At 33.9% G+C, this 72,089-nt stretch overlaps 5 protein-coding genes and 1 pseudogene across 8 annotated transcripts; 3 read left to right on the top strand and 3 right to left on the bottom strand.

The window, feature by feature from the left end:
- Positions 1–6,279: 6,279 nt before the first annotated feature.
- On the bottom strand, positions 6,280–7,954 carry LOC111988793 (uncharacterized acetyltransferase At3g50280). The gene has a single exon (XM_024020588.2). It carries the CDS (start codon positions 7,863–7,865, stop codon positions 6,474–6,476), a length of 1,392 nt encoding a protein of 463 aa, XP_023876356.2. The 5' UTR covers positions 7,866–7,954; the 3' UTR covers positions 6,280–6,473.
- A 3,240-nt stretch (positions 7,955–11,194) lies between these two features.
- LOC111988796 (uncharacterized) lies at positions 11,195–16,379 on the top strand (annotated as a pseudogene).
- A 9,249-nt stretch (positions 16,380–25,628) lies between these two features.
- LOC111988803 (histone-lysine N-methyltransferase CLF) lies at positions 25,629–38,069 on the top strand. 4 transcript variants are annotated; one of them, XM_065764301.1, is made up of 17 exons: positions 25,629–25,935; positions 26,398–26,499; positions 26,604–26,926; positions 28,437–28,598; positions 28,690–28,774; positions 28,954–29,109; positions 29,208–29,255; positions 29,343–29,414; positions 29,498–30,243; positions 32,257–32,413; positions 32,509–32,732; positions 32,967–33,098; positions 36,489–36,579; positions 37,056–37,103; positions 37,178–37,306; positions 37,396–37,473; positions 37,623–38,069. In XM_065764301.1, the coding sequence occupies exons 1-17, from the start codon at positions 25,870–25,872 to the stop codon at positions 37,812–37,814; spliced, it is 2,811 nt and encodes a 936-aa protein (XP_065620373.1). In that variant the 5' UTR covers positions 25,629–25,869; the 3' UTR covers positions 37,815–38,069. The 4 variants fall into 4 exon arrangements, with proteins under 4 accessions (XP_065620373.1, XP_065620374.1, XP_023876365.1 ...); XM_065764302.1 differs by having other exon boundaries at positions 32,257–32,392; XM_024020597.2 differs by having other exon boundaries at positions 29,519–30,243.
- Positions 38,070–40,356: 2,287 nt separating this feature from the next.
- On the top strand, positions 40,357–45,583 carry LOC111988804 (PI-PLC X domain-containing protein At5g67130). Its single transcript, XM_024020599.2, has 9 exons — positions 40,357–40,653; positions 40,735–40,857; positions 41,004–41,141; positions 41,488–41,586; positions 41,690–41,993; positions 42,082–42,305; positions 42,390–42,476; positions 43,800–44,250; positions 45,332–45,583. Exons 1-8 carry the CDS (start codon positions 40,537–40,539, stop codon positions 43,977–43,979), a joined length of 1,272 nt encoding a protein of 423 aa, XP_023876367.1. The 5' UTR covers positions 40,357–40,536; the 3' UTR covers positions 43,980–44,250; positions 45,332–45,583.
- A 410-nt stretch (positions 45,584–45,993) lies between these two features.
- Positions 45,994–48,887, bottom strand: LOC111988805 (F-box protein At5g67140). The gene is given in 6 exon segments (XM_024020600.2): positions 45,994–46,356; positions 46,358–46,396; positions 46,757–46,855; positions 47,135–47,270; positions 48,508–48,654; positions 48,761–48,887. Coding segments are annotated over 6 exon segments (666 nt in total). The 5' UTR covers positions 48,865–48,887; the 3' UTR covers positions 45,994–46,215.
- A 19,936-nt stretch (positions 48,888–68,823) lies between these two features.
- LOC111988801 (caffeoyl-CoA O-methyltransferase 1) lies at positions 68,824–70,899 on the bottom strand. The gene is made up of 5 exons (XM_024020595.2): positions 70,720–70,899; positions 70,542–70,621; positions 70,235–70,379; positions 69,506–69,637; positions 68,824–69,283 (listed from the first exon to the last, which is right to left on the bottom strand). Exons 1-5 carry the CDS (start codon positions 70,810–70,812, stop codon positions 68,990–68,992), a joined length of 744 nt encoding a protein of 247 aa, XP_023876363.1. The 5' UTR covers positions 70,813–70,899; the 3' UTR covers positions 68,824–68,989.
- Between the last annotated feature and the right edge of the window lie 1,190 nt (positions 70,900–72,089).

Here is a 72,089-nt window from a genome sequence, read left to right on the forward strand (position 1 = left end):
TGACACTGTCCCATTCTCAATCCTCCATTTCCTTCTTCTTCTTCATGGATCTAATTTGAGCTTTAATTTCAAACTCCATGCCTATTTAAAACCACTCAACTACTCTTTTTCTTTTTAGCCAAAAATTTTCGAGCTCCAACATGTCCAAAGAACCCTCCACTTCTCGATTCGTAGCTCGAAATGTTTCAAAGAACACACACCCCGAATCAAACGAGAACAAACTCGAAATTTCGTTGAATCCGATTCACTTTCCACCTCCACGAACTCCTCTGAACACGATTCAGGATCCATCGCAATCTCAGTCCCAAAAGGATTTCCACGACTCCGATTTCGATTCTCATCACAAACTCGAAGTGGTTCGATCAACTCGGGCTTTGGATAAGAAGCTTGAAGCTTCAAATAGAGTCGAAAATGCGAGTCACAGTTATGTGACTCCTAGGATTTCGGCTCGGGCTGGAACACAGTGCTAGGTTTGTGATTGTTGCTTTTGTGTTTAGTTGACAAGGAAGATTTGTTGCTGGGTTTGTGTTTGTGTTTTTGTTCTTGCTAAAAATCAATTTGTGTTTGTGTTTTTGTGTTTGGTTGACAAGAAAGGGCAAGAAAGTGCTAGAAAATCTAGGCATGTGTTCTTATGTGGATCTATAGTTTAATTTTTTGTTCTTATTTTTTGGGTTTGTAATTTTTGGATTTTAATTTTGTGTTATTAGATCTTGATTTGTGTTCTTATTGTTCTTGTTCAAGACACACTTAAATCTCAATTAATGTGATTTTTTATTTTTATTTATGTTTTTAATTTTTTTATTTAGTTAAAATTAATATATTAATTTTTTTAATTTAGATGCTGATGTGGCATTTTTTAATGCCAAAATAAAATTTATTATTATTATTATTATTTTAATAGTTCCTTCTGCCACGTAGGACTTTGCCATTAGGGCACTGATGAAAAGGACTAAAATAAATGGCGTTTTTCTAAATAGGGACTAAAAGCGGTAAAAATAAAAGATAATGACCAAAGTGAAAATCGCGTGAAAATGTAAGGACGAAAATGTAGTTTTTGCCTTATTTTTATTGAACGTATATATATGTGGCAAAAAAAATGACTAATGGGCTAGTGGCACATCCATCAACCAAGCAATGTAGAAGGCACAAATAGCAGTAGATCCTGGTATAAACAATAAGTTTGACAAACAAGATGGTCTAATTAAAATCTGCAAGACATAAATGCAAAGACAGAGTAAAAAAAATGTTCAACAGAAGATCCCAGGAAAGTAAATTGATCGTGGCAGTGAGACATGAAAGATTAAAAATTGAAGATTAAAGAGGCTTATGCGTATGTGTGAGGGATGAAAAGTCTTGAAACATTAAACCAAATGATACAAAGAATATTTGTTTTTTAATTAGAAAAGTCTTGAGACATTTAACCAAATGAAACAAAAAGTCAATATTTAATTTGTTCTTATCTCTTCTATTGTACATGAGAATATTTCAATTTTCTTTGCATAGAATGTGCCATTTCGCAGAACCTCATGCTTCCCCACATGAGATCTCTGCTTATATATATATATATATACTTATATATTTATATATATATGAAGAGGATTTAGAAAGTTAGTTATACCTTCAAAAAATGTAAAAAAATACCCCTAATCTAATTAGATAATTCTTATTCTTAAAAAATAAAAACTAAGGTTAAAATTGTAATTCAACAAAATTAAAATTGTTGCTAACAAATTGTAATTCTCATTTTCTTCTTTTCCTACTGTTGCTACTAGCAAATTGACACTTTCACATGCCCAAAACAATTTAATCAAGCCATAGGTTTTGCTAAACTAGGGACATATTCCCCATGTCTTCTTGTCATCTCAATTCTTTGTTTTTAAAAGCATTGTACATAAATGTGAAAAAAACCAAGACTAGTGGCACATCCATCAACCAAGCAACAAAAAGGGCATAAATTGAACATCACTAGATTCTAATATACCAATAAGTTTCACAAACATGATGGTCTAATTTGACCAGTTAAACATCCCAAGAACGTAAATTAATCAAAAAGCATCCATATAGTAAAGCTGTTCAAATCGGCGAAAGCTTTGATACCACTTTGTTGGCTTTGCAAAGCCTACTAAAAAATAAACACTCACAAGAAAGAGGGAAAATAATAGTTTTTATTAGAGTAGTTCAAAGCTCAAATTCACAAACAAGGAGAAATCAAGTTACATAATTCTCCACAAATTTGGCTACTACCTTGAATAGTATTTTCACAAATAAGGTTACTGCCTTAAGCAGTCTCCAAATTTTTTTCTCACACATACTAGAAGACATTAGGTTGTTACCTTGAGAACTCTATGTTAGGACATATGTATTTCACTTGTTAAGAACATATGTCATTCTTTTATGTAATTAGCTAATCCTTTGACAAAACGCATTTTACTTGTAATTAGGTAGATCTAGGATGTGTTTAATACTTCAAGAAACATGTTGTTCAAGTCTAGTATTAAAGTCATAAAAATTGGACCAAGAAACAAGTGAAGAAAAGCGGTTCATTAAAGCTGAACAGATAGCTCGACACCTGCTGGACAGATAGCTCGACACCTGCGGATAGATAGCTCGACACCTCTCAACAGCTGGCTATCTATCGAGCTCTTTAGTTGATTGTTATCGCAATCTCGACACCTGGTGGATCAATCGAGAAAGCTTTGTCCCCTCGACATCTACTCGATAGCTGTATCTGTCGAAGTTTAAAGCTCGACACCTACTATCTATCGAGGTTACAAAAATCAGAATTTTCAGATTTGATTTTTGGGTCAGGCTTATATATTTATGTAGGGTTTCTTTTCTCACAACCCTAGACCTGTATAAGGCTTATTTTAGAGGCCGTCACGTAAGAGAATATAATGAGAACATATACAAAAGGTGATCGATACCTTATTCTCTCTGAAAGAAGCTACTGCATCTTTACGCCTTAGGGTTTTTTAACCAAGTGCTTCTTGATCTTTATTGTTGATGAAGTGAAGAACTTTGCAGCCAACATCTTTTTCAAGTTGGTGTGTTAGTCACGTATTAGGAGCCGTGCATCATTGAAGTTGCATACTGGGATTCGCGCAATTGGTTAGTCACGTACTAGGATTCATGCATCATCAAAGGGTGGCATTCATATATCGAAGAGTTCAGAGGTTCTGAAGCGGTAGAAGGTTTCTACTATGAGTTCATTTACGGAGATTGTAGAGTCAAGGGATAAAGGTTTTGTACTATATCTAGAACTTCTCTTTACTATAGTGGATTGCTTTTCGGGAAGATTTCCCCCTAGGTTTTTTAACTGTGAAATTAGTTTGTTTCATTGGTTTTCCTGAGTCATCATATCTTGTCTTATTTATTTTTTTGCTACATGATTTTGACATGATATTGATGTTTATTTGTTTTAACAAGTTTTATTTATAATAAACTAGTGAAAGACCCGTGCGTTGCACGATTTTATATGTAAACTAAAAAAAGTTTGCAATGAACTAAAAAAAATTGCAAAACTTTTCATATACCTCGTAATTTTCTCACTACTATTTGGAATAAAGAGAGAATAAAACCATTTATTCAACCCATAAGGCTAAAAGAGAGAAAAATAAGGAGGAGGATGAAGATAACATAAAATCTATTGAACCTCCTCTTTTGTGAACTTGGGTAATCTATCCTTAACAATTTCTTACATTCTTTTTGTATACTCAAAATATACAATGGGTAACCAAGCTCTTTGTTTATACGTTATGTGAAAAGAATTCTTAGTAGAAACTTTTTTTTTTTTTTTTTTGGAACGTTCTTTTAGTAGAAACTTGAATTCTATTTTATTCTCTTATTTCCATTTACTTGCAAATTATATATATATATATATATATATATTAAATATCAATAGTTTTCTATTCTATTTTTGGATGGTTATACCTATACCATCTATTCATTTATGGATTTTGTTTTTTATAATTTTGCATAGAGATGGGTTCAAGTTACACCCGGTGTAACTCTACAAGAGTTACCCCTTTTTTAAGCGTAGATTTATGAGAGATCCAACGGATAAAAACAAAATACCATTATCTATTATAAAATTAAATAATTACCTAATTAATACTCTCCTCATTATCTCTCTTCTCATTAAATATTTCTTATGTCTCTTTTTCAATATCCTTATTAAGTCTTTCTTTCCATTTTCTTTGCAATTTCTCCTCTACGTTTTTATTCAGGGATGAAGCAACTGAAATGAAGCAAGACATATAGTTTATAAATATTACCTTTTCTCTCTACATTTTTATTCAGGGATGAAGCAACTAAAATGAAGCAAAACATAACCTATGTTTTGTTTTTAGAAAAATTGTGATGCCGATGCAATTCCCTTCTTCTGTCACAGGTCTTTGTTTAAATCCCTATGTTTTTGCAGAAGATTCAGAATAAATATTATATGCAATTATTGAATTTGAATGGACTTTTGCCAAATTTTTTGATAGCTAATGTTCATTTACTTCAATTGCATGTACATTTTATCCTATGTATCATGAAGACTGTGTTTATGAAACCAAATCACCATATTGCTTGAATAATATCTTTGCGTTTAGTGAAATATATGGAACCTATATTTTTACTGAAACATATACATTTAATTATTACTAATTCTTTTCCATTTTTCCTTTTCCTTTTTTTATTTATATAATTGGTCAAAAACAAAGGATTATGGTGGAGATGGCACTACGTACTGAGCATGTCCTGTAGCTATGACACAAGTATCTACCCTACCTCTCCTTGAATGGCTTAATGAAACAAAACATATGTTAAAATTTTCTCTCTTAATTTTAAAAGTTTCAAAATTTATATGTCTTGCTTCATTTCAGTCGCTAATGTGATTGCTTTTTTTTTTTCTTTCTTTATTTTGGAACGTAGAAACGTAGGAGAAATTGCAAAGAAAATGAAAAGAAATACTTAATAAAGAGAGAGAAAAAGAAACATAAGAAATATTTAATGAGGAGACTATTAATTAGGTAAGTATTTAATGTTGTAATAGATATTGGTGTTTTATTTTTATCCGTTGGATCTCTCATAAATCTACGGCTTAAAAAAGATGTAACTTGAACCCATCTATATATATATATATATATTAATCTCTCTCTCTCTCTCTCTCTCTCCCCCCCCCCCCCCCACCCGGTTGGACACGGCTTCGGTGGAGAATTGGTGGGGTTTCATTGACAATAATCAAGCTAGAGTAATCAGCCTTCTTAATTAATCAAAAAAACTAGCTGGGGTTTCATTGACAATAATCTTTTTAATATCTTTTGCCAACATGAGATATGATCATAATTCCTGCCATGTTTTACGTGATTATTGACAAAGAATATTTAAAAAATTTTGTTAGTGAAATAATTTTTTTTCACAATAACTTCTCAGAAAAAGTTTTTTTTTTTTTTTCACAATTACTAATTTAAACTCAGCGCATCAAACAGTAGTGAAAAAAATTTGTGACTCTAGACTTATTGTTTTCCTCTCCCCACCATCTCTCTTAGATTTCTTATTCTTTTGCTGCTGCTAACAAATTGACATGCCCAAAACATTTTAATGAAGCAATATAAGTTTTGCTAAACTAGGGATGCACCATGATTTCTTGTCCTCTGTTCGTTGTTTTGAAAAGCATTGTCAATAATAAATGTGACAAAAATGACTGGGACTAGTGGCACATCCATGAACGAAGCAACAATTTTTTTTTTTTAATAATCAAAGGAAATCTTTATTTAGAACAAATTGCCACACAGCAACAAAGGGTACAGCTGAGAAACAGCAACAGAGTACAACAATTAGCTGACATGACATCAAACATAAAGCAAAACGCCTGTTCATTATTCTAAGCAGAGGGTTTACAAGACCTAATTAAGAGAAAGTCTATAGCTACTATTAGATAGTCTCCATTTACTGCAAATTTCTTTGTTCACCAAAGTACAAGGGAATTGACCTTTGAACTGAATAAGTTTGACAAACATGATGGCTAAGAAATTTGCAAGAAATAAATGCAAACACAAAATAATAAAATGTTCGAACAAAAGATCCCAAGAAAGTAAATTGATCGTAGTAGTGAGACGACGAAAAATTAAAAAAGCATCCAGTTCTTACGATCCAATTTGGACTAACCCAACCACCCATTAATTATTGGCCATAAGTAATTATTGGTCGGTTTGGATTGAGAATTTTCGGTCCATTCTACTTTACTGTTCTTTAATCTCCCTCCCTCCCTTCAATCTAAACCGGCCTAAAATTGATCGTAGTAGTGAGACGACGAAAAATTAAAAAAGCATCCAGTTCTTACGATCCAATTTGGACTAACCCAACCACCCATTAATTATTGGCCATAAGTAATTATTGGTCGGTTTGGATTGAGAATTTTCGGTCCATTCTACTTTACTGTTCTTTAATCTCCCTCCCTCCCTTCAATCTAAACCGGCCTTATAAGTTCATGCGGCCACAGCCTCCATAAACTCTGCATCCTCTCCCATAGCAACTAGAGTCTCAGGCAAAAGGCAAACTTCAAAATCATAGCTACCCTCTTCTTTCCCAGGAAACACAAGTAACGACCCATCAAATTTAGCCCCAAAACCGCCTCGCAACGCGATGGGTTTTCCCCAACCAAAGTCATTACCATACACGTTGAACCATGGCGAGCTTCCTAAGAGCACTTTGTTACTTATGGCTGGGCTGCTGGTAGTGTTCACCACCCAAGGATTTTTCACCCATTCATCCAAGTACTTTCTCACTTCTTGTGTTGTCTTTGAAGCAATCATATTGTTTATACGCCAAGCCGCCCAGCCGATTCCGTGTTCCATCAGGTCCCCTGCTGTGCTTATGACTATCTCCCCATGCACTGCATTCCCAAAGTACTGTTTTGGCAATGGAGGTTGCATTCTATGCCTCGTCCCCAGAGCTACAATGCAGATAACCTTTTCGTCAGAATCTAGACACCGACAGCGAGTTGTGGATCGCCAAAAATGACCCACGACTGCTTGCAGAGATGAGATCCTGTCAGTGTCCATTTCTTTGTTGGCCTTTGCTTTAAGTTCTGCAATTTTTTCCTTTGTAAAGTGAAAATACCTTCGTTGCAGCTGTTGAGGAATGAACTTCTCAGCTTTTACTTTTAGGGGGCTTGGTATGTGAATAGGAAAGTTGATGATACCGTCAAAACCACTACGTTCAAATACGGGATACGGTTGCAAATTGTCACAGTTGCCTCGAGAAATCTCAGACCAAGTATTAAAGAAATGCCAGAATGTGGTTGCATCAGAAACGGCATGGTTTAGAGAGCAACCAATGAAGATGCCATCAACAAGCTCAGTTACTTGCACGGCGAGCAATGGTTTGGAAACGCCTTCATAGTTCGGAACACTGTTCATAAGTAACAAGGAATCAACAATGTGATCAGGGATATAGATAGGCTCAAGGATATCAGCCACAGTGATACCATCTGCAATTGCATGGACAAATTGGGCTCCATGGTTATTGCAGTCAATGAAGAAGGAGGTGGTATCATCTTCACTGTTTTCAATCATGGCAAGTCGGCCAGCAAGGGGATAGAATATATCCAATGTGCGAGAGAGGGAGGATGCTAGGTGATCAATCAAATTGTTTTCTTCATCAAGTTGTTTTTCTTGTGAAGATGTAGGTTTGACAAAGAGGAGGCCCCTCTGAATATACCCAACTATGAGGTGTCGGAGATCCCACGGAGTTAACTCGACTCTTCTAGTTGAGTCATTGTGACTCGTTGCTCGGATGGTACTTGTGGATAGGAAGCGAACCATGTTAAATTTTGTGTTGTGAAAATACAAGCAAAATAATAATATAGCAAGCACCATAACACAAAATAGCAAGCACCAAATTAATGCGGTTAATTAGCCTAAATTGAAGTCTACCTCCGGGGTTAGCCAACCAAAATTCACTATTATTATTTTACTTCCTGACTTAAATTTTTTTTTTTTTTTTTTTTCAACAAAAAAGTGATTTTTAAAAAATGAAATAGTAATTTTAATAAACTGATGTAGGACATAATCTACAATTAAAATTTTGTTATTTATTAATTTTAGTATTAATTTGTAAGTTTCAAAATTTTAGGTTTCCTTGTTTTTAGGTGCTTTTAATATTGTTTAGGTCTAATTTGGTTCCTATTATGGTTATGTTTTAAATAAGCTTCAATTTGTGCTAAGTGTCATTCCACCTCATTTGTCAGAATTTTGAATGTATAATACTTCCAACCTATTTAAAACTATTTTAAGTCCATCTAAAATTACTTAATCTAAAACTACTTATAGCTTATTCTATTTAAGTTCGACTTAAAATTACCTCTAATCGTGGTTCTAGTTAACTCAACCGGTAAAGTCTCGGATGATTAAATAAGAGATCTAGAGTTCAATCTCTGCCTATATAAGAAACCTATTGATGTCTTAATCTAATGATAAAGAATTATCATCAAGAGCGGATGCCATACTTTGAAACTCAAAAAAAAAAAAAAAAAAAAAAAAACCTTCCAATCTATTTAAAACCTAGTTTTTCTTACAACAACTTATTATTTTTAATATAAAATTTCAATGAAAAAGTATATAATTTTTTAGAAATTAATTGTTCATATCTTATTTTAAAAATGCACACATAAAGTAAATTTAAATTAAGTCAGTTCCTCAAAAAAAAAAAAAAAAAAAAAANATAAAATAAAAGCAAACCCATTATTACGGAAAATTTCAGTATAACGTAATTTTTTACAACTAATGTGATATGGTAGAGTGTAATTGGTAAAGAAAAAAATGGTGGATTTATACGTAAGTAATAGTTAACAACTCACAATCTATCACGTCAAAGTTATGACAAAAAAATTATAGAATAATTTGTGATCCTAAAATTATTCTATTTCTACGGGTTTGGGAGAAGTGCTGTTAAGTCCTCTTACTCCCAAAATCATACAAAAATAGTCTTAGATACTTTCATTGAAGACCTTGAGACAAAGAAATGAGTTTCTCCATGAAAATTAATCTCAATTGTTACCACATTTCCTAGACACAAATCATGAGAAAACCATTTCCTTGTGTACTGATTTCAATAATTGCAATGTTAAGCTTTCTGGGGTTTGGGAGCAGTGTTGGTAAGTAGCCTTACTCCCAAACCCAAAATCATACAAAAATAGTCTTAGATACCTTCAGTCTCAAAGTAATGAGCTTTTCCATTCAAATCAATCACAATTGTCACTACATTTCCTAGGCACAGATCAAGAGAAAAACATTTCTTTGTGTACTGATTTCAATAAATGCAATGTTAGCTTTCTGGGTACTCCATTTATTTCTTGTAAAGATTACTTATTTATCGACTGGACAAGAATTACCCATTCTTAGCACCAATTACGAGTTAATTTATTTTTGGCACAATATTAGTGAACAAGAGTGTGGAGGGTTTTTTATTTTTTTTATTTTTTTTTATTTTTTTTAAATTTAATTTAATTTTTAATTTTTACCTTTTTATTTTATGGTAGTGTAATATATATTTTTTCTTTCCATTCCACGAACAAAATTTTTCAAAGAATGTACCTGTTTTGTATATTTAATATACACAAATTTTTAACAATATACATAATTTTATGCATTCAACAACCATAATTTTTTAAACAATGTACAAAGTTTTGTACATTCAATGTGCACATTTTATCATACTTTTGTATATTCTACCTGTACAATTTGTCAAAGAATTTATGCAATTATATATATTCGATATACACACATTTTCAAATAATGTACACAATTCTACATATTTAATGTGCATAATTTTTTGATGTGTGAAAATTTTTCTTCTCAAATTACTAATAGTTTTAAGGTTTATATATGCAATATCTAAACCTTTAAAGAATGTACATAATTATGTATATTACACGTACACATATTTCAAAAGAATGTACGCAATTTTGTACATTCATTGTACACAATTTTTCAAAGACCATACGTAAGAAATTATATTTTTCAACGTACACAAATTTTCAAAAAATGTATAGAAATGTGCACATTTTTTCAAAAAATGTATATAATTCTCTATGCTCAACACACATGCAATAAAGGCCAAACTATGATAGTACAACAGCAACAAAAAAAGTGATTTTTAAAAAATGAAATAGTAATTTTAATAAACTGATGTAGGACATAATCTACAATTAAAATTTTGTTATTTATTAATTTTAGTATTAATTTGTAAGTTTCAAAATTTTAGGTTTCCTTGTTTTTAGGTGCTTTTAATATTGTTTAGGTCTAATTTGGTTCCTATTATGGTTATGTTTTAAATAAGCTTCAATTTGTGCTAAGTGTCATTCCACCTCATTTGTCAGAATTTTGAATGTATAATACTTCCAACCTATTTAAAACTATTTTAAGTCCATCTAAAATTACTTAATCTAAAACTACTTATAGCTTATTCTATTTAAGTTCGACTTAAAATTACCTCTAATCGGGTTCTAGTTAACTCAACCGGTAAAGTCTCGGATGATTAAATAAGAGATCTAGAGTTCAATCTCTGCCTATATAAGAAACCTATTGATGTCTTAATCTAATGATAAAGAATTATCATCAAGAGCGGATGCCATACTTTGAAACTCAAAAAAAAAAAAAAAAAAAAAAAAAACCTTCCAATCTATTTAAAACCTAGTTTTTCTTACAACAACTTATTATTTTAAATATAAAATTTCAATGAAAAAGTATATAATTTTTTAGAAATTAATTGTTCATATCTTATTTTAAAAATGCACACATAAAGTAAATTTAAATTAAGTCAGTTCCTCAAAAAAAAAAAAAAAAAAAAATTATTTTATTTTATTTTATTTTTAATTTTTGAAAAAAAAAAAAAAAAAAAAAAAGGACCATTTTTGCAAGACTTGAGGTCTAGGCAGATAGCCTCGTTGCTTTTAAAAATTAAATCCCATTATTTAATTTTTAAGTTCAGTGATGTAATAAACCGATATTTCTTGATAGCGCTTGATGGGTGCTTTCTCTTTTGAAAATAAAAAGGGAAAAGTGTTGTCGCTAGCTAAAATTCATAAATTCAATGTGCAGATACCTGACCATTGGTATCTGCACATTGAAACTTCCACGTGTGTTTTAACATGTTGAAAGTTGACTTTCTTTTTTGATTAATAAGGAGAGCAGGGCAATTGTGGCGGATGAACAGGGAGTTAACAAAGGATCGCTTGTATGGTAGATCCTTTTGGGGAGAGTATGAATTTTTGGTGGTTGATACTAGAGGTGTTCTCAATATTGCAAAGTCACAGGCTGATGTTATGGAAGACTTGGTTATTACCACAACAATTGGCATTGATGGGATTCCACTGGCCTCCATAGCTAGAGGCAACTGTTGCCAGAATGCCCTCAATGATTGAGAGACAAGCTATTGCAGCTGGGGAAGAAGCATTTGTATATTTATTGTTGATGGACAGGTATGGTGCATGACTGTATGAATTAAATGTACTGTCTGTCTTCTTGCCATTATTTTGTTCTTGCGCTTTCTCTTTCAAATTCCCATGCTTGTTAATGCTGGAAGAAAAAATAGTATATTTATCCTTCGTATGCTTGGAATTTAAAGGTGTTCTTGTGAATGAATATATCATATTACTTTACTTTGAGTACTTCTGGTCAGACTACCAATGGGAGGAAGATTTGAAGTATGCTAAAGCTGTTTGTAATTAGATTACTAACTCTACTTACTCTGAATCTTTCTGTTGTCCAATAAAGTTTCAGTATGATGAATTACATTTTTTTTAATACATTTTATGTGGAGAAGGAGAGATTTGAAACTTAGATGTCTCCATTTGAAAACACCTAGAAATGCCATTTTATTAGTAATTACACGTGCACTAGACCTTATCAGTCTATTTAGGATTCATGGCCAAACCTAAAATTTTAGGGCTAAGGGTTGGTTGTTGTTGTGGTAGTATTTACACATGCACCTAGTGGGTCGTAACTCATGAACCCACAACCTTATCTTTTGCCTTTCGTTTCTTTTTTCTTTTTTCTTTTTTTTGACATGAAACGCAGGGCCCTTTGGACTCACCCCTGAAAAGTAAACTACAAATACACGACCCCACCTGCCAGAACCATGTGGGAACTCCTAGTGGGGACTGTACTTTGTAGTTTGGATATCTGGTTACCCTCTGCTTTGCTTTTACAATGGGAGGAGGTGTCATTTGAGCTAGAGCACACTAGTGTCTAATGATTTTACATCTTGTCACGATTCTGTATTCCCTTTTCCTTTGGACTTAGTCATAAGTTGATACCCCTTGAAGTTACTTTAATTTCTTGAATTTCCGTAGTCACATTCACTAATCCAGATATTACATTTGTTTGGATGAATTGCACCCACCTGCATGATTTCAATGAAAGGCTTTTGCTCTTACATTTCATAGATACAACCTTAGCTTAATTTTATTGTGTGGTTTATGCAGAAGAGGGGTCTTACAACTTAAATTAATTTATCTCTTTCTTCGGGTTGATGTTCCATTGAGGTTGTGCATCTGACAGATGAATATTGGAGGAATGTGGTATGCATTGCTCCTCTGAGTGTATCTTCTTGGATAATGTTCAATTAGCACTCACTTCTCACTTTACCTTCAGCTCAATTTCTAATGCTTGTTAACTATATATTTTAAACTTACAACTGTTTGATGTTCCTTCGTGTCTATGAATTCAACTATCATAATATTTTAGGTCAGTCTTTTTCATTGCTTGCATTCTTGTTTTTTTACTGGAGGAAATCATGACAGGCTTAACGTGGCCATTTAAGTGCTGAGAATTAATGGTCAACTTTTCAGGTGTCTTACATTATTGAAGAGTATCGATGTGGCCGTATGTTCTTTGCAATACAAGAATAAAGTTTTGTATGTCGTCAACTGAATTTAAAAATTATACCTTTCACCATTGCAAAGTTACATATATTATTCTTTTCTCTCTTAGTCTTAAGCATTTGTCATTTTTCCAGGTGCATTCATGGATGCCATCAGGAATATGGAGTTTGACTATGTTGCTTCCAGACATTATGCAAATATCATTCACTCCTCTACAGATCACCTTCTGTTTTAGAACTATCGAAAGACATGGTATCTTCATGAGATACGCATCACTGCCTTCTATTATTTCCTGTCCTTTTTGGGTTTACTGCTAATCTTTATATATCATAGATGTGTCCAAAGAATTTTGTTTTCTTAAATATGAGATTTATTTATAATTAGATACTTTAGATTTTTTTTAGAGAGTTTTAACTTATAGTGTCCACTTTTAATGATAGTTTTTTATCATCAGACCAAAACACTAAAGGTTCGTTTGGATAGAACTTATTTTGCTGAAATTGAAAACTAAAAACGCTGTAGCAAAATAATTTTTGAATATGTAAATAATGCCGTAGGACCTATTTTTAATCAAAAAATTGCTATGAAATTTGTGGGATCCGTAAATGAAAAACTTAGTCAAATGTTGCAGCTGAAAAAAAAAAAAGAAAAAAAAAAAAAAGAAAGGCTTACAAAAGAGAAAGCTTGGGCCCCTGCCCATCTCTGACCAGGGCCTGATAGACCAGAGCAGGCGGGCTAGAGATGGAGACGGCCCAGAGCTATTACAAAAAGCTGCCCACAGGGCAAGGAGATGGGACTAGCTTTACTGTAAAGGCAGAACTTTACTTGGAAAGATTGTGTTTAATTATTTTCATTCTGTTTCACATATTATCTAATTTATGAACAACATTTGCTGAATATTTTGGAGTCCTTGAAAACTTTAGATGGGAATTATAGATTGTAGTTGCTAAAAGATACCAGGTATTGCATACATATTATCAAAAAGGATTGTTCTCACTCAATTTATTTGTGATATGATTACAGTGTAAATTTAGTTACATAGATGCAGCCATGAATATTTTGCCTTTATTCTGTTTCTCATTGTTAATGGGAACCAAAAGGTCCGAAACATCCACAATCGTGTATGGTTAATACAATCTCTTTTTTCTTTTCTTTTTCACTAATTACTTGTTTGCTGAAGCAATTTATACTAATACTTGCTCATTCTAGGTAGCTTTAATTGTCACTTTGTAGAGCACTTGAATTCATGTCTTACTATTCTGATTCCCTTCTCTTTTCCCAATTACCTGCAGGAAGAAGTCCGTAAACTTGCTACAAGATTTTATTTACCTAACAAAGATAGAAAGGATTAACAAGGAATATGCTTCCTTAGGAAGGTCTGTCTATTAAGCAGCTCTTTCGGACACGATTTATTTATTTCCAGTATTCATCCGTCCAAGAAATTATCTCCCGGTGCCAGCATTTATTTGTTTACTTGAATGATATAGGAAAGTGAAGCAGATGACCCTTAAATCTCAATCGTCTTCTGTTAGGTTTTGTTTGCTTTAAACTTCATTCTATCATTTTGGATGGTGAAGTTAATAGGATAGAGTCAGAATAATATACTTTGCTGAGCAACAGAAATAACATATAATTATTCTTTTTGTCATGTGATTCATTCATCCTGAAATTATCTGTTATGAATTTATTTTGAGTGGCTGTTTAAAATTAATTTTCATTTTGGTTTCTTATGAGTGGGGAATACATTCATCTTGAAACCTTTCATCTCCCTCTTTTTTGTGATACAGATAAAGTTCAGTGAATTTGTCACTAGACATATTGGGGAGATGGAAGGTGTAATATTGGAAGCTGAGACAGGAGATTTCCTTGGCAAACATCAAGGTTTTTGGTTCTGCACAATTGGTCAACGCCAATGTCTACGTCTACCTTGAGGACCCTGGTATGCACTCTCATTATTTATTTCTGGCATCCTTTCTTCAGTCCTTTGTTTGGATTACTGGTTCCTCCACCATCTCCTTTCTGGGCTTCAACGGTTCTTTATGCTTCTTAGTTATGTTGTGTTTTTTTGAGATGCTCTTCTCTTGTACACTTCGTGTACTTGGGCAGAAGAACCCAATTTTCATGTTTTAATGAATTCACTTATCAAATAACAATAAAAATGCCAGCAATTGTTTCTGGTATTGGCTCATAAATTCCATTTCATTCATTTATGAGTTCTGTTTAGTGGTACAAGCATACCAATTAAAATAAAGTAAATCCTTTTTTCTTGCTTTTAGTTGAACATGCTCAATACATTTTAGTCACTATTGAAGTGTTGTATAGGATACGTAAAAGAAGCAGAGTAGCTGCTATAACATTTCTTTCCCATTAACCATAGCTTTTGTTGTTTTAGTAAGATATATTCCTGTATAATTTGATGATGTGAAAATTCAAATACTCGTTATGAACTTATGATATTTTATACACTTGAGTGCGCTAAAGTACTGATTCCTCTAATAGTTGTGTTCAACCTTAGTTCATTTCATATGAGACCATTCTTGTTTACTCCAACCTTGCCTGCCCTTACCACAGAATTCTTCCTCATGGTATCTCTCATGCAGGTATGTTGTTGAGAAGGACGTTAAAAAAATTGTGGTTTTTGTGTCAAGAAATTTCTTCTCATTTGACAAAAGAAGACGCATATTTCGTGTTGGCCCCTTAAAATGCCTTAGTCGGTTGCCTCCAAATCAGTAATATCAGCTCTAGTGCTCGGTAGAAGTGTCCAACTTCTATTGCGGTAATTTTTCATTAATTTAGTTCTGAACATACCATAAGCCTTATTTCCTCACTACTCCCTGATATAAAATGATCCCAAGCAGACGCTATGCATGACTTGCTTAGTGAATAATAGTCCTCTAAAGAATGCCCATCACATACTAATGGGCATGCTGTGAATCCTACTATGTCGTTTGAAATTCCCTTGCAGAGTTCCAAGTCCATAATCCTAGTAACTCAAACTCACGTCTCTATAATTTTTCAGGTCCTGGTTTTTACAACTGCAGTTTGGAAATGGAACTTGGTCAAGATGGGTGTGAAGACGTTGTCCACTTATCTGAAGATGATCAGGGCCTGACAGCTGGGTAGTTTGCAGCCTTCTGTCAGGGAAGAACATGCTTGGGCTCTGGCATAATTTTGGAGTCTTGGGATGGTTAGGGGTTTTCCTGTGTGTGCAAAGGCTCTTGAAATTTGCAGCCACTAAACAGCTAGATCACGGACACTTCATTTGGGGTGTTGTACCCATGTCGTACCCATGTCCCATGTCGTAACGGTGTCTAATCTGTCATATCATATTATAATTTTTCAAAAATGGCTCATGTTGTCGTATCGTACCTGTACTTGTATCTGTACCCATGTCCGTGTATCCTACCTAAACAGAGAAGACAAGCTTGTAAGGAAGAATCAATCTCTAGATTCCCTGCTAATTGGCTGCAAACTATTCAAGAGAAGTGGAAGCAAATCTTTTAGCTTTTGTGATCTCAAGTGCTGGAGAAATTGACCATAGTGGGGGAGAAATCATACAAGTGACAGTGTGCATCCAGTATAAAACCCTGCCAATGGGCGGGAATAATGCTTCAGTACTCTTACTCTATGTTTGGGTGGACGGACGGGTTTAGTATATTCCAGCCATCTTTTCGTCTCCCCTCCCCCGCCCCAAACATACCCTTAGTGATTCTTGTGTTGAGGTAGAAAGGTAACATGGAAGTTCATTAGATAGTTTGAAACTTTTGTTGTGAAAATTGATAAAATAATCTGTTTACACAAGGTTAAAAAAGAGAGATAGGGAAAAATATGACCCAAGAATTGACGTAGTTCAGCAATATACTTACGTCCACGGAAGGCAACCGAATAAATTTTTACTATAACTGTGAAGATTACAACAATACCTTAAAGACACTTTCACACAAACCCAAACTCTAAATACACCCTTAATTCTCTCACAGATAAATAGAGAACACCCTATTGTATTTAGACAAATTGCAAGACACTCTCACTTCCTAACTCTGGTGCACACACACAAAAGAAGTTCTTTTCTATCTCTCTGTCTCCCCTCCCCCGCCCCAAACATACCCTTAGTGATTCTTGTGTTGAGGTAGAAAGGTAACATGGAAGTTCATTAGATAGTTTGAAACTTTTGTTGTGAAAATTGGTGAAATAATCTGTTTACACAAGGTTAAAAAAGAGAGATAGGGAAAAATATGACCCAAGAATTGACGTAGTTCGGCAATATACTTACGTCCACGGAAGGCAACCGAATAAATTTTTACTATAATTGTGAAGATTACAACAATACCTTAAAGACACTTTCACACAAACCCAAACTCTAAATACACCCTTAATTCTCTCACAGATAAATAGAAAACACCCTATTGTATTTAAACAAATTGCAAGACACTCTCACTTCCTAACTCTGGTGCACACACACAAAAGAAGTTCTTTTCTATCTCTCTGTCTCACGCAAGAACTATCTCTTGCTCACACACCCGAGTTGCTCTCAATTGCTCCACTTCTATTTATAGCCAAAATTCAGCCGAAATACCAACAGTTTCAGCACACGAGATACGTCTATTACCAAGGAAGTCAATAATAGTGGCCAAGCAATCCATGCAACATTTAATGCATAAGTGTTGTGTTTCTTCACGCAAGCTTACATGCTGAATTGCATAACTTTGACTTTGTTGATCAAGCCAAACTTTCTAACATAGGCATGCATCCATTTATTGCCTATGGAGTCATACATTTCGGCTATGCATGAATATAGTTCAAGTCGGTGTTGTTCCTTGCCATTTTCTTTGACAATCCATACAAGATAGCATTTAATGCTTACTTGTAATGTTAATCCACTGACATTAAAATTCAAGCCATTTCAACAACCTTGAAATGGTCATCGGGTCGTGGCAACTATTTTACATGACAACGTTCTTTGAGATGAGCTGATTGCCCGCTTATTCTTTTTCATGGGGAGGGTAGAATCTGCAACAATTAGCTGCAGATATTAATGTACCTATAATTAATGTTGTATTTGAAAACAGTTTGAAATCCCATTGAATAGCTTAAATCATTTTGAGCTTCAAATCATACTGAGCTGCAACTTATTATCAGTTAAACGTTGGGAAAAGGATCATCTCCGATCAATATCAATATATATATATAAAGCAGAGACTGTACGTGGGAAAACATAAAGTATTCTTGGCAAAGAAAATTGAAATAATCTCATGCCACGTTAGAGACAAAAAAATTAAATACTAAATTTTTTTTTTGGTCAATATTTCAAGATTTTTCTAATTAAAAAGTAAATATTCTTTGTATCATTTGGTTCAATGTTTAAAGATTTTTCCTCCCTCACACACACACTCACAATTCTCTGCATTTCAATTCACCATTTTCACCTCTTGCACTTCTATTTCTATATATATACCTACCTATAGCCCTTTATGCCATCTCATATCAAATACAACAGACCAAAAATAATTTCATTTACCTTCAATTTTTTGACAACCTACCTAGCTCTAATATTGTTGTCTCATGTAATCCTAACCCCTATAAGTTTGCTACAACCAAGAAAGGGGCATGCATTTTATATCGAGTGACAATGGCAATTACAATTTTGATGTTAAGGTCAAACGTTGTAAATTTGTTGATTTTATAAATAATGTGATTGATTGTGGATGTTTGGGATATATATTTTGTTTTAAAATTAAAGAGAAAGAGAAAGACACATTTTATATCAACTTTTATTCTATAATATTCCTTAAAAGTTTTTTTTTTATTTCTCATTACTAGAACTGAATAACTATAATGGATATGTGTGTGCAATTTATAATTGTTTCTTCTTATAATGAACCCATCTATATCTATATATATAATAATAGGGGAATCTAAGAGAAACTCATATTAGAATTCCAAATTAAAATTCTAATTTTGCGTCATGTGTCCTAAATTATTTATTCTCAAAGAATTTTATTTCTTAATTTTAGAATCAAATGTGGGACCATATCATAAATATTCATCTAAATGAATTATTAAGTACAAAAATCTAAGAGTCTAGAATAAATGAATTGTTAAAAAAAATCACAATAATTAAAAAAAAATGGACAATTTATATTTTATACCTAATAATATCCTTACAAATTTTTTTAAAGATTTAACAAAATATAAAAATGACTATCAATAGTATTTCAATTATATATATAAATTATAATATACATCTTATTATATATTTTTAAGTGTATTAATGCATATGCATGGAATTACAAGCTAGTTTTATATAATGTTTTGATTTGGGTCTTTTCATCGATATTCATTATTGAGATATTAATTTTATATAATATTTATATTTGGGTCTTTTCATTGTTTTGTCCATAATAAATTCATACAAACAATCTTTTTCATCTTCTCTTTCTTCCTTCTAGAGTCTGTGTTTAGCTTCAAATTAAAAAGTCAGCTAATTTTTACTACTATTCATGGGTCTCACTGCACTTTTTAGTACTATTCATGAGTCCTACTGTACTATTTCAGCTAACTTTTACCTTTGTCTACAGTACTTTCAGCAAAAAGTTTTAGTTTCAGTAAAATAAGCAGATCTCAAACAGACCTTGAACCAAATAGACGAGAAAGTTAAATGTCTTTTCCATCCTTCTAGGCTTCCACTATACCGTCATCCCTACCAAATAAACAAGAAGACAAATAAAAAAAAACTTTTACTTCACGTTCTTTTTCTATCATTCCCATCTTTTTAAAGGATTATTAAGATATCAGGGCTCGTTTGGTACATGTGTTTAAATACATGTCTTCAGTTTTTAAATAATATTACACATATTTCCACACATTTTTTCACCCACACGTATTTTCAAAAAATACGAATAACATTATTAGAATAACGTTACCAAACAGTCCCTAACTTACTGTAGCTTTTATAAATCTTATGTACAAGATGGATGAACCACATATATATCTCACTTTTCTATGATGTGTGAGTCAGATTAGAGTTTTTATTATGTGGCTCACTTTTCTACAACTTCCTTCTTTAGTTCACGATTAAATTATCATATCATGTATTTTCCCGAGTGGCTCACTATCAAGCATATTAAAATTATTAACATAGTTTTAGTTTATTAAACCTTTGTTACCAAAGTTTTAAGAAATTTAAATAATACTCTAATTTAAACTCAATTACCTAAATTTTTTTTCAAACTCTATTTACCTTCTTCTAAAAAAATGTATCAAAATTTTATAAAGATTTTTTTAAATTTAATTATTTATTTTTAAATTTTTTTTAATCATCTATTATAATTTTTCATTATAACACTTGATCTTAACATGTGCTTATAGTCAAGTAATTTTAAGTGATTTGTGTGTGTGTGTGTGTACTATTTATTTTATGTTTCATTTTAATTACAGAATATTATAGAAATATTTTCTATAATTTATTTATTATTTTTAATTAAGTCCTAACTAGTTACTAATAAAATTCTATAACAACTATATTATAATATATGTACAATATTCTCCAAAATCATCTTACATAAAATATTATAATATTATCCGTGCATCATATGGGCAACTTACTAGTTACTTCGAAATGGAGAGAGTACATTTTATGACCAAAATTGTACACAACAAATTTTAAAAAAATAAATTTAAAAACACCTCATTTGAGATAGCTTCTATCATTCCTTCAAATAGAATTTTAATTATAGTGCTACTTAACCATCAGATGGATTTTGTCCACTTTTGGAGAAATATAAACAACAACACATTTTTTAGCCACTACAAAAAAACGGTATCAGCTATGAGCCTAATGAATTTACTTTAAAAAAATAATAATAATAATAAATCAATATTTTGGGATTTTTTATATTTAAAAATATATTAGTAGTTTTTACTAATTAAATTTATGATGATATCCAGTATTCACATGATAGAGGATATCACATCACTAACCACTGTTAGTTGTGGGGTTTATTTTTTGGCTAAATAATGTGTGTGTGTTTTTCTTTTCAAATTACTTGACTAAAAGACTCTTCTTCTTTTTTTCTTTTTCTTTTTCTTTTTTCTTTTTTTGATACAAGATAGAATTATAATATAGCATCATCTAAGTGTATATGTGTGTGAAACTCCCTCCTGGAGACTTAAACCCAGCCTTTGCCCCCCACACCTCATAAACACTTATATTTGTGGAGTGGTCATCGCACCAAAGGTGTGTAGTGGTGACTAAAAGACTCTTTTGAAAGTTATTTGATTAAATAGCCTCGTTTGGAACTTGACTTTGTGAAAATCGATTTTTCAGCACAACTTGACTTTTCAAAACTCGAGTTTCAAGTAGTTATTACTAAATGTGGCACAAGTGATGTGGCATTAGTCCCACCTGGAACTTGACTTTTGAAAACTCAAATGGAACTTGATTTTCACAACTTACCACCTAGGATTTGTTGTTAAAATATTGTTGAAGTAGCACTCTTAAAAAAAAAAAAAAAAATCAGTCGACTTGATTCATTTGGTCCACTTTAGTCTGTTTGGTCCATTTTGGTACACTTACATTTTTTTTTTAGAAACAAATTTTTTTTTTTTGGTACACTTACTTAAGAATAGAAAAGGGCAAGTTTGGGTTGAGAATACCTATCCTAAATTCAAATTTATTTAAAAATATAGATACCAAACTCGTTCAAAATTCTATTAAATTTTAGCAATTTAATCTCAAGTTTCTTCCACATATATTCATTAGTGAATCCATACTCATTTATTTTATTAGTGAATCCTAAATTCAAATTTCATTAGTGAATCCAAACTCGTTTGAAACCCATCTATTTATTTATTTTATTTTGCTTGATTGAAAAAAGACTAAACTTAACATTACTTATTGTTAAGTTCAAGAAAAACTATTAGATCACATAACATTACTTTAGTCGTGAGATCTGACATATATTGAGTAATATTAAAACCCTTTGATGAGCTGGAGACATTTTTTGGTTTGATTAGGGTTTTGTGCAACATGGATAAAATCCTAAAGTTCTAGAGTCACTATATCCTAGTGGCTTAGGAGTCATAGACCCAAACTTCCAAAAGAAGATTGAAAGTAATAACTATTTAAAAAATAAAAATAACAACTATGATTTCCAGGATGGTCATATCTTGGGGTGGAGCTATGTTGAAGGGTGGGGGCCACCCCCCATAATTTTGAATTTTTATATATATATATATAATTATTTTAATGTCTTCAAAATTTAGTCTATAAAAATAAGAGCAAGCCCCCCGAGTATTTGAATTAGTCCAGTGATGCTTTTAAAAATAATAATTGGTCTAATAGTTATAGAGATATAATTTTATTTTTTGCAATTCTATTTTTTATTCTAAAATGTGCTCTTATATCTGTAAAATATTTGATAAAGTTTGGCATCAAACATGTTTGAATATATCTTTTTCAACGTGTTATGTGATGATCAACAAGTCATTGACTCATTAACAAAATCTTGTTATTAAAACTACACATGAAATGTCTTTTTAGTTGCCACATAATGGATTAAAGCACGACAGTTTCAAATATGTTTGGAGCCTAACTTGTTGCTTCAAGTTTTGAATCATTCATGTTTTTGAAAATTTCATTAGTTCAATTAAAGACATTTTACTTACATTAGTATAAAATTTGATAATCTGTATCAAAAATGAAACTTTTTAAGAATTTCACTATAAGAATGGCAAAAATGAATTTTATTTTATGAAAGATCGTCATGAAAGATAATTTTGATTGAAAATACTAATTTTTTTTTTTTTTTTTGTTGGGTGTGTGTATATATATAACTTATCAAATAAAAAGTGTGTGCGTATATGTGGGGGGTTTTCTTGATAAATATATTAGTATTGCAACTTGGCCCCACTAAATAAAAATTCCTGGCTCCGCCCCTAGTTATATCATATGGATAAAAAATCAAACTTGAGAGAAAATCCAATTATATTTACTAAGTTGAATTTCAATTAAGCTGTAATTTTGTGACACGTGTCAATTCACTTTCTTAATTTTGGTAAAGACATTTAGAAGTTTGTTAATTTACATATTAAAGAGGGAAATTACTGTGTACTCCCGGAGTACCATAAATGCGTACTCCCTCCTCTCACATAAATGGCGGGTCCCACTAATTAAATTCATGGTGGGACCCACCATTCATGTGAGATGAGGGAGTATGCATTTATAGTACTCCGAGAGTACCTAATAATTTTCCTATTAAAGGTAGCACCACATTTAAGGAGAATTATTTATTTTTAAAATATTAGAATTTCTTAATTTTGGTGAAGGTATTTATTACTCATTGCAATAATTGAGAAGTTTGATAATTTTATATTAAAAATATTCTAACAATGTTTTTTTTTTTTTTTAAGAATTAACAAAATATAAGAATGATCATTAATAGTATTTAACTTACGTGCTAATTAAACTATGATTTTTTTTTTGTTGAAAAAAACTATGTATCTAATTATATATATTTTTAAGTTTCAAAAATAAATAAATAAATGTAGCCATGCATATACATAAAATTACAAGTTAATGTGCATATGTGTGTGTATATATATATATTAAAAGCTAAAACTCATATAAAATTTAATTAGATTCCACATTAGATTTCAATTTGTGGATCAATTTTGTGTCACTTGTTCACTTAAATTTTTTAATCATTGTGCCAAGTATGTTAACGAGTGCAAAATATTAAGAGATCAATATTAATGAACTATATATATATATATATATATAAACCAATCATATATCCACTGAAAAGTAACCGCACATTCTGTCTTATTTAAAATTAGAATAAAACCTATAAAAAAAAAAGAATAAAAATTATCATAAGTAGTATAAAAATTAAGTAGGAATTTTAACATTTATTCTTTTAATAATTCAACTGCTTATGTATATTTTTATTATAAAAAATGTGTTTATTTTTAAATGCATCAATGTGTATGGATGGGTTACAAACTAGTTTTATATAATGTCAAAACTCTTGGAAAGAAAGATGGCATGTAGGCTGTATAATTTATTAATTTAAACTATATATAATACAAAAATAGAGCACCACCTTCCTTTCCCCTGCAAAATATCATATATATATATATTGAGAATAATTATTCTAAAAAAACATATATTGAGAATAATATTCTCATAGCGGCAATCTTTTATGTCCCAACATGTTTTTTACACTCTATTTATTTTGAAGTAAATCATTTTTTGGATTTTTTTTTTAGGTGTTTGCTTGCAAGTAAAATTTGGTCAAACTTGTAAAATATTTTACAAAAAGTTGTAAATTACCTTTGGTAAAACATTTTACAAAAAACATACAGCGACTTTCCTCACTATATACGGTGGCTAGGTCATCAGTTCGATGGGCTTGACAGCTAGTGTTGGCAATTTGATCACTGGAGACATTGTTTTGATAACTGGTGCCAATGACCTTCTATGGTTGAGTTAGTAGGATTCCAGCCCTATGGCTAGAGTTGTTGTTCTAATGACAAATATTGGTGGTCTGGTGGCTAGAGCTATTGCTCCAGTGATTAGGCCTATTCACAAGTTGGGTCGAGTCAATTTTGGACCCAGCCCGGACTCGACCTTTCTGCGTTGGGTGGAGGGCAGAGGGACTTGAAATCAACCACTGACATCAATTGCCTGAGTTGGTTTTGGGTTTAGGTGGAGCTCAAGTCGATTCGATTGGTGTTAAAGTTCGCTAAGAACTGCAAATCATTGCTGAAATCTACAATTTTTCCCGAAATCTACAAATTTTTGCTGACAATTGCTATGATTTGGCTGGATCTGGCTAAATCCCACCAAATCTAGTAGATATCTCACCAGATTTTGTTGAGATCTCGCTAGATTTGGCTTGATCTTGTTGAATTTATATATAACTCTGGTCAAGTTTGGGGGGCTTGGGTTTTGGAGAAGAAAACCCACATTTCGACCCGTTGCCAACCTACTAGACCTTTGGTTTGGGCTAGAATTAGGTTGACATCAAGTGATTTGGTCGGGTTTTCGAGCTCCAGTAGGGTTTGGACATCCCTACCAGTGACCTATGTCAAGGTCCAATTACCAAAGTTGCTGCTCCAACGACCAGTTTTGAGGATTCTATTACCAAAGACACTGTTCTAACGATCAGTGTCAAAGGTTCGATTGTCGAAATCCATCTTGGTGGCCAAAACCACTGTTTCAATCACTGGTGATGACAATCTAGTCATTGAAGACATCACTTTGGCAGTGATGACTAACAGTCTGGCGTTAGAGCCACTGTTTCAGCTATCGATTCCAACGGTTTGGTCACCAAACCTTTAGTACCAATGGCCCAGCCACCAGTTTTGGTGGTTTGCTTGAAAAATGTTACTTGTCATACCAAATACCTGAAAAAATATTTTACTGAAAATATTTTACATATAAAATTTTTTACCTGTAAATATTTTACATTTGAAAATATTAAACTTCAAAACAAACGAAACCTTAGAATAATTTTATGTCCTAGCCTATCTACCAAATTTGAATCTAAAAGAATAACCATACTGACCAAAAACTCATCTTTTAAAAATAAATTTATAGATAATGACCAAAAATAAATAAATAAAAAATTGACCAAAAATACAATCAAACAAAAATGAATAAAAATATACTGGCCAAAAACACCACGTGCCACACAAAATAGGATTTATAATAAAACCATAATATATAGGGGTATTGAATTTTAAAAAACCCATAACTTGGGTTTGAGGCGCCTGAGCCCCCCAAACCCCAAAATTTGAGCGTGAGACGCGCCTAGGGTTTCGTTGAACCCCCGACCCGCCAAATCTCCCTCCCTAATAAAACAAAACCAAACCAAACCCTAACCCCATTTATTACTTATCACTTATCTCCGGCAATTCCATATTCTCTGCATGAACCGGATCCAGATCCGAACCGCCATTGCCGACTCGGGTCCGGACAAGCTCCACAAGCTCCAATGGCGTCCAAGGCCTCACCGAATTCGGCTTCGCCTTGCAGATCCGACCCTCCCAAAGACTCTTCGGTATTCGCTTTCAATTACGTTATTCATTTCTCTTTTTCCTTTGTATTTTTCATCTGAATTATATAAATGTTTGATTTTCGTTAGTTTAGGTTAACTAAGGCTGCGATAATTAGCTGCATTGTCAAAATTTGTAATCAATTTTAGGTCAAACTATGTGGTCAAACTATGTTGTTTTGACAATTTTGTTGCAGCACATAATGTACGACGTTCATGCTGTGGAAGCGTATGGAGTAATTTAGAATTTTTGATGATAAACTTGTTGTTTTAGAGTGTTCACACGTTAAATTTGGTGCAGTCATCTTCTAAACTAGTGTCTGGTGTACAATGCATTACGGTTTAGGTTGTCAGCTGAAGTTGCTTTATGTTATGTTAATGTTGTTGCTGCTTTTGTGGTTGTTGTTAAACAAAATGTCCATCCTCAAATGGTGCACTTAGGTTTGCTCCCATGTTGATTGTTTACAGATGACGGGGCCGCAAGAAACAAGTCCAGCTCAAACGGACATTTTGGCGGTCATTGAATCTCTAAAGAAGCAAGTTGCTGCCGACCGGTCTGTTTTCATAAAGGTGCGTTGTTACCTTACCTTAGATAATATTTGGTCTTATAATTTTGATATCACTCTTTTGGGTTTGGTTGTTGTTAATCTTTTTTTTTTTTTTTTAATCATCAGAAAAGAATGGAAGAAAACAGGCTTAAAATGGTTGGTGTGACAAACCATCTGTTTAACTTGTCTAATGAAAGGAGCAGTAGGACTAACAATACTGATAGAAGTATAGATCTGCTGACTAAAAGGCAGAAAGACGCAATTGATATGCATAATAGTGTCGACGCAAGTAATGGGGATGGGGATAGTAGTAGCTCCCAAGAAGACGACCATGCTTGTACAGCAGTTCTTCTCGGATCTAATGTTCCAGTCAAGAATGCTGTTCGTCCCATTAAGCTTGTAGAATTAAAAAGATTACCTCCCTATACTACATGGATTTTTTTGGACAGGTGTGTTAAGATTTCCTTTTATTTTATTTATTTATTTTTTTAGTTTTAAGAAAAACTTGCTCGCCCATGTTGATTATTTACATATTTACAAAATATTTCAATCATCTACTCATGTAAATGTATTTAAGACCTGAATTGTTCTATTTATCATTTTTGTTCTGTGCCCAGTGTTAATCACCGGTAGTTTGTGGATTCTGATTTCCCAGTTTTAGCAATCCTTAAATGTGGTGTTTACTAGACTGAGGATATAATCCTCCCATCCCCCTCCCCCCTTCATTTTTTTTTTTTCATGATAGCAAGTTATTCAAGCACCTGGTAGGTTTTGAACTCATGACCATCATCCTCTTCTTATTGCTAAAGGAGGTGTCATTTGAGCTGTAGCTCATTGCAATTGGGAATATGTAAACTGTGTTTGTTGGCAAATTTCATGGGCCTGATTTATTCCACAAAAATTCAGAGTTATGCAGAGGACCAGATATATTCTACTTATAAAAAAAGAGTAGATTATTTAAGGTGAGATCTTTCTACAAGCTGCTTCATACTGGAGAGGTGCATCATTTCCCTTGAAATGTATTTGGCAGGTTAAAGTCCCCTCTTAAAGTTGCATTCTTTAATTGGACCGCTGGTTTGGGGAAGATTCTGACATTGTAGGAGAGTATCTGTTGTTGAATGGTGCTACGTGTAAGAGGGCTGGGGAGAGTGTCAATCACTTGTTGCTTCATTGTCATTATGATAGAGAGCAATGGTCTCTGCCATTGTGCGTATTTTGAGTGCAATGGTTTATCTTAACTGAAATCTTCCATGCATCACATGACAGTTTCCCAACGTATTTAGTAGTGGGATAATGGGGAATGGGACTGAAGGCATGGTCTATATGTGAATGACCAGATAATGTCTCATTAGATGAACTAGCAGCAGGACTTGTCTGTTTCCTTCTGCACTTTTCTTGACAAATCAGGCAAAATGAAAATCTAAACCAAATGGAAGTTATTTTCAGATAGCAGCAAAAAGGAGATGTTGGAAGCACATAGTTAAGACTGGTGAGTTTGTCTCAAACAACACTGAAGGTTATGCCTTGAAGGGTTGTGGATTTGTTGGCATGTTGAATGGGGGAGGTTTGCCACAGTGGGGGAGGAATTTGGAAAGCTGTACGTTTAGGTCTTATGTGGTCTATTTGGAAAGAGTGGAACAACAGAGCCTTTGAAGGGTTTGAACGGTCCATGATGGATCTAAAGCTGCTCATATTGTGTGCCTTGTTTGATTGGATGGCTGTTTTATCATGACATTTAAGTTCTAACTTGTTTGAATTTACTGATAGCTGTAATATCCCATGATTTTATTACCTGTGTATACAGCTTGTGTGCAGGGTGGTGTTTCTAATTTTAGTAAAGCTTACTTATTTATATAAAAAATATTAATTTACTGATGTAAAATTCATATTCCATTTTGAATTGCATTTAATATATATCTAGCTTGAGATTTTAGTGACTTCATGATTATTATGATGCAGAAATCAAAGAATGAAAGAGGATCAGTCAGTGGTTGGTCGACGGCGAATCTATTATGATCAAAATGGCGGCGAAGCACTAATTTGCAGTGACAGTGAGGAGGAATTAGTTGAGGATGAAGAGGATAAGAGAGAATTTGTGGAATCTGAAGATTTTATACTTCGGTTGGTATAACCAAATTAACTAATGTGATCCATATGTTTTTGTATGAAATAAAACTTATTAGTTTGTGGTATTCTGTTATGAAATTGCCAGTATGACTGTCAAAGAAGTTGGTTTATCTGATCCTGTGTTGGAATCACTGGCACAGTGTTTTTCTAGAAGCCCTTCTGAAGTCAAGGTTTGGATTTTAGTTTGTTGTTTTCTGTTTTAGGAAACATTTTTATCTCTTCTTCATGCTTCTATCCTCTTTATTTTCTGATTAAAACTGGTCATAGTGTAAGCTTTGGTCCAGCCGTTTCCCATTTGGTTTGTGCTGGCTTTACAGAGATATGAAACACGATCAAACATCTTATACAGGCAAGACACGAAATTATTATTAAGGAAGAGAAGGCTGTGGGAGCTTCTAAGAATGGGGATAATGAAGATGTTTTACAAAATGGGAATTCTTTTCTTGATAAGGATCTTGATGCAGCTCTTGATTCTTTTGACAACTTATTTTGTCGTCGATGTCTTGTAAGCATTGTTCTTGTGCTCCATTCAATTCATGCTGTGTTTTGCTATCATTCTATATATAATTCTGTTTAATTTTTTTCTTCCTTTTCTTTGTGAAGGTTTTTGATTGCAGGTTACATGGATGTTCACAGGATCTTATTTTTCCTGTAAGTTTATTTGTTTTAATTAATTCTTAAGTGTTTGTTTGAATATCTCACCAAAGTCTTATATTCTTTGTTAATAAATATTTTCAGGCTGAGAAACAATCTCCCTGGTGCCCCACGGATGAGGAAAACAGACCATGTGGCCCACATTGTTATCGATCTGTAAGTGTTTGGTTTATTATTACATAGAAATGTGTCACTCAGAAGACTTTTGAAGATAAGTGTCAAACAAACTATATAAGTAGCTTAATATTGGCTCATGTCAGGTACTGAAGTCAGAAAAAAATGCTAGCATGAATGGTGATTTTGAAGAAAAAATTGTCCCTTCATCCAGTTGTGCTGGGGCTCAGATATCATCTAGGAAGAAATCTTCTGGTCCATCTGTTAGAAAGAGGCTGAAGTCCTGCCAAAGTGAAAGTGCTTCATCAAATGCTAAGAACATCTCAGAAAGCAGCGACTCCGAGAATGGCTCCCGGCAGGACACCACTTCTACCCACTATTCATCACCTTCCAAAACTAAGCTTGCAGGAAAATGTGCAATTAGTAAGCGGAACAGCAAGCGAGTTGCCGAACGTGTTCTAGTTTGCCTGCAGAAAAGGCAGAAGAAACTGGCAGCTTCTGATGATTGCGATTCCTTTGTGAGTGGAGGTCTTTGTCCAGGTGATATGAAGCCTAAGTCTAATTCATGCAAAGAAAATGAAGAAACTAGCTCCTCTTCACATAAGAATTTGAAATCTCCAACTAGTGGAAGGTCTAGAAGGAAAGAGCCATCAATTCAGGAGAGTCACAAATATCTGCAGGGTGAAGTTCCTAATGGTTTGTCTAATGAGATGATTACTGATCCACCTGCCACTAGTAGTGATGACAACTTGAGGAAAGAGGAATTTGTAGATGAAAATGTCTACAAACAAGAACTGAGTGATAATAAATCTTGGAAAGCTTTTGAAAAGGGTATTTTTGAGAAAGGAGTCGAAATTTTCGGCAGAAACAGGTCAGTGGAGATAATGGTATTTGATCGTATAGATTTTTCCATTCTATGTTGATTTAGGTTGGTAATAAGGTTGGACATGATTTAAATACTACAACAACAATTAACAACAAAGCCTTAGTCTCCAAACTAGGGTCGGTTATGAATCCTCAATAGATATTCTGGGTTGGCCACACATTATTTTCCTCCATTCTATTTTATCCGAAGTCATATTTGAAGTCATACTCTTTGTTACTTTCTAAATTTACATGTCCTTTTTGGTAACTTCTACTAACGTTAATTTTTGGTATTTTTCTACCTTTTTCTGGTTCCTTCAACTTGAGTAAACTCACTCTTGATTACCAGTATATTAAGTGCTCTCTGAACATGATCAAACCATCTCAAGCGACTCTCCCTTATCTTTTCATCAATAGGGATCCCCTTCTTTAAACTAATTTCCTCATTTCGAATATTATCCTTCGTGTATTTCCACTTATTCATTTGAAGACTCATTTTAGCTACACTCATTTTATGAATATGTAAAATATGTTTCTTAACATGATTTAAATATGTAAGATAATTGATGTGACCACTTTATTGAAAATCTACTGAACTTTGCTGGACGAGGAATTTGTTGAATTATTGAAGTGTTCAATTTTTGGTTCAAAATGAGGACATAAGTAGTTATTACTAATAGAGAATCATCGTTGATCTTAATGGTATCCATAGTTGTCAGCATCGTACGATACGTGTACAAAAAGTTTTGTATGATAAGGACATATTGTAAGTGCTTATAAATTGCTCAATATAGTAGTACATATCGTATGAATCGTAAAATCGTATCGTATGATACATAGACATGTTTTAAAATGAGTTTTTTTTTTTTTTTTTTTTTTTGGGTTAAAATTTGTGCTTTTATTTGAATTTACCAAGTTGTTAGACTTGTTTTTAACACATATATTGTTGTTAGACTTATTTTTAACACAAAAATATTAGGTTACTTAATTTAGCCCAATAAAATAACATGTCCATAATTTTTTTTTCCTCTCTTTCTCATGCAAAATTTGGACTACACACTTATACTTTACTTTCATATTTGCAAATTTCTTTTCTATATTATGAATAAGGTATTAATTGACAATATAATTAATTTTTTCTTTATTATTGTTATAAGTCTAAGGGGCTAGAATGCCAAGAAGAAATATTTAAATAAAAGAACAAGAAGATATGGTAAATGTTGATGATGATAAAGAAAATTTCAATAAAGAAATAAATTTGCAAGATGATGAACATGATGATAACACTGATTTGGATGGAGTTGATTGGGCAAGATGATGAATATGATAAAAATAAATTATTATTTTGGGTATTTGTGATGTATTATTATTTTTGAGTTTAATCAATTTGAATATGTATATTATAAACACGTGTGAATTTGATTTATTTAATTAGCTTGTTAAATATTATTGCATAAGTGATATTAAATTAGTCATTAATTGAATATATTCCAAATTTATAATGAATATACCTTTTATATAATATCTATAATCTTTGTATAAATTTTATTAAGTTTTTGTATATTTTATGATACACGATACAAAAAAATCAAAAATCGATTCATGATACGATTCATGTTTTGACAACTATGATGGTATCTGTAAATCAATCATTTCCACATATTCCCTGTTTTTCTTTTTTTGAAGTAATTAAAACATTTAGGTTTGCTAACATCAATTTGCTTTCTCTTACAAGACCAAAACTTTCTTATATTTGCTAGTCTGGATATATTTTTGAGATTTGGTTCATGGAAAAGATAAGAGTGCTACTGTCAAGAAATAAATGCGTAAACCTCTTCTAGAGATGTGTTTTTATGTTTGAGAGTGGCAATATGGTTTGTAAATGATACAACATATTTTTACCTCCGTATGCTCCCTGCAGAACTTTACTCTGGCTGCTTTTGGACATTGTTATTATTTCCTTCCTGACTGCTTATTGATTTTTTTCCAATTAAAGTTTTTTCTTTATCTGGCATGACAGCTGTTTAATTGCAAGGAACCTTCTAAATGGTATGAAGACATGTTGGGAGGTTTTTCAATACATGAATTGCTCCGAAAGTAAGCTGTCTTGCCAAGCTGGTGATGGTGCAAATTCTCATGTTGAAGGCTATTCTAAGGTTGACTTAAATGGAACTATGGTTAGTGCTTTATTGTGCTTGTTGGTATCTTGCGTGGAACCCTCCCTTCCCTAACAAGTGATTACGTTTTTGTCCTGGGGTAAAATGAACTTTAGGGTAATAATGAACTGAGAAGAAGATCAAGATTTGTACGTAGGAGGGGTAGAGTTCGACGCTTGAAGTATACGTGGAAGTCTGCTGCCTACCATTCGATTAGGAAACGGATTACTGAGAGAAAAGATCAGCCATGCCGACAGTACAATCCTTGTGGTTGCCAAACTGCTTGTGGAAAGCAGTGTTCTTGTCTTCAAAATGGGACCTGCTGCGAAAAGTACTGTGGGTGAGTTTTTATATTTTGTTTTAATATCACAGAAATCAAAAGGCTTTTCTTGTATAGTTGTAGTTTTATATTGTTCTCCTCCCCCGTTGTCAAGTTACTACACTTGTAGAGGTTTCTCTTCTCACTAGATGAGTGATTAAAGGTTTTATTAATTTAGATTTTTGGTTTGTGTGTTTGTGTTGATGATATTGATGATGTATGGATGCTGACAACTGATAATTTCTTCTGATCCAGATGTCCAAAGAGTTGCAAGAACCGATTTAGAGGCTGCCATTGTGCTAAAAGTCAATGTCGAAGTCGTCAATGCCCATGCTTTGCTGCTGACAGAGAATGTGACCCAGATGTTTGTAGGAATTGTTGGGTCAGGTGAGTTACTTATAAATTAAATAAAATTGTTGGGTCAGGTGAATCATAATAATTGATATTTTCATTTTACATTTCACGACTTTCGACCATTGTGAGTGCAATGAAAATGAGGGACTTCGATATGAGCTTTATCTCTTTATATTAAAAGAATAGAATTGTTTAGTGTCCACTTTTATGTACTCTCCAAAATACCTCATTTTATGATACAAATTTTCTAACAAAATTAGATTTTGAGAGCATATAAATAAATTAACTCCTAATTAAAGCATGTTTCCAACTTCCCATGTGTATCTTCTCACCCTTAAACATGCACATGGTAGTTACCAATCTTTCAAAACTATTTTTGTAAATTTCAAAATTCAAACAATCAATAACTCCCAAGATATTGTCCAACAAAGCCAAGCCATAATGGGTTATACTAGCAAATCAGATTTGAAATTGAACCCCTGCAATGAAGTACTGATTTTTCTCTGGTTCTTGAGTCTTATTTTGGACTTCCATTTTCTAAGCAGAGTTAAGGTTTTCAGGTGATGCAATTCATTTCCATGACTTCTCCAAATGTTTCAGCTCTCTGATTATTTGTGTACATCTGAATCATTTCTCTGTGAAAAATCCTGATTTGAAAGTTTTCCAAATTTGGGTTGTTTCCCTCTCTCCTCTCTGCGAGATTATTACTGTGCATTTGTTTCTCTTAGGTGATTGGTTGTTTGGATTAAGACCTAGATACTATTATTTATTGATTATGTTTGAGCCTTTTTTTTGCTATTTGTTTGTTTCTGTGTAATAAGCATTGACACTTTGGGGAAAACACCACAACGATGGTCCTCGTTCGATGAATAATTGGTGCATGAGTTCTCTTTTCTTTTAGATGGGTTTCCAAAATAATTAAATGCAAACTTCTAGAGAAGTTTGTCAATGAGTAATGCCTAGGAAGCATGGACATAGTTACGGGTACAACATGGCGACACAAGCAATTTTTGAAAAATTATAACATGACAAGGGCGGTATGACACCGATAGGGCTGTAAACGAGTCAAGCAGAATATTAAAAGTTAAAGCTTGTTCATTTAATTTTTTTCCGAACATAAGCTGAGCTCGAGCTCATCATTGAACAAGATTTTATGTTTAAGCTTGGCTCATTTTCTTGTCGAGCAAGCTTGAGCTTGTTCACAAGCTACTTGATTAACTTATTCTTTTTCTATTTGTTGTGAAACCATGATTAAAATGTTTTAGTCTCTTCACAATTCTATGAAATTTTTATTATGAATAGACTATTTATATCATCAATAAGCTACAAATAATAATTTAATATAATATGAACCTATTGACAAATTCACACAATCCGATTTCAAGTCTATAAAAATATAAAAATATTATATCATATATAGTTAAATCGAGCCTTAATGTTTATGAGCTTGTTCACAAATACATTATTATGTTTAAGCTTGGCTTGTTTAACAATTGAGCCTAAACTTAAGGCATGAACTTGGCTTGTTTTCTAAACAAACAAACACAAACAAATCTTTTATGGAGCCAAGGTCAAGCCATTCATGAACAACTTGGTCCATTTACAGCCCTAGACACCGATATATGACATTGGTTCGACACGAGTAAATCGCCCCAAATGAAGTGTCCGTGCATCCTAGAGTAATGCAGTTGAAAGTGAAACTTGCAGGAATGCAAATGTGGGTCTTACTTAACTTTGTTTAAAGATGAGTTTAGTTTTGTGAGTTTATTTATCAAATTTTGAATTTTCGAATATGTTAATAGCAAATGTGATGCAAATTGGTTGAGGAAGAAGAATATATTTTTAATAATTTATGTTGTTTTCTCTTTCCTAGTGGAATTAGGATTTATTTGCTTTTCCAAGTTGAGTTAATCCTTTTCCTAGTTGAATTAGGATTTTATTTGTTTTTATTTTCCTAGTTAAATTGTTTTTCCTTTCTCAAGTAGAGTAGGTTTATTATTTATTTTCCTAAAAGGAGTAGGAGAAATTCTCTATCTATAAATACTCTTTATAGGGAGGTGAATTATTATTATGTGGTTATTAATAAAAGTTTGTTTTGAGAGGTTTTCTCTATTATTTTGCTTACTAGCCTAGTGTTCTTGTAGAATTTAGGTTTTTTGGAAGAGTTGTAGTAATTGTGTGTCATAGATTCTGCTTCTACACACCTACTTTGCATCAAAATGTTACTAGAAGACAATTGAAATGGCCAATGAAAGACATTGAACAATCAATTAATGTTGCATTACAATATGTACTATATCTATAATGGACTGAAAACATTTTCCAATTTGGCTGGCTGTAATTCTCTACGTACATATTGATGTTCTAAATAATTTTAATTTATGGGCATATTTTAATGAAATTAACTCATTGGACAAATGCATGAACCCCGAATTCGGATGAATGGAATTATTTGACAGAAAAGAAGTCTCTGAACATAACACGTGCATAACAATGTGAAGAGGCTAATATATCATTGTTTTAGCTTTATTGGGATGAATGGAAATAATTGATAGAAAAGAAGATTTTCTGAACATGCATGTAGCGCATGTGAAGATGCTAGTTTCTATGTTTAAGATTGCCAAAATATAAATAAATACGTCATGGCACCTTAAGATTGAAATTATTTTCAACGAAACTTTTGTATCTAGAAAAACAATTAATTTAGCCAAGTAGGTGATATATTCTAATTTGCTCTTCTCAATCATGGACACATCACTGAGATTTAGTGACTAGGCAAGTTTATGTGCTCTTATATAATTGTAGACATGTTAATATTTGCTCTTGAAATTAGATAATAATCGTTAACTAGCAAAAGTAATTGAACAAGTAAATGTTTGAAACTTCTGGGATGTTGCCGTTTAAATTAAAAGTAAGTACAATTTGCTTCACCCAAAAAAAAAAAAGGAAAAGAAAAAAAAGAAACTGCCCATACTTTTCAAATTTTGATTTGCTAATTTAATTTGTTGAAATTGAATTATAGCTTCACCTATTACTGGACCTAATGAAGGATTTGGAATTTTGCTAAAAGCTATTTCAGCTTGTCAAAAGTAGGCATTTATCTTTTTGGGGTTTAAATATAATGGGGTTTGAAGATTTAGTGCTTCTCATGTGGTAATATTTTTTTTTGAAAATTTTTAAACAGTGATAAATATATTTTCGTAAACAGAGATAAACTAATTCATTGTGATTATGCGTGCTATTTATAAAATTTTTACTTAATAAAGCATTTAATGCACCTTAACTACTACCCTTAAGGCATTTGTTAACGAAAGCCATTTTTTTAATGAATCTCTTACATAAACTTTTAAATGTTTTGTTGTATCAATTTATTTATTATTCTATTTTTAAAACTGTTTTGAGTTTTTAAAATTGGCTTTGCAGCTGTGGAGATGGTACTTTTGGGGTTCCTAGCCAACGAGGTGATAATTATGAATGTAGAAATATGAAGCTTCTTCTCAAACAGCAACAAAGGGTAATTGCATCGTACTGTTCTTCTGATATGTTTCTTCCTTTTCTAATCTATTTGCTGCAGTTGGTTATCCGAAGCTTTTCTTGTAATAATTCTATTAGTTGTAGGAAGAAATATCAAAGTTGGGCGACGTCTCTTTCTTTTGCAAATGAGGACCAGCGGGTCCAGTTATCTTATTCCTATTTCCTATATGCCCTCAGTAGGTCTCCTTTAAGGAGGACTACAGGTTTTCATTAGAATTATTGAGGAAGTTGATGTGTGGTTATGTTGATATTGTGAAATTTCAACGCCTCTACCTTAAACTGCAGTGAACTTTTACATCATTAAACTATTCTTGATATTATGTTGAATATGATATTATTTTCCTTCTACTTATGTGTGCCTTGGTGGTAGATACTTGTCATGGCATTTTGTTTTATTTTTTTTCCTGGTTTCTCCTTGCTATGTTTGAAGCTTTTACTTTATTGTCATGTGTGTAGGTTTTGCTTGGTAGATCTGATGTATCAGGCTGGGGGGCTTTCCTAAAGGTAATATATAAATCTGATGTTGTTGTGTGCTCCATTTTGTTCTTGCTTCTGAAATTTTTTTTGCGACCCTCCAGAATAGTGTGGGCAAACATGAATACCTTGGTGAGTACACCGGGGAGCTAATTTCACATCGAGAAGCAGATAAGCGTGGAAAGATTTATGACCGTGAAAATTCATCATTTCTCTTCAATCTGAATGATCAGGCATGTTGTAGGACTTTGTATGAAAGTTGAATATCTTTTTTGTGTTTACATTCCAAATGTGAATATGGATGTTGAAACGTTTTCTGCAGTTTGTTCTCGATGCATATCGAAAGGGTGACAAATTGAAGTTTGCCAACCATTCACCAGATCCAAATTGTTATGCAAAGGTACCATTTTGACTAACGTTGGTTGTGGTTGCCCTATTTTCAGATTCTTTAAAATTTTGGCTTTTGAGCTCAATGACTAGAAACATTGGCATTACAAATAGGTTGTCTCCAATTACTAACTTGCATTCACTAAAAAAATTCCGAGGCAGGTTATTATGGTTGCAGGGGATCACAGAGTGGGCATATTTGCCAAGGAACGAATTTGTTCCGGAGAGGAGCTCTTCTATGATTATCGTTATGAGCCAGACAAAGCCCCTGCTTGGGCTCGAAAGCCTGAGACATCTGGATCAAAAAAAGAGGATGGTGCTCCTTCAAATGGTCGTGCTAAGAAGCTTGCTTAATCCGAGGATTTATTTGTCAATTCAAATTTTTTTTATTGTTCTTTTACAGGTAGAGGCATCATTCTCGTTGACCAGAGAGGAAACTTGTATTCTTGATCATTTTGTTTTGAGAGGGGCCATTGCCCTCTCCATAGAGAACTATGTATCATCTAACAATTCATGTTTATTTCAGAGCTAATTGTATTGACAAAAAAGAAATGAAAAAAACCCAGAAGCGTAGTGATTAATTTTATATAAAACGACAATTGGATACAATCTCATGAACTTCATTTTCTACATTCTATAATTCTATTACCAATTGTTATTACTTTCAAGTGAACCCTTAAGCCCAAGTTGTACAGAGCTTTTATAGGAGGGGCTCGGCTTCTCAACTGATTTTGGTCTCTGGGTGGTTCTCATCCCAGAATTCGGGGTTTGGGAGGGAGCTGGGATTTGTTGTCACTGTTACAAAGAACAAGCCTAGAGAATTAGGTGGGGTAGTGGTCATCTGATTAAGTTGTCATAGCCCACAGCCATAGCCCACCAATATTTAATCTGATCGCATCGAAAGGATAAAAAGGTCCAAAGGAAAGTAGGCACTTCTTCTCAAATACTATCAAACAAACCGAGTAACAGTAGACGTTTGCACGAGGGTTTGTTGTAGATCCTTCTTAGGGATTGTGATTATGCTAAAACTTTTTTGGAACAATATGAATGCTAGTAATGTTATCCATGAATTCTTTGCTAATTGATATGGATTTATGCTGGCTAAAAGCTAATGTCCATTGTAATGCTGGCTGCCAGGGAAGTTATTCATTGGAAACTTTTGTCTTTTGCTATTTGGAGCATTTGGCTCCATAGAATCAAGGTGATTTTTAAGAAATATCCAGTAAACCTGGATCTTCTTAGAGAAGTTAACCACTATACCTCTGAATATTTTTTCCTCGCTGCTTGGTCTAGAACGAACAAAAAAGAAGCATGTAGTTAGCGCAAGATGGACTAAACTTGAGGGAGGCTGATTCAAACTTAACACTGATGGTCATTACTTGGGCAACCTTGGCCATGCTAGTGCTGGGGGTGTTATTCCGGATCATAGAGGGCTGTGGATTGTAGGCTTCACTAGATCCATTGGCGTGATCACTGATGTCGATGCAGAGCTTTGGGCACTAAGAGATGGTCAGATAAACTTAAAATGTGCATTAATCTGAATCTGCAGGCAGTAGAAATAGAAGTTGATACTAAAGCAGTTCATGATTGGTTTAATACTACTCTTAATCATTATTACACCACGCATCTCTTATATTGGATTACACAAATACCTTGGGTGAAAATGAGACACTGCTTCCTTGAGGCAAGCCAATGTGCTAATGCCTTGGCTAGGAAAAAAAAAAAACAATTGATCTTCTGCAAGAATTAGTTGTTTTAAATAGTCCCCCTTGTGGACATTTGTATTTTGCTTTACTAAGACAATGTTGCTGTGTACTATGAGAGATTTGGTCCTAATTCGTGCTTTAGCTATTTATTCTTTATTTATTTTTTTGGTAAAACCAAAATGCATTAAAAGAAACTAAAAAAAGTTAGTGTAAAGAGGCATTGCATCTCATAATACAAACCAGAAGTGTCATAAAATGATAGCATACATAAGTCCACGGGCGGACTATCAAAAAGTATAAAATCTTGACTTGAATTTAATTCCATTCTAACTAAAGCATCTGCACATTTATTCGCTTTACGAAAGCAATGCTTCATCCTTGCTTAAGGAATTTGCTTTACGAAAACAACGCTTCAACCTCGTTTGAGAAATTTGGTTGACGAGGGTCCTACAATCTAAGATAAGAGAAGCATGATGTAAATTGCTAGTATTAAAACTCTTCAGCAATCCAACCTAGCACAACTTTAGCATCAAGCATGATGTAAATTGCTATTAAATGTTGCTATTTATTCTATATGCTAGTCCTCTTTTTACCAAGGAAAAAAAGAACACTTTTGCATCAAGAATGTTATCATATCTTGCTACATCTGAACACACCATAAGTTGTCAAGGCCTAGAGCTCCACCAACATTTATCCGATCGCTTGAGAAAAGATTGAAAATGTCCAAACTAACATTACAGTGGGGAGGCATTTCTCACCAAATACCAAAAAAGCAAGAGAAACTGTCCCAATTTTGACTGCAAAATTCTAGATATGATTCCTCAAAAAAAAAAAAAAAAAAAAATTCTAGAAATATCCTCCGAATGGGCAGAAGCAAAGCATTAGTAGAAGCAAACCTACCCCACCACGTGAGAAGCACCGAAAAGTAACCTGCAAAAAGTGGGGCCCAAAATCCAAAAGCTTAGAAAATACCAAAACCAAAGATTAGGAATTAATAAGAAGCATAATAAAACCAATGTTACCAAGGCAAAAAAAGCATCAATAACGTTTAAAACGATGTCGTCACGACTCTCCGACCTTAATTAAAGCCCCAACCACCCTTGACAAAAACAAAAACTAAAAAGTGTGGGGTTACCTTAAAAATTAAAATAAGAGAATAAAAATAAACAAAAGGTGATAAAGAGCCCGCGTTTAATCTCCAAAGAAAGAAAAAGACCGTGTTACTTTGTCCCTGCTCAACACACAGTAAAATTGTTTCTTTTGCTTTGTACCTACCTGACCTGACCTGAGAGACTGTGAGTGAGAGAGACTGCTTTTTCTCTTCACAGTTTCACTGGTAGCTTCTTGAAAGCTTTGCATAGGAAGCTGCCATGTTGGCGTGTTCTGCGGAGCACCGTAGCGTGTGCAGAGTTTCTTCTATTGCTTTTCTCTCACTCTTCACTCTCTTCTTCACCACTTCCGCTGCTTGCTCCAATGGAAACTGCCAGGTTTTTCTCTTTTCTCCGCTCTCTTCCTCACCAATTCTCTTTCTTTTGTTTAAGATCTGTGCACTTTCAAAATTTTCTCAGATTTTGGAAGCTTGTTCCGCTGCCACTGACTGTGGCACAGGTCTCTACTGTGGCAACTGCCCTGCTTTGGGCAAGACCCAACCCTTCTGCGTCAGAGGCCAAGCTACCATACCCACTTCTATTGTAAGCTTTTTTTTTGTTTTTGTTTTTGTTTTTTGGTTGTGGGTTTGAGCTAAATTGCATGAATCTGTTGTCTTTTATTTGTGCTTTGTGTGAATTTGGTGGTGGGTTTGAATTTTGAACTGTGATGTAAATTCTTTGGAATGTAGGTTAATGGGCTTCCCTTCAATAAGTATACATGGGTGGTGACTCATAATTCGTTTAGTATTGTTGATGCACCACCTTTGCCCGGTGTTCAGAGACTCACATTTTACAATCAAGAAGACACTGTGACTAATCAGCTCAGAGTATGTGCTTTTCTTTTTCTTAGTGCCTAAGTTTTTATTTCATTGATGCCCTGTGATGTGCTGTGCTGTGCTGTGCTGTGCTGTTCTGTTTGGTTTCTGGGAATTTGGTGGAAAGAATAAGAAAGGGACAATTGATTATTACATATCTTAGTGTTCTTGATGCTAATAAACAATGTGATCAGCTTTATTGTGTCCTCTACACTTGTGAGTTGTGACATTTTATTTAGTATTCTTTCAGTCAGTATTCTAGCCCATAAATCAAAGTACAAGATAATTTTTTTTATATCTCTTTTAAGACCTTTTCGTTGTATTAATTTATGTGTTTTTGTTTGATGGTGATGTTCAGAATGGAGTGAGGGGATTGATGTTGGACATGTACGATTTCGATAATGATATCTGGCTCTGCCATTCGTTTCGAGGGCAATGTTTCAATTTTACTGCATTTGTAATCTATTCTCTCCTTTTCCTTAACTTCTGGCTTTTGAAGTTTTGTTTTATAATTTGATTGTGTCAAGCAATTTTACAATGAGTTTACTGTGATCTTCCAGCAACCTGCTATAAACACTTTGAAGGAAGTGGAGGCATTCTTGAATGATAACCCAACGGAGATTGTGACCATCATAATTGAGGACTATGTGCATACTCCTAAAGGGTTGACAAAGCTGTTCACCAACGCTGGTTTGGACAAGTATTGGTTTCCAGTATCCAAGATGCCCACAAAGGGTGAAGACTGGCCCACTGTGACTCAAATGGTACAAGATAACCATCGGCTTCTGGTTTTCACTTCTGTCGCTTCAAAGGAAGCAGAAGAAGGAGTTGCTTACCAATGGAAGTACATGGTGGAAAATGAGGGTAAGTATTGCATGAATGTCATGTTTTTATTACTTTGTTATTTTATAAGCAGTGTCCAATAACAGCCTCATACTGGATTGGGTTTCAGCTGGAGATCCTGGGGTGGTAAAAGGTTCATGCCCAAATAGAAAAGAATCAAAGCGGTTGAATTCAAGAAGTGCGTCTCTTTTCTTTCAGAATTACTTCCCAACATACCCAGTTCAGTCTGATGCTTGCAAGGAGCATTCAAATCCACTGGCTGAGATGGTCGGTACCTGTTACAAAGCAGCAGGGAATTTGATGCCTAACTTTGTGGCAGTCAACTTTTACATGGTATTGTAAATTTGATTCATAGAAAAGAAACATACAGAAATAGACTCCGTTTAAATATCCTTACTGGAAATTAAACTAATGCAGAGGAGTGATGGAGGAGGTGTGTTTGATGTGGTGGATAGAATGAATGGTCCAACATTATGTGGGTGTAGCACCTTGACTGCCTGCCAGGTTTGTTTACTTTAACTCAGTACTACTTGCTCCAATTCCACATTTTTATTAGGTGGTGGTGGTGGTGGTTGTGTTTTGTTTTTTTCTTTTTCTTTTTCCCTTTCCTTTTTGCTGAATTCATTTTTCTTAGTTGATTATTAACAATTTTGGCTAATCCAATGGGTTTGAATCCCAGACTTCACCCTCAGCAGCTAGAGCTGGTTTTTGAAACTCTTTTTTGACCTGAATTCTACTTCTTCTTGATTGCAAAATATTGGGCTGACTTTGCTCTGCCTAAAACTATCTGTTCAATGTAACCAGATGTCCTTGATCTTCCTGAATATTTGTCAATTTTGAGCAGAGTTTATAAAGAATATCAGAAAATTTTGGATACTTTTAGAAAATTTCTTAAGGGATGTCCTCCTGGATTTTTCTCCAACTCAAGGTGTCTGAGTGATGGGGAAGCGCAAGGAAATATTTATTTTAGTTTAATCTTATTGAGTTTATTGTATTTTTATTCTATGCCTTAGTAGTTAATTAGGTTATTAGTATTTTATCTAATTTCCTAGAGTTAAGGGTATTTTTTTTAATCTAATAATTGGGATTTCCCAAGTCATTTAGAATCCAGTTTCCTTAGCCAATTAGAATTGGGGTTTCCCTATTAGGGTTTAGTCTTAGTAAGTATATATTAGCACAATATTGTACTCCTATGGAGAGAGATACAGTTTGATTGATAATAAAATTTTTCTTAGAGTTCTTCCAATGGCCTGATGGTGACTCCAACCAATCATAGGTGCAGCCTCCTAGAGTTTCTCTACTACTTGGTGTTGATTCCAAGAAAACCTAGGTGCTAACTCCTTAGCAAACCTTTACTTTTCTGTTATTTAATTTTTGTTGCATTGTTTTGATTTTGTCCTGCATCAGTAAGTCTACAGTGGGCCAAATAATGCAATTGGTAGGTCACCAAATTATAGAACCATGCTCTTTTTTTTCTTTCTTTCTTATGCATGCAAGAGTATTCATGTGCCAAGATGGGCTGATAGGAAGAAGTTTTAATTGTTGGAGAAAAAGATTTTTAGCCAGCTTCAAATTGATTCAACATTATGTCATATTTTCCTGTGTTGTCTAAACTGTAGAGACCTTTATATGATCATATGGTAGAGGCTCAATTGTTTACAGCTATTCTGGATGTTATGTTTTTTCCATAATTTGGGCAAATATATAATGGGAGCAATTTGGACTCTTTGGGACTTAATTTGTGTAGTGCTTTTCTCTGTGCTCTTCTTACAACATATTGTTTTATGTTATGGAGCTTTATCTGAAAGACTAGATGGGATTTTGCAGGCTGGAGCACCTTTTGGATCATGCAAGAATGTTACTGTACCTAATACAAGTCCAGTAACCAATACTGCTGGAAGTTTCACTGGATCTGTTCAGTTCTCAAGCTCTGCCTCCACTGTCCTTTCTCCAAGTTGCTTGATTCTTTTCTTTTTTTGTTTTCCATTGATGAAGTTTTTGTTATGATTACCATGGCTAATTATGGGACTAGGCAGTTGATGAGCTACTTCTTGCAGAGAGGTTTAGTGTGTTAGTACGTATATTTTATAGTCAAAACAGGTATACTCTACCCCTGCCTTTTATGTTGTGGGGGCAAGGAATGCATGCTAGTGCTGTGAAATTTGATTGTAAAGGAGGAACTTGTTCTTGTATGGAGGCAAAAAAGTAAGGGGTTGCATAGGAAGCTAACGTAGAAAGTGACCTAGAGAGAACCAGAGTGTACCAAGAAGTTATTCAGGTATGCAGTTTATTTCTTAAATCTTAACTGCAGAAATTGGTATTATACTTGCCTTTTATCATGTTTCTCTTTTCTGCCATGCAAAACCTCTATATTCAATGAAGAAGTGCACCTCATTTGCACTTCTTAGTTTGTTTCTGATAATATTTGACAACGAGGTCTCACTTAAATCCCGCAAATTCAGACTGTTTTAGAATGCTTTAATCATGTGTTATAGGACTTCTAAATTTATGGGCCACTACACATTGAATTAAGATATAGTATAGTATGAACTTTACACTCTTGTAATGTTGAGAGGGTAATGGCTTAAAATTTGCCTAGGGATAGTGGCCAGGGACTGTCAGAGAACAGGCAGCTCCCATAGGCACTAGGGTTAGAAGAAAAGGCATTAGTTGACTATGGAAATAATAAAAGTTGCTCAAACTGGGATTATCAGTTCATAAGATGAAGGCCCTTTCCTCAAGAAGGTTTCTCATTTTACATGTTTTTCTCAAAATCAATAGCAAAATTTTGTCATTGAATAAGACAACCACTCAATCTTTGAGTAGCAACAATCAACTTTAGTTATACAAAGAACTAACTAGTGACAAGTAAAAGCTGTCAAGGCAGGGGGGAAATCACTTGGCCATCAGAGGATTACCAACTGTTTTATCCATAATTTCCCTCTGGCAATTGTTTTTTCATGTATATGTTTGATTGACCAGGATAGCTGGTTGTTCATTCTTGTTTTATTCCTTGCAAGATGTTGCCATCTGCAGTAATGATGTTGATGAGAGAGAGAGAGAGAGACTCTCACTGATAATGCTCATTACCTCTTTGTGGTCATTGAAACTACAAAACCATTATATATTTGGATGACTGTCAAATCTAACAAAATTTAACCACAGAGATCCTTTTTTTGAGAAAGAAAAAGTTAAATTCATACTATTGCAAATAATATGTTGTCCACTCCATAGCAAAAATGTGTGAGCTATTGCTGAATGTTTAAGTTGTAGAACTGCAATATCTTCTATGCCCATTTAATTAATCTCATCGTGTTTCCTTGTACTCAATTTAACATTTTATTTTCGTTTTTCTTCAGGTCTGGGGCATAGCATGAAGCAGTGGAATGTATGGCATAGCATGTGTAGAAGTGGTTCCATTATGTTACTAGATTTTCTAAATAGTTGTGTACTACTTCCAATGTTCTACAGTCTTCTTTTAGTTTTACTTGTGCTTCCTACACTCAGGTTATTTTCTTATGTTTTCATATGACTTTGGAACATGCACGGTATCACAAAAGAGTTATATTAGGCTACGTTATTAGAAATGATATATTGTTTGCAGTTTCTCATTTTGGGAGTGGAAATTAAATTAAAAAGTTGGTGGCCCTCAACAGAAATATGGTTTTGAGTTGAGTTATGTGGACGCTCTCAGAGATGAAAGTTTGGTTGGATTCCACTAGATTGATGCTAGATATATGCATATGCCGAACATATGACGAGGTATCTCATGGAGTGGCTCCATGAAATCCTCTCACGGCATGTTTAATACAAAGATGTGTCGATCCCACATTCTGTGAGAGGGGGTTTCATGGGAGGTGGTATAAGGTGTTTTCGATGCATGCATCCGAAACACCTTGTATTTTCTCGTTTTATGGAGCCGTTTTGTAAGATAATTACCTTCTCCATCCAATCAGATTGTGAAACCTGTTGATTATGAACTATGGAACCCACCAAGTTAAAAAAAAAAAAAAAGGAAATGTAAAATAAAAATCAGGAAATTAATTTACCAATATGGCAAAAGAATACAATTGCATGTGTACTGTACAATACAGACGCAGAGACAATAAGGCGAATACTGTGTCTTATTTTGCTGATATATTTATCATAATGATGAAGAAACAATAAAACAACCTGTACATTAGAGCAATTGGAAAAGCAACCACAACATGGGGAACTTATACACGGGCCATAGAGAAGCGCTTCAACATCTCATCAGTCTGGATTTTATCTGAAGGGCTGGACTAATGGTAAGTAAACCAAGGAAGCAGTCAACAGGAACTCTGGTCCCCCATACATTGATGGATTCAAGCTTTCGACATTTATTTACAAGAACAAGAAGACCGACTCTCAGTTACATGACGGCAGCTCCACAGGACTATAGTCTGGAAAGAGCATTAGGTTACTGACAAATACAAATTTTTGTTTCTTCATAGAAAGACCAAAAAGGATATAGGTATGCAAAGCAATGATGAAAATTGACAAACAAAAATAATTCTTGATTTTAAATGACAATCCATGTTTTAATAAAGAGCAGCCAATAATTAAAATCCTTGTCGCACAAAGAATGGTGAGTTTTGGGCAGTCACGAGGGATCCATTGAGATTGATTCAAATTGGACATACAAAATCTTTAACCAAAAATTTTAGGAGAAAGAAGAGAACGAGGCATCCGGTGTAAAAAAAGGAGGAGGGGAAGGGGGTGGGGGGACGGACTTATAAAGTGTTAGTCCACAGGCAACTCACCTTTAAATGTGGACAGCTATTTGCAATGGCGAATAAGGATTCATCTGTGATAAATGTACCTCCAATATTGAGGTGTTGCAAGGAATTAGCTCTGGATATCTGTACAAAACAATCAAGAATCAACTGAGAAAAATAGAACAAAATGCGTCTAAGTTAAGCATCTCATCAGATGCCTGCAAGGTATCAATTCTGGAATGATTTAGACAATGAAAATATACAGAATCTGTGAAGTCATTTAAACTGATGACGAACTTCTTAAAGCCAGATTATCATGAGATCTATTCAGACACCAAAACTGTGAAAGCATTATCCTCAGTTGCAACATTAAAGAAAATTTGTAGAACTACTCTTTATTACTTAATGGTAACTATCACATACCAGTTGAACAACACCTTTGTCTGTGATCCCTGTCATACCCCATAGAGATATGGAAGTCAGGTTGCTGACACATTTTGCCAAAGATATTTGACATAGTCCATTGTCACTGATTTGGCAACCCCAACGGCTCCTTGAACTGAAGGCATGATAAGATAAATCAGGAATTCAAAAACTCAGGAATCAAATTGCTGCCTTTTCAAGTCTTTGATATAGGTACATGACAGTTAGATGCACTCAATATATCAATGAATTAGCTAGTGCTAGTTTCCTGTATAAGGATTCATGTAAAACTCACAAATTTCATATTCAACCTTAAAGATTAAATGACCATGCTTTATGTTACTTTTCTAAAACTATTTTATCAAAATAAGCACAAAAATTGCATCCATGCTCAACTCAATTATGCTTTAACTCAATCAATTTGTGTCAAGTATAAGAACACTTTTCCATAGTAATTCAGATCAGCTAAATGGATTCTCTTTTACCACTCAAGTCTAATCTAAAACATAAAACTGCAGCGATGATATTCACAGTATATGTTTATAACAAGAAACTGCAGATCAGAAAATTGAAGATTTATCAAAAGGCCTCTGGAGTATCATTTGGCAAGGATTAAAGCTGTCTCAGCTAATAAAGGCCATTGAATAAGTCTCTAGTCCTTTTGCAATGCAATAAAACCATTTTCTGGACTTGGCAAAAGTGCTCATTGATTAACTCAGTTACGATTGTCAATTCAATAAGACCTCTTGCTTGATGTTAATTAGGCACGAATTCATGGATTTGGAGTTGGACTAAGGTGGAGAATTGTAAAACACAGATCACCATACAAACTACCCAATTGGCCTAATGCCAGATAAGCTTGATCCTTCTGTACCAATATCTAAATCTAGTCTGACTCAAAGAATTAAGCGACTGGGCACACGAAAAATCTTTTCACAACAATACAGAGCCACAAAGTGAAGGAAGATACCAATAACTGGAATTGGTCCAATTACATAAACTAATTAACTGGAAGGGGCAAATGTGGCCAGTATGATCATAGAAAAGTAATGCCATTTATGCAGGGAATTTCCTAGGGGAAAAAAAAAAGGCCTATTCCTTTTACACCTAATTTCAATCCCATATGACTTCCCTGCATACTCTACGGATAATTCACATAAAGAACCATGCCTAATTTTAGATAAGAATCAATCCTCTAATTCAATTTTCCTCGTCTATTAAGAACCCAATTTTCATTTTTTTCATGTTAAACACTTATCTTAACAGTATTGACTACCATCCTTACAAATTCATAATAAATCAAGAACACAAAAGGACACAATTTAGAAAAAGGAAAAGTATCAGAGATCAATAAAGATAAGAGTGTAGTGTACATGTCAAGCTCTTTGAGGTTGTAAGCATGGCGAACAAGGCGGGCTGTGGAGTCATCGTCCATTTTCCAACCAGCAAAGCTCAGAGTCTCCCTCCGAGCCAGAGACTGCTTCACCCCCTGCTTCCATTTCTTGCACACACTTCTCGCCCTGAGAGTTCAATAACAATAAAACTAATGAATTCAGTTTCAAATGGTACAAAACAAGAAGATATAACAAAACACACACACACACACACACATATATATACACGTACTGAGCCAAATCAGTGAAGGAAGTGATGAGAACAAAGATATGAGCCAGAAGGTCTATGGGTAAACGATCAATCTCTGCCTCTTCCCCCATCTTCTTCACACACATGCGCGCAGAGAGACAGAGAATTACATAAACTAATTAACTGGAAGGGGCAAATGTGGCCAGTATGATCATAGAAAAGTAATGCCATTTATGCAGGGAATTTCCTAGGGGAAAAAAAAAAGGCCTATTCCTTTTACACCTAATTTCAATCCCATATGACTTCCCTGCATACTCTACGGATAATTCACATAAAGAACCATGCCTAATTTTAGATAAGAATCAATCCTCTAATTCAATTTTCCTCGTCTATTAAGAACCCAATTTTCATTTTTTTCATGTTAAACACTTATCTTAACAGTATTGACTACCATCCTTACAAATTCATAATAAATCAAGAACACAAAAGGACACAATTTAGAAAAAGGAAAAGTATCAGAGATCAATAAAGATAAGAGTGTAGTGTACATGTCAAGCTCTTTGAGGTTGTAAGCATGGCGAACAAGGCGGGCTGTGGAGTCATCGTCCATCTTCCAACCAGCAAAGCTCAGAGTCTCCCTCCGAGCCAGAGACTGCTTCACCCCCTGCTTCCATTTCTTGCACACACTTCTCGCCCTGAGAGTTCAATAACAATAAAACTAATGAATTCAATTTCAAATGGTACAAAACTAGAAGATATAACAAAACACACACACAAACATATATATACACATACTGAGCCAAATCAGTGAAGGAAGTGATGAGAACAAAGATATGAGCCAGAAGGTCTATGGGTAAACGATCAATCTCTGCCTCTTCCCCCATCTTCTTCACACACATGCGCGCAGAGAGACAGAGAATTTTGCCCGTGGTACTACGTTGTGGAAATGATCGAAACTCTTAAGGTAGCTTTAAGGAAGAAGAAAGCTCTGAAAACAAGTTAAGGGTGAAAAAATGTGCTCATGTTTTCGTCATCCACTGTTTCAACTTTCAAGAATGAAGAATCTACGCCTTCCTATTATTATTATTATTATTATTTTGGTAAGAATATTATTACTTTTTATTTTAGTATTTGTAAAGGTCAAGAATCTATGTTCAGAGTTTGTGTCCCTTGTCCGTTTGGGATTTTATACAATGTTGGTGTTGTCGTGTTAGCTCTACATGCTCCTCCATCCTCATCCATTGGACAATAACAACTCCAAAACTGAAATTAAATAATAATAATAGTAATAGCATTATATTACTACTAGCCAAAACATTCTATGTAAAAATTCATTTTAATTTAATAAGAAAAACTAATTTGTAGTACTTCAATTAATAATTGTATCTAAAATTTTATTTTGGGAACTTAATGTATTGTATTTTTTATATATATTTAAGAATTTAATATAAAATGAGTAAAGGGAGAAAGAATGTGATAAGTTAAGACTGTGGACGTCGCTACTAGTTTGTACTCCTTAAGGCTTTCAAGCATAAGCATAACAATGCCTCTTTTTGCTAGTTAATTTCTAATGCATTAACCTTTTAACCAAAAAAAAAAAAAAACTGTAAACATTGTACACCTTGCATGTATGGAATTCTTTAAAGGTCTGTATCACTATTTGAAAATATTTATATGCATGCATTAATCGTTAGGGGTAAGTTATATATATATATATATAGTGAAAAATTGTAAAATTTCAAAAACTTAGATAGCAAAATATTATAAAATCATAAAAATCAAATATTTTTAATTTTATTTATATATATTAAATTTGTTAGGATTGAATTGTATGTAGATAATTTTTTTTAATATAATACCACTTGATGATTTTTTATAAGATTATTATTTTAAAAATATTTCCATTATAATATAGATTTTCTCTATAGAATACCATAAAATATTTTTCATTTCAATTTCAAGATCACTACCAAATACAAAAAGAAAAAGAAAAAGAAAAAGAAAAAGATAACTTGATTTTTTTCTGAAAAAGAACTCATTTTATGCATATGACTATATATATATACACACAAGCGATTATTGCAGCATAAAATAATTTCTCCCCATTCTGAATCATTACAGTTGCATCTTTAATCTCTACCTTACCTTTTCTTTGTTGTTTTTGGCTATTTTTCCTTTTTTTGGGCAATAATCTGATCTGTGCCTTAGGTGTCAATTCCTCAAAAGCACGTTACGTGTTTTGACAAAAGGATGAAACGTGGATTGATGGAAATCCCACCACGTGAACACTTAGCACAATTCCCACTTCAATTAAACTTGGGGTAGATGGTTACACTTTTTTTTTTTTTTGGGGATAATGACACGTAGATGTTTTGACTTTACACTACAGCACATATTTAGTCTAAATTTATATTATGAAAAATTCTTAGTTTATAGTTTCAAAAAAAAAAAAAAAAAAAAAAATCTTAGCTTCCTAGTATTAAAAAAAATTATTTTGTTTTTGTTTTTGTCTTTGTTGATAAATGATTGTATATTAATGTATTTAGCAATGCCAATTTGATTATTTATAATTTTTAAATATTATATGAGCTTTTTTTTTTCCTTTTTTTCGACACTTCTAACTTTAAAATCCTGGGTTGTCCAGCCTTTATGGGTAAAGCTATTAAACTGTTGAGTGGCAAAGCTTGTGTTTCTGGTCTAATCAATAATTTCTTCGGGCTTATAATTTTGTGATCAATGATTTTTTTTTGTTTGTGCATGTGTTACTTCTTTGACCTAAAGGGTGTCTAAGGGCTTGTTTGGTTTTTTTTTTTTTTTCATCACTCATCACTCCTCACTCAATTTTCATCACTTATCACTCATCACTCATCACTTAAAATACCCTAACTCCTTAAACCCCAGCCGTTTGGCACCATCACTCAACTTGTCATCACTCAAAATTTTCAACTGTTTGTGGGTCCCATACCTGTAACTTGGTGCAGCTTTTACTTTTTACTTTTTTTCCCCTTCAATCCCTAATACCCAAACTCACCAAACTCTCTAATAAAAAAAAAAGAAAAAAAAGAAAAAAAAAAACCTAGAAACCAAACTCACTGAACCCAGTGAAAAAAGAAGAAAAAAAAACTTAGAAACTCAAACTCATTGAACATAGTGAAAGAAGAAGAAGGAAAAAAAAAAAATAAAAACCAGAAACCCAAACTCACTGAACCTAGTGAAAGAAGAAAAAAAAAAAAAGCCCCTAGAAAGCCGAACCTAGTGAAAGAAGAAGAAGAAGAAAAAAAAAAGAAAAACTTAATGAAGAAGACCAGACCAGACCCAGCGTGAAAGGGAAAAGAAGAAGAAGAAGAAGTCACCTGGTGTGAAAGGAAAAAGAAAAAAAAAGAAGATGAAGAAACCAAACTCACCAAACCCAGTGAAGAAAAAAAAAAAAAAAGAGGGTCAAAAGTTGCGGCTGACTTTGACTGTGGGACTCAATATGTAGTTTTAATTACGAAAATACCATTGAAAATAGAGTTATGGAAACTGAAAACACCTGTTGTTGTGTCTTTGTATCTCGTCTGTGCTTACCCGAACCTTTGGTGCTCCGTTGTTGTGTCCCCTTCTTATCGTCGTTGGCACCACCCTAGGTGTAAAGTGAATTCCTAGAACCTGACTGTAAGGCCCGTTTGAGCCAAGAGAGGGCGTGTAGGGCATGTGTGTGGTATAGGGTTGCTTAGGGTATGTGTTACGAAATGCAACGGTTGTGAGAAAAACATGATAACTGAGTGTTAAAATTAGGATAGTATGGATAAGTTGTGGAGATCCAACTCCTCTATCAGCTCCAGGACTGATTGTCCTCCTGATATTGTAGATAATGAAGGTCACACTGCTAAAAATAATGAGTTTCCTGCTAGATCTAAGCACTTTAAAGAAAGCATTCTTTGTATGGATAATACTTCTCTGAGTGGTGGTTCTGTTCATTTCAGTTGTTCTCCTAATATCACCTTTGCTTTGAATGATTCCAATATTGCTAAAACTTTGGCTTTGATGGAAGAAGATGACACTAAAATTGTTTCTGATTTTCCTCCGATTGAACATCATGTTAACCAATTAAGAGTTTTAACTGTTTTGAATAACAATTTTGAAGTTGATTTAGTTCCCCTATATGATGAATTTATGCTTGTTGAAAATAGAAGTAAAAGAAAATATTTTGAAAACAATTTTGCTCAGTCTGAGAAAAACCGTGTTAAAAGAAAATAGTTAGAAAAAATGAATCAATTGAAAAGACATTTTTTTTTATTTCCTTGAAAATTATAATGTTTCAAAAAATGAAGTTTCAAAAAATCATTTGAATGTGATAAAGAAATCAAATTTTGTTAAGAGTGATAAAACCATTGTTAAGTCTAGTCATCCACCTCTTGAGACTATTTTGATAAATACTGGCAAAACTGATGTTAAAGCTTCCCCTTTCAAAATTGCAAATGATCAAACTCCCATTGTTAGTCTTATTGAACAAAACAATTTTACTAATGAATCTTTGCATGTTATTGGTTAACAGCTTAACCGTATTGAAGAAAAAATTGTTGAAAAAACTGTTTCTGTTAAAAAGTCTACTTCTGTTGAAAATCCTATTTCTGTTAAAACTGAGAAACCTTTGATTAATTTACCCAGTTATGATAACAAATTCAAGTTTAAAACTTCTCAATCCAAAACTCTAGACACTATTGAAAAAATGCTTGCCGATTTAAAAATTAAAACTGAGGGTACTTTTACAAGTACTCATGCTGCTTGCACTATTTCAAGAAATGAAAAAGAAATTGTTTCTGATGAAAATACAGATTCTGATACTATTTCTTCTGTTTCTGCCAAAAAGGTTTTTGACAATGATTTGCCAGAAATTAAAAGATTTGTTGGAAGTTCTTCCAAACCCATGTTTCTTACAAAAAATTGGTATTCAAAACCTACTCCTCCTGATATTCAGTTTGAAGAAAGACCTTTTCTAACTCAGTTTTCTATTTCTGCTGATAAAATTTATGAATGGAATATTGATGGTTTTTCTAAACAAGAAATTATTAACAAAATGGGACATATGTCTATGGTTGGTATTGCTTACCAAAATAATCATGATTTTAATCAACCTGAAATTGTTGACTTGCTTGCTACTGGTTTTTCTGGTACTCTTCGTGGATGGTGGGATTCATATCTCACAGAAGAATCCAGAGACTCTATTAAACATGCTGTTAAAAAGAATGATGAAGGTTTGTCTATTTTTGATGATCATATTGGTCGAGGTATTCCTGATGGTGTTAATACCTTGATTTATACTATTATCAAACATTTTGTTGGTGCCCCATCTAATGTTTCATCTCGAATTTCTGATTTGCTGAATAATTTGAGATGTCCTACTATGTCTGATTATAGATGGTATCAAGATGTTTTCCTTTCCAAAGTGATGCAGCGGAAAGACTGTTACAAACCTTATTGGAAATAAAAGTTTATTGACGGTCTGCCTCCTATCTTTGCTCATAAGGTAAAACAAGAATTAATTGGTAAAAATGATTCTATTGATTATGATAATTTAACTTATGGTGATATTTTAAGCACTATTAAAAAACTTGGTATTAATATGTGCAATGATGAAAAACTGTTAAAACACCAATTAAAAAATAAAAGAAAAGCTAAATATGAAATGGGTAATTTTTGTGAACAATATGGTTTACCCCCAATTGCTCCTTCTCGGCAAAAGGGTAAAAAACATGCTAAAAGTCACAAAAATTATAAAAAACACAAAACTAATTTTAATGATTTCTATGTTAAAAAGAAAAATGTTTCAAAAAAATATGTTAACCAAAAATCTGGAAAAGGTAAATGTTTCAACTGTGGAAAACCTGGTCATTTTAGTAAAGATTGTAAACAAAAACCTGGTAAGTTGAAAAACAAGTTTAACATGTTAAACATTGGAAATAATGATCAAGAAGAATTATTCAGAATCCTTGAATCAAACAATTCGTCTGATTCCTTGGAAGATGATTTTTCTTCTTCAACTAATTCTTGCTATCAATCTGCTGATGAATCTTCTGATTCTCCTAATATTAAACTTGGTTGTAGAGATTCATGTTGTAATGTTATTAACTCTGTTAATGCTCTCACTAAAAGTGAAGAAAATGAAAATTTGTTGATTAAATTGATAAGTCAAATTGAAAACCCTGATTTACAAAAAGAATATTTGGATAAATTTAAGAAAAACTTGTTAAAAGAAGAAACTAGTAAAAAACTTAAATCAACCATAAGTTTTGAAGAAACTTTGGAAAGATTTAATAAAAAGAAATCCAAAGATTTAACTATTAACGATCTCCAACATGAAATTAATATTGTTAAACAAGAGATAAGTGAATTAAAAAATGACTTTCAAAATATGAAAAGTGATAACCATAATCTTAAACAAGAATTGTTAATGTTAAAAATTGATAAAAATATTGATCAAAATAAATCTGATAATGAACAAGATGAGCACATAGATGGAGATGAATCCAGTCAACAGGCTCTTCTTTCTGATAAAGGTAATGTTGATGATTCTCAACTTGCTTTTGTTAATAACATATTTCCTCCCAAATGGTTCACAAAAGTTAAAATTGTGATTTCTGATGATTATTGTTTCACTGTTATTGCTATGATTGATTCTGGTGCGGATAAGAATTGTATTCAAGAAGGATTGATTCCTCCAAAATATTTTGAAAAATCAACTAAAAGAATGGTTTCTGCTAATGGTTCTCAAATGAAGATTAAATATGAATTGAATGATGCTCATATTTGTCATAACAATGTCTGTTTCAAAATACCTTCTGTTCTTGTCAAAAATATGACTGATAAAGTAATTCTTGGTCTGCCTTTTATAAATGCTCTGTATCCTTTTCTTGTTGAACATGATGGAATTACTACTGATCCTTTTGGACAGAAAGTAAAATTTGAATTTGCTTCAAAGCTTGAAATTGATATTAATAATGCTCTAGACCTGTCTTCTGATTTTCCTACTAATACATCTGTTCATGAACCACGGATGAATTTGTATTTCACAGAAAATTTTCAAGATAATGTTAATAGTGCCAAATTATCAACTATTGCCAATCACCCTAATATTCTTAATGACTCCTTGCAGGAATCAGGCAATGATGCGTGGATAAATACCACTAATAAGTGGGATAATAATAATATTCATATTTATACCACTAGTAAGTGGATTATTATGGCTCCCTCAGCAGAGAGGAAAAACAAGGGAAAAGCTCCTGTACAGGACTATTCCCAAAACAAAAGGCTCCTAGTGGGACAACCTTTTAAAATGCATGAAGGTGCATCTTCTGGGGTAAAATCCAGTGGATCAACATCCCTTCAAGGGTATGTCCCAGCAACGGTGACATATTCCAGTGGTGATATTACAATTGCTTTACAAGAAGTTCTATCCAGATCCCTACAATTCCATAATTGTGTCTATAATGAATTGCCAGATTCCATAAAATTCATTCTTGATAATCTCTATGCTGCCTTTACTAAAGACCACCATTTCCTGTTCGAAAAAACCCTCCAAGCCCTTGAAATCCACCTTGTTAACCTTACTGCTCAAAACGAAGCCTTTATGAGTCACTATGCCAACCTTATTTTCAAACACAACCCTGTTTCAGAAAATGACCTTGCTACAGAAAATAATCTTGTTCCAGAAAAAGAGGCTCTTAGGATTCGCCTTGAAGCCTACATTAGTCAACTCTTTGGCAAAGAGGATATCCATTCAATGGATAAAATGACTATCATGGGCACTGACTATGCTAGATTGAGCCTTAAGGCCCAATCTATGTTAAGAAGTGCTGTTGCCAACTTGCCTATAGATATACAATCTCGTATTCTAGAAAGCAAGGCTATGTTTGGGTCTTTTGATCTATGGTTCACATGTTTCAAGAAACTTGTTACAGCCACTATTCCTGATCCTGATGAATTGGATGAAGGTGATAATGTGTTCATCCAGTTGGACTGGGAAGAACACTTTGGAAGTACTCTTAGGGTGTATGAAAAGAAACACCCATTTCCTGGTCTTTTAATTAATTATGATGATAGTCCATTTATTATTGATGGTCCATTTGCTGATGCTCCCGAAGATGATGATAATACTGATCCTGATCCTAACTGGCTTTCTCATATGTTTGAATATGGCTTTATCAGGTTCTTAAAATTAACAAGCCATCATCAAGCCAGCCAGCTTCCACAAATAATTCAGGATGCTATTAAAAGATTTTCTAGTCCTTTTGTTTCTATCAGATGCTGGAGTACTTTGCCAAAATGGGAAAGAGATAATTGGATGAATGTCCAGCCTTCAAAGCATCTTATTCTCATAAATGGACATACTCACCAAGGACAATGGTTTGAAGGAAATTCTCATTTGTCCTTTAATGATCCTTATGCTCTAGCCGAATGTTGGAGTGATTATTTTAATAACCAGATTATTGAGGTGGCTCAGAGTCTATGGAAGAATTATCATTTCATAGGAAGTACTGATAGAATTTCTATTTTTGGTCCCAGGCCATATGCTGATGCTATTGCTCGGTTACGGATAACTAATCACTGTAACCCAAGGAGCCTACTCATCCCAGGAAAAAGACCAGTATTTGAGCCAATATTATATTGTGGATTCTGCAATAGATATGCTATTTACCATGACCATCCATGTAATTCTCCACAAGGCCCTTTTGATCCATTTGATGGATACCCATCCGATGCTCCTTCCACTGATTGATAGGGAGAAACCCCAGGTTACTATTGCTATTGCACTACTATTCTAAGATTCTTGTCAGTCTCATAAAGATATTCTCTTATACTGTTGATTGAAAATTAAATGTTACAATATTCAAGTGCGCCTGCTGAGAAATCACTGTGTATTCCCATGCGCTTGCGGCAAATCATTGTGTATTCCCACGCGCCTGCGGTAAAGCCCCATGTGTACCATATTCCCTTTTTTTTTTATATTTTGTCTTGCCATGTTCCTTCCGACAATGTCTACTCTCTAAAAATCTTCACAATATTCTTGGAGGATTCTTTATGTACCTTTTTGGACTAAAGTTTTCAAGTGTTCCAAGACTATTTTGGACTAAAGTTTAAAGTGTTTCAAAGCTATTTTCTGCATGTTTTGGACAAGCAAAGGACAAGCTCCATGCTACGGAAGTTTGGAAGACAATAATGAGAATTTCATTATTCACCTGTCACTATTCATCTGTCACTATTCACATGTTACTGTTCATGACACTATTCACTCCAAATTTTGCCTATTTAAGGGGGGTTGTCCCTTAAGTTAGAATCAGAATTTTCTTATTAGAATTTCCTTCTAGAGAGAGTTTTCCTCCTTAGAAGCCTTCTTTGAGAGAATTCCTTGTTTCTATTACTACCTTGTTTATTACTTTGTTCCTATTACTACCTTGTTCCTACAAATCTTGTAACTAGGACTAGTTCAAGCTTTGTAACTGTTAATCTGTTCTGAGATCTTGTATTCACTACTACTACTGTAAGTGTTTTGTACTACTTTCAATAAGAAGTATTTTCAGTTTTATGTTCATTATATTACTTGTTGCTACCGTCACCTTAGACGGATTACCGCCATACCGGACGATTCTAAATTGCTTTCATTTACTTTGAATTATTTTGTTATATACTGCTTGGCTGGTTCTACTACCTTATTATTGCTTTCATTTACTTTGCTTATATTATTTTCAACATATATATATATATATATATTGTAGAGTCCCATGTTGATGAGAAATCCAAATAATTGAAATCAAAGGAAGAGATTATAGCGGCGAAGGAAAAAGTCATTCAAGAAAAGTTAGATAGCATCATGTCGTTGCAGAGTGAGGTTCCTTCTCTCTAGGTGAGGCATTAGCTTTGGACTTCCCAAAACCAATAACTTAAATCCGTGTCAACAAGATTTCTCTGTTATTATTCTCTCCAAAAAAAAAAAAAAAGGATTTCTATGTTATTACTTATTGTATATTTGTATATATGTTTTTATTTACAGAAAAAAGGAACGATAAATGTTGAGGAGAGGATCGAAGAGGCTCATGCACATGCAAGTGAATTAGAGAAACAGGTAAGATATTGGCAAGCGAACAATTTACACGGTTAAAATTTCATTTTTCTTTCATCAAATTGAATAAATTTTGTGTATTTGTTACCTTTTTATTATATATAATATGATTTTTATCAACAAGTTTTATAAATAGGCTGAAATTCTATGTTTGATCACACATTTTAGTGTTTTTTTTTTTAAAAGTCAATATAACAAGCAATATGTTTGTATTTTTTTAATTTCTTATTACATGATTATTTGTTGTTGACATCAATATTTTATAATGGATTTAATTTGTTATGACTTTCGTTTGGTGCTTTGTTCCATGTAATTTATATTCTTTAATTAAAAGCAAAATTTGCCGTCAAACATGAAATTGGATATGATTGAATCCATTCGTCCAAATTTCTATGTAAGTCTATCTTTACTTAGTTTTTTTTTTTTTTTTTTAGCTCAAAAATTTGGATATTTTTTCATTAATGAATTGAGGTTTTGGCTTAATTTTTTTTCAATTGTTTCAATTATTGAATTCATTTTTTTTTTATGTGTAATATTAATATCTATGTTTTTTATGATAAAAAAAACAATATATGTGTTCTTAAAGGCTAAAACAATATACAATTACAAACATTACTTTAAGTTAGGGTGCTATATTTATTTATAAGTAAGTTAGAATGTTACATTAAGTTAGAGTGTTATGTTTTTATTTATTATTAATTTAGAATGTTACATATGGATACATATGCTGGTTTAGGGTTGATATAACTTATAACTATTTGAATGAAATCAACACTAAAACAAATTATTTAAATATCAAAATAAGAAATAAAAATTAAATTTCTTTTAAGTGTACAAGTACAATTTATTTTTTAATCTTAAATTTTGAATTAATTCTTTTTTCATTTTATTTGTTATTAAATTTAATTATATTATCAAAATATTTTATTATTATTATTACTTACTTCTTCTTCTTTTTTTATTTTTATTTTTTATTATTACTTACGTTCATGTCATTGTTGTCAATATTGTTTTTTCATTCAATCTATATGAAATTTTTATTTTGTGGATAAAACATATATCCTAAATTAACTCTTCTTCTCTTATAATTCCTAAAGTGATTAGAACTCCGACTTCCTTACAATTGAAAATTTTCTATATATATTATGTTTTTCCGTGTATTCTTATTTATTCTTAGGCATAACAATTTCTTCTTCTTTTCTCTCCCCCATTATTATTAATAATTCTCATTCTTTTATAATTTCTATGTTGTTTAGAAATCTAACTCTCCTTTTTTTTTTTTTTTTTTTTTTTTTTTTTTTTTTGTGGTGGATAATGACAAGTAGGTGTTTTGACTTTAAAAGATGTTTAGACTTTACACTACAGCACATATTTAGTCTAGATTTATATTATGAACAATTCTTAGTTTATACTTTATATTGTACTAACATTATAAATTTATTTTATAAAAAATATATAAATTTACATTATAGATACTGTAAGGTTGGGATTTGTGGCCCAAGCCCAAAACAATTAATTTGTAGAGTATGGGTGAAAGAGTTAGGTTAAGTATGGAATTAACAACAACGAATCACAACTTTCAAGCACAAGCTAACATGAAACTACACGTAAAGAGTGAATATCCGAAGAGTTATATTATTAATTATCTGATGAACAAAGATCTTAGAGTTACCGTCCAGTTCTCTCTTCTACTCTTTTTTCTTCTTCTTTTTGTTAGGAGCCTCTTTCCTTTATATAACCCCCATTCTCTTCATCTCCATCGTCCACTTGTTCCTCATCCATGAGTTTACTTGAGTACGTGTCACGTCAAACATCTTCTTTAGCTCTGTGTGAGTGGCGGTAGGTTAGGATGCACTGTTCAGGGGTATTTTCTACATAAATGCGGTCAGAAAAGTTGCTGCAGAGTATTGATTACGGTGGTAGAAGCTTTCCTTTTAGATATTTCTCCATCCTTATCGTTTCCCAGCATACTCAGAGCTTATCTTGATCAGGTGGAGTCCTCGGAAGGTCATTTTGACCTTTTACACACTCAATTGATTTATAATATTCGCGTCAGAGAATTACAACCTCTTCGGACAGGAGATATCCTCTTCGGATTGTAATCATTCTTCCTTCTGAGGGTCCCACTTCCAGATGGGCCCTGCCCTTACCATCTCCTTCTTCTCGGTCGCACAATAGCTCTCATATAGGCTCTTGACCTACTATGTTGAACTGGGTCCTTCCCCCTCCCAGATACATTAAATGTGACATTTTTATAAATATGTACAACATTTATCATTTTTTATATTTTCTCCATCCTTGTTGCTCCACATGGTCATCACACAATTTTAAAAGATCAGTGCACGCTTTTTTTTTTTTTTCTTGTCCGTATAGGATTGAATTTTCCATCACATTTATTCTTTGAGCAAACATAATTTTTTTTTTTCATAATTTTTTAAGATGATAACATAATTACATAAATAATGATAATTTTTTCACAACTTTCATCTAGACACATCATTGCCACCGGCCCACCGCTTTTATCATACAATAATTACAACATATGAAATGAACAATTATAAATAATAATAATAATAATAATAATAATAATTCAATATGACAATATCACGTATTGACTCGCGAAGGTCTAAAAGCAATAAATCAAATATTGTTGATGACACTCCCAACACGTGTTTCATTTGATCCCTTATGATTTTTTATTTTTATTTTTTTTAATAAAAAAAAAGTGTAAGATCATAGAGGTAAATCACATTCTATTGGGCATAATATATCACAGGACTCCCATACTGGTCTATGGTCTTGGTGCTAATGAGTCACACTACTTGAACCCAAAATTTATGGCAAGGTGGATGAGGTGTGTGAACTCTAAACTCCCACCCCAGGGTTATTTGATCCCTTATGATTGATCAAATCTACCCCATTCGTGCTATTAAAAAAAAAAGTCTATCACATACGACCATATGGCAAACAAAGATGAAATTGCTTTCTCTTATATTTCTTTCCCCATTTTTTGGCTGTAGAAATAATAAGGAATAGAACACATGGAGTGTGACTTGATGGTAGGAGTTCTTGTCCCAGCACCTAGAGATAAGTTGTTCGAGCGACAGTCCCAAAAAAGCTTGTGTGATACGTACATGTGGTACTACTTATTGCCATTACGTGACATGAGATTGATTAGCCCACACCAAAGACTTTTTTTTTAAATTAAAAAAAAAAAGAATCTAAATGAAAAAAGAAAAAGAAAAATTAGTGATCTATAGTTATGGTATTTAGGCAATTTAGCCATGCTGTCTAGAATTGTTAAGTATTAAAATTTATCCAATTTCGCCCTATCAATTTGTTATAATTTGTTATTTTAAAAGTCTTGTAACTTATTGGTATTATCTTCCTATTTATTGTCACAATTGAATTATATATATATATATATATATAAAAGGAAAAAGGAAATTTGTTGCTTCATACAAAGACAGGATTTAAAATATGGATTACCAATATGCAGGCTTCTCCATTCAACCCATCTAAGATCATTGCGTCAGCCGAAGACACCAAGAAAAACTGAAGATTCTTAATTGATTTATATCTTGCTTGCACGACTCTTGAAACCAATCTACACTAATAAATAGAAATGCCATTGTCGGCTCGACTACCACGAGGAGTACTTTGTGAAATTATAAAATTGGCAAATGCCGCAATTGTGAGAAAAGAGAAGAAGAAAGAATTAATAATATACTAATCATATTCTATGTATCATAATCCACCTATTTATTTTTTGTGGATTTTTTTTTAAAACCTATGGGGAAACTAGATACTTACAGAAAAATAGAAGTGGTAGACAGAACCAAGGCATTGCATGGTCCTCGGACCCAAGCCTATGGTAAAACTATTCACACCATTATACTTGGGTACTAGACAGAACCAAGGTATTGCATGGTCCTCGGACTCAAACCTATGGGGAAACTAGATACTTACAGAAAAATAGAAGTGATAGACAGAACCAAGGCATTGCATGGTCCTCGGACCCAAGCCTGTGGTAAAACTATTCACACCATTATACCTGGGTACTAGATAGAACCAAGGTATTGCATGGTCCTCGGACTCAAACCTGTGGGGAAACTAGATACTTACAGAAAAATAGAAGTACTAGACAGAATCAAGGTATTGCATGGTCCTCGGACTCAAACCTATGGGGAAACTAGATACTTACAGAAAAATGGAAGTACTAGACAGAACCAAGGTATTGCATGGTCCTCGGACTCAAACCTATGGGGAAACTAGATACTTACAGAAAAATAGAAGTGGTAGACAGAACCAAGGCATTGCATGGTCCTCGGACCCAAGCCTATGGTAAAACTATTCACACCATTATACCTAGGTACTAGACAAAACCAAGGTATTGCATGGTCTAAGGACTTGAACCTATGGAGAAAATAACTATCTGTAGAAAAACCAGAGTGTTACCTAGATTCAAGCTATAATACGGTCCTTAGATTCATATTTGAAGGATAGCAGGTGATCTCATGAGGCTAACTCCAGAATAGAATACAAATATTGAGCAGAATAATAGAGTAAAGCAAGTAAAAGAAAATATCCATAGTTGGAAGCAAAGTATTGAGCATTCATTTCAAACAGAAAATATACAGTCTCCTTATAAGGCCACCGAGGCAAGAAATAAAATGAAATAAAAGAGAAAGTAAACAGAATTGTCCTATGTCATATACCAGTCTCCCCAACTCAGTAGGCAAACTAATTCGACAAGCAGATCAAAAGGCTTTAACCAAGGCCTAAGGGCTTTGTCTCGAAGGGTCCGCAGGAGGCCTCGCCACATCTTGTGGTATTTCCTGACCCTCGGTTCTAACTCCCCCCAACGTTCTCTGGGGTTCAACCTCCTCGGGGGGTTGGTCAGCTGAAGATATATCATCGGCGGTCTTATTGTGGCTCTCAGTCGCTGGTAATGCGGACCCCTCCTCGGGAGCAGCAGGGGCAGTCTCGCGAATTACAATAGGGTAATATACCCTGTCCTCCCTTCTAAGGTCAGATGAGGCATCAACTCCTGCTTGGTTGAGGGCTTCATGCCAGGTTTGAGAATAATAATGCCTGCACACTGCAGGAACTTGAGCCTGAAGGGTGGATTCAGTCTTAGCCACCCCATCTTCAAAAGCCTCCTCCTCCGCCTATTCTATAGAGCGCTCAGCGTCTATTTTTGCAAATACTGCCTCATCTTTGGCTCTCACAGCCTCGTCCCTAGCATACTCGGTAATACCTTTCTCATGGATTGCCTCGGTCAACTTTTTCTTCAGGTAGGTAATGTCCCCTTTGGCAGTCTGTAGTTGGCCCTCAACGTCTTGCAAGCGATTGGTTTGATCCTCAGCTTGCTTCCTAGCCACAGCTAGGTCGGAGGCAGCAGTGTCTCTGGCCTTTGTCATCTCCTCCAAATCCTCGGTTGCCTTTTTTAGGTCGGCCTCAGATCTCTTGAGGGTACTAGCAGCTTTCAAGAACTTGTCACGCTCTTGCGCTAAGGCACTGCTCTGGCCATCGACCTCCTCGTCTAACCTGAAAAGAGACTGGATAGCCTGCCAATAAAAACAAGTAACTCCGTAAAGAGAAAGGAGAGTACTAAGCGACAAAATTCGAATAAAGTAAATAGGTATCAAAGGACCCACCATGCCTAGATATTTCTTAAGGTCAAGGACAACCTCTAACCCACTCATATTTCTTAGCTCGGCCATGTCAGTGGGAAGAAGAAGAGATTTCTCCAGGGCATCGGCTACGAGAGCCCCCTCAGCTCCTTGAGATTCCCGTATTGATTCGTTATCCATCAGGGGCTGATCATGGAGCATGGCGGCAGGCAGCCAGGCTTGAGCCTCGGACTGCTGGATGGTCTTCCTACCTTTCCGTTGACCACCGAGCTACAATTGATTTGGAGGCCTGCGAAATCCACCCTTCTTGGGCGGGGAATGGGATTTGCTCCCATCCATTGGCTCCTTACCCTTGGAAAGTCTCTTCCTTTTTGGGTCATGAGACTCGGTCTGAGGGTCTGATACTGTGGGGACAGAGGATGACCTGGTTTGCACAGTTAAAATCTGGGACGGAGGTGTTGGGGGCTGGGGCTGCGACTCTTCCGGTGCACCCTTCTTGGAGCCGCCTTCAAGCAGGTCAAGAAGATTGGTTTGAGGCTGTCTTTTTAAACCCATCTCAGCCTGGGTACCAACTCTTAGGGACCGGAGATCGGCTTCGAACAGATGAGGGTCTCCTAGGTCACCAGAGGGATCCTCGGACTGATCAGCTAAGTTGAACACACTATATTCGTCCTCAGAAGAGCTCAGTTCAACCACCTCCCTTGCCTTCTTAGATAGTCCTTCCTCGGCTACCGTTACTTGTTGGGATGAGGAGGGACCTGCTAGCGGAATGCCTTCAGGTATGTGAGACCCCTCGAAAAATGCAAAACCGTCCTCCACCACGGTAATCCCGAGGGTCACGAGCTCTAATTACGTGCTTCAGGATTGGGAATGATTTCTGAGCTGGGTCACATCCGAGGATTTTGTGAGCAGCTCTGACCTGGTTATCAGTTTCGTTCAGGAAAAGTTCTGACCTAAGAACGGTTTCCAAATCCACTTTGTTAACCAGGTGGAAATGACGTGCAAAGGCGTGCAGATCTGCGAAAAGAAAAGTGAAACTCCTGTAGTTAATCAACCAAAGCGGATATACAGTTATAAAAATAAAAATACTGAAACCTAGATTGTCTCTTACTTCGGATACCCTACCTGGCTCCCCCTCTACTGTTAGGCAATGAAAACCGTTGTGCCACTCCCCCGACACTATAAGGAAATCTTGAGTCAACCCCTTATTGGAATTAGGAAGACACTGGATGAGACGAACCCTATCGTCCCTTGTCTTCATATAGTACGTCTTACCCCTCAGGTGATGAAGGTTGTAGCACCAGTTCACATCGTGGTGAGTCAGTCTCAGCCCCATTTTCTCATTCAAGGTATCTACACACCCTAATATCCTAAATACATTCACGGCACATTGGGTAGGAGTCAGGCAGAAATGCCTGAGGTAATTGAGAGTCGCTGGTCTCATAGGGATTCTCATCCCTCCCTCTACGAAAGCGACTATCGGGATCACGACTTCACCCTCTCTCCTCTTAATGTACCACTCCCCTTTTTCACAGTACTTCAAACTCACATTATTGGGTATCCCATAGTCGACAATGAATTTGTTCATCATCTCGTCGGACTCAACCAACTTCTTAAACTTACCCATCCCCCAAGGACGACTAAAGATTCCAGAAGAAGAAAAGAAGGGATAGAATCAAGGAAAATTTGGGATCACTGGAAGAAGAAGACTTACAGAAATATGACGATTCTCTTCAGGTAGTGTGCAAGTTGAACCAGATTCAAATCATACGCATCAATGGTTGTAAGCGCGAAAATGAGGAAACCGGGCGGTTCAAACAGGTACTTATACTCCCCCTTAGGTTCCCCAAATGTAATCGCCTGCCCATAAAAGCAGGAAATCCCCACCGAACAATTACCATCACACCATTGAAAGTGGGAAACGTGGTGCTGCCAAAATTTAATATGGGCACACATTAAGTCTTGAAATGCCAAAAACGCACATCGGGCAGTCGAAAAGTCGCCAGCATTAGCACGAACCGAAGTGGGGCAATTCGTCTAGAGGGCCCGCAGGTATCAAAACCCTCCTCCCTGTCCGAGGGAATGTGCAACTGGGTTTTGAGGGGCTATTGTGGGGCCCGTGGACCTGATAGCCTCAGCCCATCGTGTAGTAGGCCCAAGGCCCACGCCAAGGAAGACTGACCATTCAAGGCTAAATTAGGGAAAGCCTCTTTTTCGGATCCACGCCGAGGACCTCCTTGTCCTCGGCATGCCAAGGATAATTTTGGGAAAGGCCAGACCCAGAGCGAGCTGTCACCCTCACACTTAATGCATTCACCTAACCCCTCTGGCCGCATTAATGGGGATATAACCCCTTAGCAGGGCAACGTTGATCAGAGTGAACCACTTGAGTACTGATAAGGCCTCTGATGGGACGGACGGCCAGAAGAAAGGTAAATGGATGATCAACAGATGGAAGAACGAGATAGGACAATGAAGACTATATAAGAAAAGCGAGTAAAGTAAGATGGGGGGGGGGAATGGGAGAAGAAAAAGGGCTCCTCGGCCCGTGGCCGAGGAGCATCTCCCAGTTGTAAACAAGTTCTAAGTATTTTTTTTATAAAAGAAGAGAGTTCATGCTTGGTGAACGACGGCCAGCGCCTAAACCTTCAATCCACTCTCTACAAATTTATTGTTTGGGCTGAAAACCCATTCATACTCTGGGTCAAATCCAAATTGAGTCCCCACACATTAAATATGACATTTTTATAAATATGTACAACATTTATTATTTTTTTATATTTTCTCCATCCTTGTTGCTCCATATGGTCATCACACAATTTTAAAAGATAAGTGCACGCTTTTTTTTTTTTTTTTCTTGTCCGTATAGAATTGAATTTTCCATCACATTTATTCTTTGAGCAAACATAATTTTTTAAGATGATAACATAATTACATAAATAATGATAATTTTTTTCACAACTTTCATCTAGACACATCATTGCCACCGGCCCACCACTTTTATCATCATAATTACAACATACGAAATGAACAGTAATAATAATAATAATAATAAGAATAATTCAATATGACAATATCACGTATTGACTCGCGAAGGTCTGACAGCAATAATCAAATGTTGTTGATGACACTCCCAACACATGTTTCATTTGATCCCTTATGATTTTTTTTTTTTTTAATAAAAAAAAAAGTGTAGGATCATAGAGGTAAATCACATTCTATTGGGCATAATATATCACAGGACTCCCATACTGGTCTATGGTCTTGGTGCTAATGAGTCACACTACTTGAACCCAAAATTTATGGCAAGGTGGATGAGGTGTGTGACCTCTAAACTCCCACCCCAGGATTATTTGATCTCTTATGATTGATCAAATCTACCCCATTCGTGCTATTAAAAAAAAAAAAAAAAAGAGTCTACCACATACGACCATATGGCGAACAAAGATGAAATTGTTTTCTCTTATATTTCTTTCCCCATTTTCTGGCTATAGAAATAATAAGGAATAAAACACATGGAGTGTGACTTGATGGTAGGAGTTCTTGTCCCAACACCTAAAAATTAGTTGTTCGAGCGATAGTCCTAGCAAGGCTCGTGTGATACGTACATGTGGTACTACTTATTGCCATCACGTGACATGGGGTCGATGAGTCCACACTAAAGACTTTTTTTTTTGAATTTTTTTTATTAAAAAAAAAAGGGAATCTAAATGAAAAAAGAAAAAGAAAAATTAGTGATCTATAGTTATGGTATTTAGCCATGCTGTCTAGAGTTGTTAAGTATTAAAATTTATCCAATTTCGCCCTATCAATTCGTTATAATTTGTTATTTTAAAAGTCTTGTAACTTATTGGTATTATCTTCCTATTTATTGTCACAATTGAATTATATAAAAAAAGGAAAAAAGAAATTTGTTGCTTCATACAAAGACAGGATTTAAAATATGGATTACCAATATGCAGGCTTTTCCATTCAACCCATCTAAGATCATTGCATCAGCCGAAGACACCAAGAAAAACTGAAGATTCTTCATTGATTTATATCTTGCTTGCACGACTCTTGAAACCAATCTACACTAATAAATAGAAATGCCATTGTCGGCTCGACTACCACGAGGAGTACTTTGTGAAATTATAAAATTGGCAAATGCCGCAATTGTGAGAAAAAAGAAGAAGAAAGAATTAATAATATACTAATCATATTCTATGTATCATAATCCACCTATTTATTTTTTGTGGATTTTTTTTTCTTTTTTTTTTGTGGATATTAGTAAAAGGTAACGAAGAAGAAAAACATACATAGACTTCTATCAGCTTTTTTTTTGCTTGATATGGATTTTCATCAGCCGTGAAGAGGAAAACATAATAAAATTTACGAAGCATCCCAGAAGCAAATTTATTAGGAATTTTATCAAAGAACGGAATTACAATACAATTATTAAAAAAAAAAAAAACTCGATGATAAAATAGCAAATTAGCAGTGTAAAATGAACGATTATAAATAAATATAATCCTAGACCACAAATGGGGGAGATAATCAGCTGATGCGGCGGCACAGAGTAATCCCATCACCGACTGGAAGCTGGCAAATCTCAACCCTTCGATCAGAGGCTAAAGCCCTGTTGAGCTCCAACACATAGTCTCTATAATATCGAACGTACTTTCTAAGAGGAGCATCAGGTGGGGCCACCACAGACCCATTCCATAGGGTGTTGTCGTAGCCGATTAGTCCACCAACCTTCACAAGCTCAATTAGCCTCTCATGGTAGTTCAAATAGTTATCCTTGTCTGCGTCCACAAAAATAAAATCGAATGTTCCATGGCACGTTCCCTGTGAAAATTATACCATTTCAATTACATGTCAACATTGTACAGCTTTTAATTAAGGGTCATATAGCATTTAAAAGTGACTATATATACACTGTGTGCATGGAACACACTGTTAAAATTGTGTTTTAAAAACACGATTTTAATTGAAGTGTGTGTGGCAGTGTGTACCTCAGCGTGTATAACAATAATTAGTATTGTTTAAAATGGTTTTAAATAGACTTACAGACTCAATCATTTGGTCAAGAACTGGAAGAGCAGGGCCTTCTCTGAAATCAATCTTGTGAGCAACGCCAGCTTTTTGAATTACAGGTAAACCCAGTTCGTAATTTTCACGGTTGATGTCCATTGCCAATATCTGCAACATTCTTAAAATTGATTATTCCTTTCATTCATGGCTTAATTGGTAACATATTTTGCCAATTAAATGAAATAATTATAATCTAGTAAATTATTTGGGGCTTAATTCAATCCTTTGAGTATCATTTTTATTTCATTTTAATCCTTTAATTTTTTTTTTTCAATCTAGTACTTCTCTTTATTTCTCTAGTTTTAATTTGTTAGTCTTTAGCTCTTCAAAACAATGTCGTTTTAGTGGACTTAATGGTGTGAAATGGATGAAAGTGAACAGAATGACTATATTGGAAACAATTGGAAATTAAGGATTTGAAATGAAAAAATAAATAAATTTAAAAAAAGTTGAATTGAAAAAAAGTCAAAATTAAAAGTTATATTTTGTAATTTAATAAAAAAAAATTAAAGTTTTAAAAAGTTGTATATAGACTGAATAAACTAAAAATAAGCAAGGGCATGTAGGTATTTGCATAGTGTGAGTTACTCCTATTTGCATAGAGCTACATTAAAGTTGTTCATACAAAAAAAAAAAAAAATAGTTGTTCTGTTTTCTTTGTTCAATTGGATTTTGGATTTTTAGAAATGATTAAGATTAATGAACCTTTCCATCCTCCGGTAGGGCGAGGGCGGTGGCAAGTAGCGAGTAACCAGTGTAGACGCCGATTTCCATGGTGTTCTTGGCGTTGATGAGCTTTAGGATCATGTTCAAGAACTGTCCTTCATCGGCTGAGGTGGTCATGATGTTCCTGTTTATACATGTCATTGCAAAATGAAAATCATACACATATATATATAGTTGTCAAACCATGAATACGTAAATAAACTAAGCACATTAATGCAAGACCATATATATATATATATACACTTAAATTTAATAGATCAAAAGAAAATTTTTGAAATGCACTTACCATGGATGTCTTGCTGTCAATTCCCGGAGCTCCTTCATAGGCTCTGGCTCCTTTGGATATACACTGGTTTCAAGGATATACTGCAATGACCAATAATTTTTTTTTAAAAAAATAAATAAAGTTTGATAATAGAATAGAAGAAAAGAGTGGAATTGGGATTGTGTTTGTGTTTGTGTACCTGGTAAAGAGCATCGCTCTGTAAGAGACTCTTGTGGCCAACTTCTTGGTGCCTTCCAGCTTCATTTTGCTGCTCTTCCTGAGTGGGAGCCATTTCTTTCTTTCTTTCTATATCTGACTTCTTTTCTTCTTCTTTTTTTTTTCTTTTTTCTTTTGAGGCTTGAAGGACTTTTGGTTAGTTCCCTGCTTTTCCTCGTTGAGAAAGAGTCTCTATATATATGAAGGGTTGGGGCCCTGGGGGTTGGTTAGAACACTATTGTCTATTATTATGAAATTTTTTTTTTCTCAATTATTGTTAAGTGGGTTGTTGGGGTTGGTGTGAATTTTTTTAATTAAGCTTAGAGATAAATTTTTTTTGAGTGATATGATATGGGGTATAATATTTTTCATAAAAAATAATTACAAATTTTACTATTAAAAGTCTTGTAGCTTGTAGCTCAACTATCACCTATGGATATTTCTACCGAAGATATTTGAGATTCAAATATCCCTCTCCAACTATCAAATTATAACAAAAAAAAAAAAAAAATTTACTTACTAGGTTTTATAAACTAAGGTGTTTAGTTTTTAAACATATAGTACAATAGAAAAATAATTAATGAATTTATTTATTATAGTATTGATAGTATCAGTTGTATTCATTGTCATTTATAAGTGCTGTAAAATTGATAGTTGATTTATCATTCTTCAAAAAAACTACAAATATTTTTAATAATTATTAATATGATATATTGTGATTAGTACTAATAAAAATAAAATAGATAAAGAGATTAAGTAAAATTTTTCCTCTCATCACAAATTATGGTGAAAAAATTTGTCAACTTAACACGTATCAAATTCTTTCGAGTGATTTGATTGCCCAACAAGCAAGGGGTTTGGTGAGTGGAGATATTGGTTTATTTAATCCTTAAGCCTCCAGCAGTGACCAACTCTGTGATTTGACCCCATGCAGATGCAGTCCTACTTACCACTAGTTTTTGGGACTTCGAAGCCCGCACGCCAACCCCAGCCCATCTATTTGGACCCTTCAAATTCAATGCCGTCCAAGCCATAACAAAAACAACAATAAATTGTACAAAATGCTACTATCTTTCAGCATTTTGGGGGTCATTTTGTAGCTTTTAAAATGGATAACCCTGTCGAGGAATCTATATGCAATTCAACCATATTAGGTTTTTAATCAAAAATCACATAAGAAATTAACAAGTATCATCAAGAAATTAACCACATAACAACACATCCAGATCCAGTTGAGGAAGCATCCTTAGGGCAAATCAAATTAATTCATTATAATTATATAGAATTAATAACATTCAAGTTTATATGATCCAAAAATGGACTCTAACAAATTTGACAAAATCAAAAAATATC

The sequence above is a fragment of the Quercus suber genome, unplaced genomic scaffold (assembly GCF_002906115.3).
Source record: "Quercus suber isolate HL8 unplaced genomic scaffold, Cork oak 2.0 scaffold_549, whole genome shotgun sequence".
NCBI lineage: Eukaryota > Viridiplantae > Streptophyta > Magnoliopsida > Fagales > Fagaceae > Quercus > Quercus suber.

Excerpts from the sequence above, each read along its gene's own strand:
- LOC111988793 (XM_024020588.2), bottom strand. The coding sequence starts at position 7,865 with ATGGTGCTTGCTATATTATTATTTTGCTTGTATTTTCACAACACAAAA.
- LOC111988803 (XM_065764301.1), top strand. The coding sequence starts at position 25,870 with ATGGCGTCCAAGGCCTCACCGAATTCGGCTTCGCCTTGCAGATCCGAC. Across the intron at positions 32,733-32,966 it reads TGCTGCGAAAAGTACTGTGG|ATGTCCAAAGAGTTGCAAGA; the intron begins GTGAGTTTTTAT and ends CTTCTGATCCAG. Across the intron at positions 36,580-37,055 it reads TTCTCAAACAGCAACAAAGG|GTTTTGCTTGGTAGATCTGA; the intron begins GTAATTGCATCG and ends TCATGTGTGTAG.
- LOC111988804 (XM_024020599.2), top strand. The coding sequence starts at position 40,537 with ATGTTGGCGTGTTCTGCGGAGCACCGTAGCGTGTGCAGAGTTTCTTCT. Across the intron at positions 41,587-41,689 it reads GTTTCAATTTTACTGCATTT|CAACCTGCTATAAACACTTT; the intron begins GTAATCTATTCT and ends GTGATCTTCCAG. Across the intron at positions 42,477-43,799 it reads GCACCTTGACTGCCTGCCAG|GCTGGAGCACCTTTTGGATC; the intron begins GTTTGTTTACTT and ends GGGATTTTGCAG.
- LOC111988801 (XM_024020595.2), bottom strand. The coding sequence starts at position 70,812 with ATGGCTCCCACTCAGGAAGAGCAGCAAAATGAAGCTGGAAGGCACCAA. Across the intron at positions 70,622-70,719 it reads AGAGCGATGCTCTTTACCAG|TATATCCTTGAAACCAGTGT; the intron begins GTACACAAACAC and ends TGGTCATTGCAG. Across the intron at positions 70,380-70,541 it reads TTGACAGCAAGACATCCATG|GAACATCATGACCACCTCAG; the intron begins GTAAGTGCATTT and ends ATGTATAAACAG.